Source organism: Pseudophryne corroboree, chromosome 8 (genome assembly GCF_028390025.1).
Source record: "Pseudophryne corroboree isolate aPseCor3 chromosome 8, aPseCor3.hap2, whole genome shotgun sequence".
In the NCBI taxonomy this organism is placed as follows: domain Eukaryota; kingdom Metazoa; phylum Chordata; class Amphibia; order Anura; family Myobatrachidae; genus Pseudophryne; species Pseudophryne corroboree.
This window is the reverse complement of record NC_086451.1, coordinates 490548059-490620147: the sequence shown is the minus strand read 5'-3', so window position 1 is coordinate 490620147 and position 72089 is coordinate 490548059.

Below are 72089 nucleotides of genomic sequence, written 5' to 3'. Positions count from 1 at the left end.
ACTGCGGAGCACATCTGGCGTGTACCTATGCCTGGGTTACAGAGGAATATACTATGTAGTATACACACTGAGGAGCACATCTGGTGTATACCTGTGCCTGGGTTACAGAGGAATATACTATGTAGTATACACACTGCAGAGCACATCTGGTTTATACCTGTGCCTAGGTTACAGAGGAATATTCTATGTAGTATACACACTGCAGAGCACATCTGGTGTATACCTGTGCCTAGGTTACAGAGGAATATTCTAGTAGTATACACACTGCAGAGCACATCTGGTGTATACCTGTGCCTGGGTTACAGAGGAATATACTATGTAATATACACCCTGCGGAGCACATCTGGTGTGTACCTGTGCCTGGGTTACAGAGGAATATACTATGTAGTATACACACTGCGGAGCACATCGGGTGTGTACCTGTGCCTGGGTTACAGAGGAATATACTATGTAGTATACACACTGCAGAGCACATCTGGTGTATACCTGTGCTGGGTTACAGAGGAATATACTATGTAGTATACACACTGCGGAGCACATCTGGCGTATACCTGTGCCTGGGTTACAGAGGAATATACTATGTAGTATATACACTGCGGAGCACATCTGGTGTATACCTGTGCCTGGGTTACAGAGGAATATACTATGTAGTATACACACTGCGGAGCACATCTGGCGTATACCTGTGCCTGGGTTACAGAGGAATATACTATGTAGTATACACACTGCGGAGCACATCTGGTGTGTAACTGTGCCTGGGTTACAGAGGAATATACTATGTAGTATACACACTTTGGAGCACATCTGGTGTATACCTGTGCCTGGGTTACAGAGGAATATACTATGTAGTATACACACTGTGGAACACATCTGGTGTGTACCTGTGCCTGGGTTACAGAGGAATATACTAGAGATGAGCGCCTGAAATTTTTCGGGTTTTGTGTTTTGGTTTTGGGTTCGGTTCCGCGGCCGTGTTTTGGGTTCGAACGCGTTTTGGCAAAACCTCACCGAATTATTTTTGTCGGATTCGGGTGTGTTTTGGATTCGGGTGTTTTTTTCAAAAAACCCTAAAAAACAGCTTAAATCATAGAATTTGGGGGTAATTTTGATCCCAAAGTATTATTAACCTCAAAAAACATAATTTACACTCATTTTCAGCCTATTCTGAACACATCACACCTCACAATATTATTTTTAGTCCTAAAATTTGCACCGAGGTCGCTGTGTGAGTAAGATAAGCGACCCTAGTGGCCGACACAAACACCGGGCCCATCTAGGAGTGGCACTGCAGTGTCACGCAGGATGTCCCTTCCAAAAAACCCTCCCCAAACAGCACATGACGCAAAGAAAAAAAGAGGCGCAATGAGGTAGCTGTGTGAGTAAGATTAGCGACCCTAGTGGCCGACACAAACACCGGGCCCATCTAGGAGTGGCACTGCAGTGTCACGCAGGATGGCCCTTCCAAAAAACCCTCCCCAAACAGCACATGACGCAAAGAAAAAAAGAGGCGCAATGAGGTAGCTGTGTGAGTAAGATTAGCGACCCTAGTGGCCGACACAAACACCGGGCCCATCTAGGAGTGGCACTGCAGTGTCACGCAGGATGGCCCTTCCAAAAAACCCTCCCCAAACAGCACATGACGCAAAGAAAAAAAGAGGCGCAATGAGGTAGCTGACTGTGTGAGTAAGATTAGCGACCCTAGTGGCCGACACAAACACCGGGCACATCTAGGAGTGGCACTGCAGTGTCACGCAGGATGTCCCTTCCAAAAAACCCTCCCCAAACAGCACATGACGCAAAGAAAAAAAGAGGCGCAATGAGGTAGCTGTGTGAGTAAGATTAGCGACCCTAGTGGCCGACACAAACACCGGGCCCATCTAGGAGTGGCACTGCAGTGTCACGCAGGATGTCCCTTCCAAAAAACCCTCCCCAATCAGCACATGATGCAAAGAAAAAGAAAAGAAAAAAGAGGTGCAAGATGGAATTATCCTTGGGCCCTCCCACCCACCCTTATGTTGTATAAACAAAACAGGACATGCACACTTTAACCAACCCATCATTTCAGTGACAGGGTCTGCCACACGACTGTGACTGATATGACGGGTTGGTTTGGACCCCCCCCAAAAAAGAAGCAATTAATCTCTCCTTGCACAAACTGGCTCTACAGAGGCAAGATGTCCACCTCATCTTCACCCTCCGATATATCACCGTGTACATCCCCCTCCTCACAGATTATCAATTCGTCCCCACTGGAATCCACCATCTCAGCTCCCTGTGTACTTTGTGGAGGCAATTGCTGCTGGTCAATGTCTCCGCGGAGGAATTGATTATAATTCATTTTAATGAACATCATCTTCTCCACATTTTCTGGATGTAACCTCGTACGCCGATTGCTGACAAGGTGAGCGGCGGCACTAAACACTCTTTCGGAGTACACACTTGTGGGAGGGCAACTTAGGTAGAATAAAGCCAGTTTGTGCAAGGGCCTCCAAATTGCCTCTTTTTCCTGCCAGTATAAGTACGGACTGTGTGACGTGCCTACTTGGATGCGGTCACTCATATAATCCTCCACCATTCTATCAATGTTGAGAGAATCATATGCAGTGACAGTAGACGACATGTCCGTAATCGTTGTCAGGTCCTTCAGTCCGGACCAGATGTCAGCATCAGCAGTCGCTCCAGACTGCCCTGCATCACCGCCAGCGGGTGGGCTCGGAATTCTGAGCCTTTTCCTCGCACCCCCAGTTGCGGGAGAATGTGAAGGAGGAGATGTTGACAGGTCGCGTTCCGCTTGACTTGACAATTTTGTCACCAGCAGGTCTTTCAACCCCAGCAGACCTGTGTCTGCCGGAAAGAGAGATCCAAGGTAGGCTTTAAATCTAGGATCGAGCACGGTGGCCAAAATGTAGTGCTCTGATTTCAACAGATTGACCACCCGTGAATCCTTGTTAAGCGAATTAAGGGCTGCATCCACAAGTCCCACATGCCTAGCGGAATCGCTCCGTGTTAGCTCCTTCTTCAATGCCTCCAGCTTCTTCTGCAAAAGCCTGATGAGGGGAATGACCTGACTCAGGCTGGCAGTGTCTGAACTGACTTCACGTGTGGCAAGTTCAAAGGGCATCAGAACCTTGCACAACGTTGAAATCATTCTCCACTGCACTTGAGACAGGTGCATTCCATCTCCTATATCGTGCTCAATTGTATAGGCTTGAATGGCCTTTTGCTGCTCCTCCAACCTCTGAAGCATATAGAGGGTTGAATTCCACCTCGTTACCACTTCTTGCTTCAGATGATGGCAGGGCAGGTTCAGTAGTTTTTGGTGGTGCTCCAGTCTTCTGTACGTGGTGCCTGTACGCCGAAAGTGTCCCGCAATTTTTCTGGCCACCGACAGCATCTCTTGCACGCCCCTGTCGTTTTTTAAAAAATTCTGCACCACCAAATTCAAGGTATGTGCAAAACATGGGACGTGCTGGAATTTGCCCATATTTAATGCACACACAATATTGCTGGCGTTGTCCGATGCCACAAATCCACAGGAGAGTCCAATTGGGGTAAGCCATTCCGCGATGATCTTCCTCAGTTGCCGTAAGAGGTTTTCAGCTGTGTGCGTATTCTGGAAAGCGGTGATACAAAGCGTAGCCTGCCTAGGAAAGAGTTGGCGTTTGCGAGATGCTGCTACTGGTGCCGCCGCTGCTGTTCTTGCGGCGGGAGTCCATACATCTACCCAGTGGGCTGTCACAGTCATATAGTCCTGACCCTGCCCTGCTCCACTTGTCCACATGTCCGTGGTTAAGTGGACATTGGGTACAACTGCATTTTTTAGGACACTGGTGAGTCTTTTTCTGACGTCCGTGTACATTCTCGGTATCGCCTGCCTAGAGAAGTGGAACCTAGATGGTATTTGGTAACGGGGGCACACTGCCTCAATAAATTGTCTAGTTCCCTGTGAACTAACGGCGGATACCGGACGCACGTCTAACACCAACATAGTTGTCAAGGACTCAGTTATCCGCTTTGCAGTAGGATGACTGCTGTGATATTTCATCTTCCTCGCAAAGGACTGTTGAACAGTCAATTGCTTACTGGAAGTAGTACAAGTGGGCTTACGACTTCCCCTCTGGGATGACCATCGACTCCCAGCGGCAACAACAGCAGCGCCAGCAGCAGTAGGCGTTACACGCAAGGATGCATCGGAGGAATCCCAGGCAGGAGAGGACTCGTCAGACTTGCCAGTGACATGGCCTGCAGGACTATTGGCATTCCTGGGGAAGGAGGAAATTGACACTGAGGGAGTTGGTGGGGTGGTTTGCGTGAGCTTGGTTACAAGAGGAAGGGATTTACTGGTCAGTGGACTGCTTCCGCTGTCACCCAAAGTTTTTGAACTTGTCACTGACTTATTATGAATGCGCTGCAGGTGACGTATAAGGGAGGATGTTCCGAGGTGGTTAACGTCCTTACCCCTACTTATTACAGCTTGACAAAGGGAACACACGGCTTGACACCTGTTGTCCGCATTTCTGGTGAAATACCTCCACACCGAAGAGCTGATTTTTTTGGTATTTTCACCTGGCATGTCAACGGCCATATTCCTCCCACGGACAACAGGTGTCTCCCCGGGTGCCTGACTTAAACAAACCACCTCACCATCAGAATCCTCCTGGTCAATTTCCTCCCCAGCGCCAGCAACACCCATATCCTCCTCATCCTGGTGTACTTCAACACTGACATCTTCAATCTGACTATCAGGAACTGGACTGCGGGTGCTCCTTCCAGCACTTGCAGGGGGCATGCAAATAGTGGAAGGCGCATGCTCTTCACGTCCAGTGTTGGGAAGGTCAGGCATCGCAAACGACACAATTGGACTCTCCTTGTGGATTTGGGATTTCAAAGAACGCACAGTTCTTTGCGGTGCTTTTGCCAGCTTGAGTCTTTTCAGTTTTCTAGCGAGAGGCTGAGTGCTTCCATCCTCATGTGAAGCTGAACCACTAGCCATGAACATAGGCCAGGGCCTCAGCCGTTCCTTGCCACTCCGTGTGGTAAATGGCATATTGGCAAGTTTACGCTTCTCCTCCGACAATTTTATTTTAGGTTTTGGAGTCCTTTTTTTTCTGATATTTGGTGTTTTGGATTTGACATGCTCTGTACTATGACATTGGGCATCGGCCTTGGCAGACGACGTTGCTGGCATTTCATCGTCTCGGCCATGACTAGTGGCAGCAGCTTCAGCACGAGGTGGAAGTGGATCTTGATCTTTCCCTAATTTTGGAACCTCAACTTTTTTGTTCTCCATATTTTATAGGCAGAACTAAAAGGCACCTCAGGTAAACAATGGAGATGGATGGATTGGATAGTTTACTAGTATACAATTATGGACGGACTGCCACGGTTAGGTGGTATAAAAAAACCACGGTTAGGTGGTATATATTATAATAATAATACAATTATGGATGGACGGACTGCCTGCCGACTGCCGACACAGAGGTAGCCACAGCCGTGAACTACCGCACTGTACACTGGTTGATAAAGAGATAGTAGTATACTCGTAACAACTAGTATGACACTATGACGACGGTATAAAGAATGGAAAAAAAACCACGGTTAGGTGGTATATATTATAATAATAATACAATTATGGATGGACGGACTGCCTGCCGACTGCCGACACAGAGGTAGCCACAGCCGTGAACTACCGCACTGTACACTGGTTGATAAAGAGATAGTAGTATACTCGTAACAACTAGTATGACACTATGACGACGGTATAAAGAATGGAAAAAAAACCACGGTTAGGTGGTATATATTATAATAATAATACAATTATGGATGGACGGACTGCCTGCCGACTGCCGACACAGAGGTAGCCACAGCCGTGAACTACCGCACTGTACACTGGTTGATAAAGAGATAGTAGTATACTCGTAACAACTAGTATGACACTATGACGACGGTATAAAGAATGGAAAAAAAACCACGGTTAGGTGGTATATATTATAATAATAATACAATTATGGATGGACGGACTGCCTGCCGACTGCCGACACAGAGGTAGCCACAGCCGTGAACTACCGCACTGTACACTGGTTGATAAAGAGATAGTAGTATACTCGTAACAACTAGTATGACACTATGACGACGGTATAAAGAATGGAAAAAAAACCACGGTTAGGTGGTATATATTATAATAATAATACAATTATGGATGGACGGACTGCCTGCCGACTGCCGACACAGAGGTAGCCACAGCCGTGAACTACCGCACTGTACACTGGTTGATAAAGAGATAGTAGTATACTCGTAACAACTAGTATGACACTATGACGACGGTATAAAGAATGGAAAAAAAACCACGGTTAGGTGGTATATATTATAATAATAATACAATTATGGATGGACGGACTGCCTGCCGACTGCCGACACAGAGGTAGCCACAGCCGTGAACTACCGCACTGTACACTGGTTGATAAAGAGATAGTAGTATACTCGTAACAACTAGTATGACACTATGACGACGGTATAAAGAATGGAAAAAAAACCACGGTTAGGTGGTATATATTATAATAATAATACAATTATGGATGGACGGACTGCCTGCCGACTGCCGACACAGAGGTAGCCACAGCCGTGAACTACCGCACTGTACACTGGTTGATAAAGAGATAGTAGTATACTCGTAACAACTAGTATGACACTATGACGACGGTATAAAGAATGGAAAAAAAACCACGGTTAGGTGGTATATATTATAATAATAATACAATTATGGATGGACGGACTGCCTGCCGACTGCCGACACAGAGGTAGCCACAGCCGTGAACTACCGCACTGTACACTGGTTGATAAAGAGATAGTAGTATACTCGTAACAACTAGTATGACACTATGACGGTATAAAGAAAGAAAAAAAAATACCACGGTTAGGTGGTATATATTGTAATACAATTATGGATGGACGGACTGCCTGCCGAGTTCCGACTGCCGACACAGAGGTAGCCACAGCCGTGAACTACCGCACTGTACTGTGTCTGCTGCTAATATAGACTGGTTGATAAAGAGATAGTATACAATACATACAACAATGAATATACTACTATACTGGTGGTCAGGCACTGGTCACCACTAGTCACACTGGCAGTGGCACTCCTGCAGCAAAAGTGTGCACTGTTTAATTTTAAATTAATATAATATTATGTACTCCTGGGGGCTCCTGCTATAACAACCTGCAGTGCTCCCCAGTCTCCCCCACAATTATTATAAGCTTTGCCTTTTATACATTGATGTGCAGCACACTGGGCTGAGCTGAGTGCACACAGACTGAGTCACACTGTGTGACTGGCTGCTGCTGTGTATCGTTTTTTTTCAGGCAGAGAACGGATATAGCAGAGAACGGATATATATTAAAATAAATAAAAGTTAACTAACAACAACTGCACTGGTCACTGTGGTAAACTCTGTCTGACTCTGCACAATCTCTCTCTCTCTTCTAATCTAATTTCTAATGGAGAGGACGCCAGCCACGTCCTCTCCCTATCAATCTCAATGCACGTGTGAAAATGGCGGCGACGCGCGGCTCCTTATATAGAATCCGAGTCTCGCGAGAATCCGACAGCGTCATGATGACGTTCGGGCGCGCTCGGGTTAACCGAGCAAGGCGGGAGGATCCGAGTCTGCTCGGACCCGTGAAAAAAACATGAAGTTCGTGCGGGTTCGGTTTCAGAGAAACCGAACCCGCTCATCTCTAGAATATACTATGTAGTATACACACTGAGGAGCACATCTGGCGTGTACCTGTGCCTGGGTTACAGAGGAATATACTATGTAGTATACACACTGCGGAGCACATCTGGTGTGTACCTGTGCCTGGGTTACAGAGGAATATACTATGTATTATACACACTGAGGAGCACATCTGGTGTATACCTGTGCCTGGGTTACAGAGGAATATACTATGTAGTATACACACTGCGGAGCACATCTGGTGTGTACCTGTGCCTGGGTTACAGAGGAATATACTATGTAGTATACACACTGCAGAGAACATCTGGTGTGTACCTGTGCCTGGGTTACAGAGGAATATACTATGTAGTATACACACTGCAGAGAACATCTGGTGTGTACCTGTGCCTGGCTTACAGAGGAATATACTATGTAGTATACACACTGCGGAGCACATCTGGTGTATACCTGTGCCTGGGTTACAGAGGAATATACTATGTAGAATACACACTGCAGAGAACATCTGGTGTATACCTGTGCCTGGGTTACAGAGGAATATACTATGTAGTATACACACTGCGGAGCACATCTGGTGTATACCTGTGCCTGGGTTACAGAGGAATATACTATGTAGTATACACACTGCGGAGCACATCTGGTGTATACCTGTGCCTGGGTTACAGAGGAATATACTATGTAGTATACACACTGCGGAGCACATCTGGTGTGTACCTGTGCCTGGGTTACAGAGGAATATACTATGTAGTATACACACTGTGGAACACATCTGGTGTTTACCTGTGCCTGGGTTACAGAGGAATATACTATGTAGTATACACACTGCGGAGCACATCTGGTGTGTACCTGTGCCTGGGTTACAGAGGAATATACTATGTAGTATACACACTGCGGAGCACATCTGGTGTATACCTGTGCCTGGGTTACAGAGGAATATACTATGTAGTATACACACTGCGGAGCACATCTGGCGTGTACCTGTGCCTGGGTTACAGAGGAATATACTATGTAGTATACACACTGCGGAGCACATCTGGTGTATACCTGTGCCTGGGTTACAGAGGAATATACTATGTAGTATACACACTGCGGAGCACATCTGGTGTGTACCTGTGCCTGGGTTACAGAGGAATATACTATGTAGTATACACACTGCAGAGCACATCTGGCGTGTACCTGTGCCTGGGTTACAGAGGAATATACTATGTAGTATACACACTGAGGAGCACATCTGGCGTGGACCTGTGCCTGGGTTACAGAGGAATATACTATGTAGTATACACACTGCGGAGCACATCTGGTGTGTACCTGTGCCTGGGTTACAGAGGAATATACTATGTAGCATACACACTGCGGAGCACATCTGGTGTATACCTGTGCCTGGGTTACAGAGGAATATACTATGTAGTATACACACTGCGGAGCACATCTGGCGTATACCTGTGCCTGGGTTACAGAGGAATATACTATGTAATATACACACTGCGGAGCACATCTGGTGTGTACCTGTGCCTGGGTTACAGAGGAATATACTATGTAGTATACACACTGCGTAGCACATCTGGTGTATACCTGTGCCTGGGTTACAGAGGAATATACTATGTAGTATACACACTGCGGAGCACATCTGGCGTATACCTGTGCCTGGGTTACAGAGGAATATACTGTGTAGTATATACACTGCGGAACACATCTGGTGTGTACCTGTGCCTGGGTTACAGTGGTATATACTATGTGGTATACACACTGCGGAGCACATCTGGTGTATACCTGTGCCTGGGTTACAGAGGAATATACTATGTAGTATACACACTGCGGAGCACATCTGGTGTGTACCTGTGCCTGGGTTACAGAGGAATATACTATGTAGTATATACACTGCGGAGCACATCTGGTGTGTACCTGTGCCTGGGTTACAGAGGAATATACTATGTAGTATACACACTGCGGAGCACATCTGGTGTATACCTGTGCCTGGGTTACAGAGGAATATACTATGTAGTATACACACTGCGGAGCACATCTGGTGTGTACCTGTGCCTGGGTTACAGAGGAATATACTATGTAGTATACACACTGCGGAGCACATCTGGAGTGTACCTGTGCCTGGGTTACAGAGGTATATACTATGTAGTATACACACTGCGGAGCACATCTGGTGTATACCTGTGCCTGGGTTACAGAGGAATATACTATGTAATATACACACTGCGGAGCACATCTGGTGTATACCTGTGCCTGGGTTACAGAGGAATATACTATGTAGTATACACACTGCGGAGCACATCTGGCGTGTACCTGTGCCTGGGTTACAGAGGTATATACTATGTAGTATACACACTGCGGAGCACATCTGGTGTGTACCTGTGCCTGGGTCACAGAGGAATATACTATGTAGTATACACACTGCGGAGCACATCTTCCGTGTACCTGTGCCTGGGTTACAGAGGAATATACTATGTAGTATACACACTGCGGAGCACATCTTCCGTGTACCTGTGCCTGGGTTACAGAGGAATATACTATGTAGTATAGACACTGCGGAGCACATCTGGTGTGTACCTGTGCCTGGGTTACAGAGGAATATACTATGTAGTATACACACTGCGGAACACATCTGGCGTGTACCTGTGCCTGGGTTACAGAGGAATATACTATGTAGTATATACACTGCGGAACACATCTGGCGTGTACCTGTGCCTGGGTTACAGAGGAATATACTATGTAATATACACACTGCGGAGCACATCTGGTGTATACCTGTGCCTGGGTTACAGAGGAATATACTATGTAATATACACACTGCAGAGCACATCTGGTGTGTACCTGTGCCTGGGTTACAGAGGAATATACTATGTAGTATACACACTGTGGAGCACATCTGGCGTGTACCTGTGCCTGGGTTACAGAGGAATATACTATGTAGTATACACACAGCGTAGCACATCTTCCGTGTACCTATGCCTGGGTTACAGAGGAATATACTATGTAGTATACACACTGCGGAGCACATCTGGCGTGTACCTCTGCCTGGGTTACAGAGGAATATTCTATGTAGTATACACACTGCGGAGCACATCTGGCGTATACCTGTGCCTGGGTTACAGAGGAATATACTATGTAGTATACACACTGTGGAGCACATCTGGCGTGTACCTGTGCCTGGGTTACAGAGGAATATACTATGTAGTATACACACAGCTTAGCACATCTTCCGTGTACCTGTGCCTGGGTTACAGAGGAATATACTATGTAGTATACACACTGCGGAGCACATCTGGTGTGGATCTGTGCCTGGGTTACAGAGGAATATACTATGTAGTATACACACTGCGGAGCACATCTGGTGTGTACCTGTGCCTGGGTTACAGAGGAATATACTATGTAGTATACACACTGTAGAGCACATCTGGTGTCTACCTGTGCCTAGGTTACAGAGGAATATACTATGTAGTATACACACTGCAGAGCACATCTGGTGTATACCTGTGCCTGGGTTACAGAGGAATATACTATGTAATATACACACTGCGGAGCACATCTGGTGTGTACCTGTGCCTGGGTTACAGAGGAATATACTATGTAGTATACACACTGCGGAGCACATCTGGTGTGTACCTGTGCCTGGGTTACAGAGGAATATACTATGTAGTATACACACTGCAGAGCACATCTGGTGTATACCTGTGCCTGGGTTACAGAGGAATATACTATGTAGTATACACACTGCAGAGCACATCTGGTGTATACCTGTGCCTGGGTTACAGAGGAATAGACTATGTAGTATATACACTGCGGAGCACATCTGGTGTATACCTGTGCCTGGGTTACAGAGGAATATACTATGTAGTATACACACTGCAGAGCACATCTGGTGTATACCTGTGCCTGGGTTACAGAGGAATATACTATGTAGTATACACACTGAGGAGCACATCTTCCGTGTACCTGTGCCTGGGTTACAGAGGAATATACCATGTCGTATACACACTGCGGAGCACATCTGGCATGTACCTGTGCCTGGGTTACAGAGGAATATACTATGTAGTATACACACTGCGGAGCACATCTGGCGTGTACCTGTGGCTGGGTTACAGAGGAATATACTATGTAGTATACACACTGCGGAGCACATCTGGTGTGTACCTGTGCCTGGGTTACAGAGGAATATACTATGTAGTATACACACTGCGGAGCACATCTGGCATGTACCTGTGCCTGGGTTACAGAGGAATATACTATGTAGTATACACACTGCGGAGCACATCTGGTGTGGATCTGTGCCTGGGTTACAGAGGAATATACTATGTAGTATACACACTGCGGAGCACATCTGGTGTGTACCTGTGCCTGGGTTACAGAGGAATATACTATGTAGTATACACACTGCGGAGCACATCTGGCGTGTACCTGTGCCTGGGTTACAGAGGAATATACTATGTAGTATACACACTGTAGAGCACATCTGGTGTCTACCTGTGCCTAGGTTACAGAGGAATATACTATGTAGTATACACACTGCGGAGCACATCTGGTGTGTACCTGTGCCTGGGTTACAGAGGAATATACTATGTAGTATACACACTGCGGAGCACATCTGGTGTGTACCTGTGCCTGGGTTACAGAGGAATATACTATGTAGTATACACACTGAAGAGCACATCTGGCGTGTACCTGTGCCTGGGTTACAGAGGAATATACTATGTAGTATACACACCGTAGAGCACATCTGGTGTCTACCTGTGCCTAGGTTACAGAGGAATATACTATGTAGTATACACACTGCAGAGCACATCTGGTGTATACCTGTGCCTGGGTTACAGAGGAATATACTATGTAGTATATACACTGCGGAACACATCTGGCGTGTATCTGTGCCTGGGTTACAGAGGAATATATGTATCTGTGCCTGGGTTACAGAGGAATATACTATGTAGTATACACACAGCGTAGCACATCTTCCGTGTACCTGTGCCTGGGTTACAGAGGAATATACTATGTAGCATACACACTGCGGAGCACATCTGGCGTATACCTGTGCCTGGGTTACAGAGGAATATACTATGTAGTATACACACAGCGTAGCACATCTTCCGTGTACCTGTGCCTGGGTTACAGAGGAATATACTATGTAGTATACACACTGCGGAGCACATCTGGCGTGTACCTGTGCCTGGGTTACAGAGGAATATACTATGTAGTATACACACTGCGGAGCACATCTGGCGTGTACCTATGCCTGGGTTACAGAGGAATATACTATGTAGTATACACACTGAGGAGCACATCTGGTGTATACCTGTGCCTGGGTTACAGAGGAATATACTATGTAGTATACACACTGCAGAGCACATCTGGTTTATACCTGTGCCTAGGTTACAGAGGAATATTCTATGTAGTATACACACTGCAGAGCACATCTGGTGTATACCTGTGCTTAGGTTACAGAGGAATATTCTAGTAGTATACACACTGCAGAGCACATCTGGTGTATACCTGTGCCTGGGTTACAGAGGAATATACTATGTAATATACACCCTGCGGAGCACATCTGGCGTATACCTGTGCCTGGGTTACAGAGGAATATACTGTGTAGTATATACACTGCGGAACACATCTGGTGTGTACCTGTGCCTGGGTTACAGTGGTATATACTATGTGGTATACACACTGCGGAGCACATCTGGTGTATACCTGTGCCTGGGTTACAGAGGAATATACTATGTAGTATACACACTGCGGAGCACATCTGGTGTGTACCTGTGCCTGGGTTACAGAGGAATATACTATGTAGTATATACACTGCGGAGCACATCTGGTGTGTACCTGTGCCTGGGTTACAGAGGAATATACTATGTAGTATACACACTGCGGAGCACATCTGGTGTAAACCTGTGCCTGGGTTACAGAGGAATATACTATGTAGTATACACACTGCGGAGCACATCTGGTGTGTACCTGTGCCTGGGTTACAGAGGAATATACTATGTAGTATACACACTGCGGAGCACATCTGGAGTGTACCTGTGCCTGGGTTACAGAGGTATATACTATGTAGTATACACACTGCGGAGCACATCTGGTGTATACCTGTGCCTGGGTTACAGAGGAATATACTATGTAATATACACACTGCGGAGCACATCTGGTGTACACCTGTGCCTGGGTTACAGAGGAATATACTATGTAGTATACACACTGCGGAGCACATCTGGCGTGTACCTGTGCCTGGGTTACAGAGGTATATACTATGTAGTATACACACTGCGGAGCACATCTGGTGTGTACCTGTGCCTGGGTCACAGAGGAATATACTATGTAGTATACACACTGCGGAGCACATCTTCCGTGTACCTGTGCCTGGGTTACAGAGGAATATACTATGTAGTATACACACTGCGGAGCACATCTTCCGTGTACCTGTGCCTGGGTTACAGAGGAATATACTATGTAGTATAGACACTGCGGAGCACATCTGGTGTGTACCTGTGCCTGGGTTACAGAGGAATATACTATGTAGTATACACACTGCGGAACACATCTGGCGTGTACCTGTGCCTGGGTTACAGAGGAATATACTATGTAGTATATACACTGCGGAACACATCTGGCGTGTACCTGTGCCTGGGTTACAGAGGAATATACTATGTAATATACACACTGCGGAGCACATCTGGTGTATACCTGTGCCTGGGTTACAGAGGAATATACTATGTAATATACACACTGCAGAGCACATCTGGTGTGTACCTGTGCCTGGGTTACAGAGAAATATACTATGTAGTATACACACTGTGGAGCACATCTGGCGTGTACCTGTGCCTGGGTTACAGAGGAATATACTATGTAGTATACACACAGCGTAGCACATCTTCCGTGTACCTATGCCTGGGTTACAGAGGAATATACTATGTAGTATACACACTGCGGAGCACATCTGGCGTGTACCTCTGCCTGGGTTACAGAGGAATATTCTATGTAGTATACACACTGCGGAGCACATCTGGCGTATACCTGTGCCTGGGTTACAGAGGAATATACTATGTAGTATACACACTGTGGAGCACATCTGGCGTGTACCTGTGCCTGGGTTACAGAGGAATATACTATGTAGTATACACACAGCTTAGCACATCTTCCGTGTACCTGTGCCTGGGTTACAGAGGAATATACTATGTAGTATACACACTGCGGAGCACATCTGGTGTGGATCTGTGCCTGGGTTACAGAGGAATATACTATGTAGTATACACACTGCGGAGCACATCTGGTGTGTACCTGTGCCTGGGTTACAGAGGAATATACTATAGTATACACACTGTAGAGCACATCTGGTGTCTACCTGTGCCTAGGTTACAGAGGAATATACTATGTAGTATACACACTGCAGAGCACATCTGGTGTATACCTGTGCCTGGGTTACAGAAGAATATACTATGTAATATACACACTGCGGAGCACATCTGGTGTGTACCTGTGCCTGGGTTACAGAGGAATATACTATGTAGTATACACACTGCGGAGCACATCTGGTGTGTACCTGTGCCTGGGTTACAGAGGAATATACTATGTAGTATACACACTGCAGAGCACATCTGGTGTATACCTGTGCCTGGGTTACAGAGGAATATACTATGTAGTATACACACTGCAGAGCACATCTGGTGTATACCTGTGCCTGGGTTACAGAGGAATAGACTATGTAGTATATACACTGCGGAGCACATCTGGTGTATACCTGTGCCTGGGTTACAGAGGAATATACTATGTAGTATACACACTGCAGAGCACATCTGGTGTATACCTGTGCCTGGGTTACAGAGGAATATACTATGTAGTATACACACTGAGGAGCACATCTTCCGTGTACCTGTGCCTGGGTTACAGAGGAATATACTATGTCGTATACACACTGCGGAGCACATCTGGCATGTACCTGTGCCTGGGTTACAGAGGAATATACTATGTAGTATACACACTGCGGAGCACATCTGGCGTGTACCTGTGGCTGGGTTACAGAGGAATATACTATGTAGTATACACACTGCGGAGCACATCTGGTGTGTACCTGTGCCTGGGTTACAGAGGAATATACTATGTAGTATACACACTGCGGAGCACATCTGGCGTGTACCTGTGCCTGGGTTACAGAGGAATATACTATGTAGTATACACACTGCGGAGCACATCTGGTGTGGATCTGTGCCTGGGTTACAGAGGAATATACTATGTAGTATACACACTGCGGAGCACATCTGGTGTGTACCTGTGCCTGGGTTACAGAGGAATATACTATGTAGTATACACACTGCGGAGCACATCTGGCGTGTACCTGTGCCTGGGTTACAGAGGAATATACTATGTAGTATACACACTGTAGAGCACATCTGGTGTCTACCTGTGCCTAGGTTACAGAGGAATATACTATGTAGTATACACACTGCGGAGCACATCTGGTGTGTACCTGTGCCTGGGTTACAGAGGAATATACTATGTAGTATACACACTGCGGAGCACATCTGGTGTGTACCTGTGCCTGGGTTACAGAGGAATATACTATGTAGTATACACACTGAAGAGCACATCTGGCGTGTACCTGTGCCTGGGTTACAGAGGAATATACTATGTAGTATACACACCGTAGAGCACATCTGGTGTCTACCTGTGCCTAGGTTACAGAGGAATATACTATGTAGTATACACACTGCAGAGCACATCTGGTGTATACCTGTGCCTGGGTTACAGAGGAATATACTATGTAGTATATACACTGCGGAACACATCTGGCGTGTATCTGTGCCTGGGTTACAGAGGAATATATGTATCTGTGCCTGGGTTACAGAGGAATATACTATGTAGTATACACACAGCGTAGCACATCTTCCGTGTACCTGTGCCTGGGTTACAGAGGAATATACTATGTAGCATACACACTGCGGAGCACATCTGGCGTATACCTGTGCCTGGGTTACAGAGGAATATACTATGTAGTATACACACAGCGTAGCACATCTTCCGTGTACCTGTGCCTGGGTTACAGAGGAATATACTATGTAGTATACACACTGCGGAGCACATCTGGCGTGTACCTGTGCCTGGGTTACAGAGGAATATACTATGTAGTATACACACTGCGGAGCACATCTGGCGTGTACCTATGCCTGGGTTACAGAGGAATATACTATGTAGTATACACACTGAGGAGCACATCTGGTGTATACCTGTGCCTGGGTTACAGAGGAATATACTATGTAGTATACACACTGCAGAGCACATCTGGTTTATACCTGTGCCTAGGTTACAGAGGAATATTCTATGTAGTATACACACTGCAGAGCACATCTGGTGTATACCTGTGCTTAGGTTACAGAGGAATATTCTAGTAGTATACACACTGCAGAGCACATCTGGTGTATACCTGTGCCTGGGTTACAGAGGAATATACTATGTAATATACACCCTGCTGAGCACATCTGGTGTGTACCTGTGCCTGGGTTACAGAGGAATATACTATGTAGTATACACACTGCGGAGCACATCGGGTGTGTACCTGTGCCTGGGTTACAGAGGAATATACTATGTAGTATACACACTGCAGAGCACATCTGGTGTATACCTGTGCTGGGTTACAGAGGAATATACTATGTAGTATACACACTGCAGAGCACATCTGGTGTATACCTGTGCCTGGGTTACAGAGGAATATACTATGTAGTATACACACTGAGGAGCACATCTGGTGTGTACCTGTGCCTGGGTTACAGAGGAATAGACTATGTAGTATATACACTGCGGAGCACATCTGGTGTATACCTGTGCCTGGGTTACAGAGGAATATACTATGTAGTATACACACTGAGGAGCACATCTTCCGTGTACCTGTGCCTGGGTTACAGAGGAATATACTATGTAGTATACACACTGCGGAGCACATCTGGCATGTACCTGTGCCTGGGTTACAGAGGAATATACTATGTAGTATACACACTGCGGAGCACATCTGGCATGTACCTGTGCCTGGGTTACAGAGGAATATATGTATCTGTGCCTGGGTTACAGAGGAACATACTATGTAGTATACACACAGCGTAGCACATCTGGCGTATACCTGTGCCTGGGTTACAGAGGAATATACTATGTAATATACACACTGCGGAGCACATCTGGTGTGTACCTGTGCCTGGGTTACAGAGGAATATACTATGTAGTATACACACTGCATAGCACATCTGGTGTATACCTGTGCCTGGGTTACAGAGGAATATACTATGTAGTATACACACTGCGGAGCACATCTGGCGTATACCTGTGCCTGGGTTACAGAGGAATATACTATGTAGTATATACACTGCGGAACACATCTGGTGTGTACCTGTGCCTAGGTTACAGAGGTATATAATATGTAGTATACACACACTGCGGAGCACATCTGGTGTATACCTGTGCCTGGGTTACAGAGGAATATACTATGTAGTATACACACTGCGGAGCACATCTGGTGTGTACCTGTGCCTGGGTTACAGAGGAATATACTATGTAGTATATACACTGCGGAGCACATCTGGTGTGTACCTGTGCCTGGGTTACGGAGGAATATACTATGTAGTATACACACTGCGGAGCACATCTGGTGTATACCTGTGCCTGGGTTACAGAGGAATATACTATGTAGTATACACACTGCGGAGCACATCTGGAGTGTACCTGTGCCTGGGTTACAGAGGTATATACTATGTAATATACACACTGCGGAGCACATCTGGTGTATACCTGTGCCTGGGTTACAGAGGAATATACTATGTAATATACACACTGCGGAGCACATCTGGTGTATACCTGTGCCTGGGTTACAGAGGAATATACTATGTAGTATACACACTGCGGAGCACATCTGGTTTGTACCTGTGCCTGGGTTACAGAGGTATATACTATGTAGTATACACACTGCGGAGCACATCTGGTGTGTACCTGTGCCTGGGTCACAGAGGAATATACTATGTAGTATACACACTGCGGAGCACATCTTCCGTGTACCTGTGCCTGGGTTACAGAGGAATATACTATGTAGTATACACACTGCGGAGCACATCTGGCGTGTACCTGTGCCTGGGTTACAGAGGAATATACTATGTAGTATAGACACTGCGGAGCACATCTGGTGTGTACCTGTGCCTGGGTTACAGAGGAATATACTATGTAGTATACACACTGCGGAACACATCTGGCGTGTACCTGTGCCTGGGTTACAGAGGAATATACTATGTAGTATATACACTGCGGAACACATCTGGCGTGTACCTGTGCCTGGGTTACAGAGGAATATACTATGTAGTATACACACTGCGGCGCACATCTTCCGTGTACCTGTGCCTGGGTTACAGAGGAATATACTATGTAGTATACACACTGCAGAGCACATCTGGTGTATACCTGTGCCTAGGTTACAGAGGAATATTCTATGTAGTATACACACTGCAGAGCACATCTGGTGTATACCTGTGCCTGGGTTACAGAGGAATATACTATGTAGTATACACACTGCGGAGCACATCTGGTGTGTACCTGTGCCTGGGTTACAGAGGAATATACTATGTAGTATACACACTGCGGAGCACATCTGGCGTATACATGTGCCTGGGTTACAGAGGAATATACTATGTAGTATACACACTGAGGAGCACATCTGGTGTATACCTGTGCCTGGGTTACAGAGGAATATACTATGCAATATACACACTGCGGAGCACATCTGGTGTGTACCTGTGCCTGGGTTACAGAGGTATATACTATGTAGTATACACACTGCGGAGCACATCTGGTGTATACCTGTGCCTAGGTTACAGAGGAATATTCTATGTAGTATACACACTGCAGAGCACATCTGGTGTATACCTGTGCCTAGGTTACAGAGGAATATTCTATGTAGTATACACACTGCAGAGCACATCTGGTGTATACCTGTGCCTGGGTTACAGAGGAATATACTATGTAATATACACACTGCGGAGCACATCTGGTGTGTACCTGTGCCTGGGTTACAGAGGAATATACTATGTAGTATACACACTGAGGAGCACATCTGGTGTGTACCTGTGCCTGGGTTACAGAGGAATAGACTATGTAGTATATACACTGCGGAGCACATCTGGTGTATAACTGTGCCTGGGTTACAGAGGAAAATACTATGTAGTATACACACTGAGGAGCACATCTTCCGTGTACCTGTGCCTGGGTTACAGAGGAATATACTATGTAGTATACACACTGCGGAGCACATCTGGCGTATACCTGTGCCTGGGTTACAGAGGAATATACTATGTAGTATACACACTGCGGCGCACATCTTCCGTGTACCTGTGCCTGGGTTACAGAGGAATATACTATGTAGTATACACACTGCAGAGCACATCTGGTGTATACCTGTGCCTAGGTTACAGAGGAATATTCTATGTAGTATACACACTGCAGAGCACATCTGGTGTATACCTGTGCCTGGGTTACAGAGGAATATACTATGTAGTATACACACTGCGGAGCACATCTGGTGTGTACCTGTGCCTGGGTTACAGAGGAATATACTATGTAGTATACACACTGCGGAGCACATCTGGCGTATACCTGTGCCTGGGTTACAGAGGAATATACTATGTAGTATACACACTGAGGAGCACATCTGGTGTATACCTGTGCCTGGGTTACAGAGGAATATACTATGCAATATACACACTGCGGAGCACATCTGGTGTGTACCTGTGCCTGGGTTACAGAGGTATATACTATGTAGTATACACACTGCGGAGCACATCTGGTGTATACCTGTGCCTAGGTTACAGAGGAATATTCTATGTAGTATACACACTGCAGAGCACATCTGGTGTATACCTGTGCCTAGGTTACAGAGGAATATTCTATGTAGTATACACACTGCAGAGCACATCTGGTGTATACCTGTGCCTGGGTTACAGAGGAATATACTATGTAATATACACACTGCGGAGCACATCTGGTGTGTACCTGTGCCTGGGTTACAGAGGAATATACTATGTAGTATACACACTGAGGAGCACATCTGGTGTGTACCTGTGCCTGGGTTACAGAGGAATAGACTATGTAGTATATACACTGCGGAGCACATCTGGTGTATAACTGTGCCTGGGTTACAGAGGAAAATACTATGTAGTATACACACTGAGGAGCACATCTTCCGTGTACCTGTGCCTGGGTTACAGAGGAATATACTATGTAGTATACACACTGCGGAGCACATCTGGCGTATACCTGTGCCTGGGTTACAGAGGAATATACTATGTAGTATACACACAGCGTAGCACATCTTCCGTGTACCTGTGCCTGGGTTACAGAGGAATATACTATGTAGTATACACACTGCGGAGCACATCTGGCGTGTACCTGTGCCTGGGTTACAGAGGAATATACTATGTAGTATACACACTGCGGAGCACATCTGGCGTGTACCTATGCCTGGGTTACAGAGGAATATACTATGTAGTATACACACTGAGGAGCACATCTGGTGTATACCTGTGCCTGGGTTACAGAGGAATATACTATGTAGTATACACACTGCAGAGCACATCTGGTTTATACCTGTGCCTAGGTTACAGAGGAATATTCTATGTAGTATACACACTGCAGAGCACATCTGGTGTATACCTGTGCCTAGGTTACAGAGGAATATTCTATGTAGTATACACACTGCAGAGCACATCTGGTGTATACCTGTGCCTGGGTTACAGAGGAATATACTATGTAATATACACACTGCGAAGCACATCTGGTGTGTACCTGTGCCTGGGTTACAGAGGAATATACTATGTAGTATACACACTGCGGAGCACATCTGGTGTGTACCTGTGCCTGGGTTACAGAGGAATATACTATGTAGTATACACACTGCAGAGCACATCTGGTGTATACCTGTGCTGGGTTACAGAGGAATATACTATGTAGTATACACACTGCAGAGCACATCTGGTGTATACCTGTGCCTGGGTTACAGAGGAATATACTATGTAGTATACACACTGAGGAGCACATCTGGTGTGTACCTGTGCCTGGGTTACAGAGGAATCGACTATGTAGTATATACACTGCGGAGCACATCTGGTGTATACCTGTCCCTGGGTTACAGAGGAATATACTATGTAGTATACACACTGAGGAGCACATCTTCCGTGTACCTGTGCCTGGGTTACAGAGGAATATACTATGTAGTATACACACTGCGGAGCACATCTGGCATGTACCTGTGCCTGGGTTACAGAGGAATATACTATGTAGTATACACACTGCGGAGCACATCTGGCATGTACCTGTGCCTGGGTTACAGAGGAATATACTATGTAGTATACACACTGCGGAGCACATCTTCCGTGTACCTGTGCCTGGGTTACAGAGGAATATACTATGTAATATACACACTGCGGAGCACATCTGGCGTGTACCTGTGCAGGGGTTACAGAGGAATATACTATGTAGTATACACACTGCGGAGCACATCTGGCGTATACCTGTGCCTGGGTTACAGAGGAATATACTATGTAGTATACACACTGCGGAGCACATCTGGCGTGTACCTGTGCCTGGGTTACAGAGGAATATACTATGTAGTATACACACTGCGGAGCACATCTGGCGTATACCTGTGCCTGGGTTACAGAGGAATATACTATGTAGTATACACACTGCGGAGTACATCTGGCGTATACCTGTGCCTGGGTTACAGAGGAATATACTATGTAGTATACACACTGCGAAGCACATCTGGTGTTTACCTGTGCCTGGGTTACAGAGGAATATACTATGTAGTATACACACTGCGGAGCACATCTGGCGTGTACCTGTGGCTGGGTTACAGAGGAATATTCTATGTAGTATACACACTGCGGAGCACATCTGGTGTATACCTGTGCCTAGGTTACAGAGGAATATTCTATGTAGTATACACACTGCGGAGCACATCTGGCGTGTACCTGTGCCTGGGTTACAGAGGAATATACTATGTAGTATACACACTGCGGAGCACATCTGGCGTGTACCTGTGCCTGGGTTACAGAGGAATATACTATGTAGTATACACACTGCGGAGCACATCTGCCGTATACCTGTGCCTGGCTTACAGAGGAATATACTATGTAATATACACACTGCGGAGCACATCTGGTGTATACCTGTGCCTGGGTTACAGAGGAATATACTATGTAGTATACACACTGCGGAGCACATCTGGCGTGTACCTGTGCCTGGGTTACAGAGGAATATACTATGTGGTATACACACTGCGGAGCACATCTGCTGTATACCTGTGCCTGGGTTACAGAGGAATATACTATGTAATATACACACTGCGGAGCACATCTGGTGTGTACATGTGCCTGGGTTACAGAGGAATAGACTATGTAATATACACACTGCAGAGCACATCTGGTGTATACCTGTGCCTGGGTTACAGAGGAATATACTATGTAGTATACACACTGCGGAACACATCAGGTGTGTACCTGTGCCTGGGTTACAGAGGAATATACTATGTAGTATATACACTGCGGAGCACATCTGGTGTGTACCTGTGCCTGGGTTACAGAGGAATATACTATGTAGTATATACACTGCGGAGCACATCTGGTGTGTACCTGTGCCTGGGTTACAGAGGAATATACTATGTAGTATACACACTGCAGAGCACATCTGCCGTATACCTGTGCCTGGGTTACAGAGGAATATACTATGTAATATACACACTGCGGAGCACATCTGGTGTGTACCTGTGCCTGGGTTACAGAGGAATATACTATGTAGTATATACACTGCGGAGCACATCTGGTGTGTACCTGTGCCTGGGTTACAGAGGAATATACTATGTAGTATACACACTGCGGAGCACATCTGCCGTATACCTGTGCCTGGGTTACAGAGGAATATACTATGTATTATACACACTGAGGAGCACATCTGGTGTATACCTGTGCCTGGGTTACAGAGGAATATACTATGTAGTATACACACTGCGGAGCACATCTGGCGTGTACCTGTGCCTGGGTTACAGAGGAATATACTATGTAGTATACACACTGCGGAGCACATCTGGTGTGTACCTGTGCCTGGGTTACAGAGGAATATACTATGTAGTATACACACTGCGGAGCACATCTGGTGTGTACCTGTGCCTGGGTTACAGAGGAATATACTATGTAGTATACACACTGCGGAGCACATCTGGTGTATACCTGTGCCTGGGTTACAGAGGAATATACTATGTAGTATACACACTGTGGAGCACATCTGGTGTGTACCTGTGCCTGGGTTACAGAGGAATATACTATGTAGTATACACACTGCGGAGCACATCTGCTGTATACCTGTGCCTGGGTTACAGAGGAATATACTATGTAGTATACACACTGCGGAGCACATCTGGCGTGTACCTGTGCCTGGGTTACAGAGGAATATACTATGTAGTATACACACTGCGGAGCACATCTGGCGTATACCTGTGCCTGGGTTACAGAGGAATATACTATGTAGTATATACACTGCGGAGCACATCTGGTGTATACCTGTGCCTGGGTTACAGAGGAATATACTATGTAGTATACACACTGCGGAGCACATCTGGCGTATACCTGTGCCTGGGTTACAGAGGAATATACTATGTAGTATACACACTGCGGAGCACATCTGGCGTATACCTGTGCCTGGGTTACAGAGGAATATACTATGTAGTATACACACTGCGGAGCACATCTGGTGTGTAACTGTGCTGGGTTACAGAGGAATATACTATGTAGTATACACACTGCGGAGCACATCTGGTGTATACCTGTGCCTGGGTTACAGAGGAATATACTATGTAGTATACACACTGTGGAACACATCTGGTGTGTACCTGTGCCTGGGTTACAGAGGAATATACTATGTAGTATACACACTGAGGAGCACATCTGGCGTGTACCTGTGCCTGGGTTACAGAGGAATGTACTATGTAGTATACACACTGCGGAGCACATCTGGTGTGTACCTGTGCCTGGGTTACAGAGGAATATACTATGTATTATACACACTGAGGAGCACATCTGGTGTATACCTGTGCCTGGGTTACAGAGGAATATACTATGTAGTATACACACTGCGGAGCACATCTGGTGTGTACCTGTGCCTGGGTTACAGAGGAATATACTATGTAGTATACACACTGCAGAGAACATCTGGTGTGTACCTGTGCCTGGGTTACAGAGGAATATACTATGTAGTATACACACTGCAGAGAACATCTGGTGTGTACCTGTGCCTGGCTTACAGAGGAATATACTATGTAGTATACACACTGCGGAGCACATCTGGTGTATACCTGTGCCTGGGTTACAGAGGAATATACTATGTAGTATACACACTGCAGAGAACATCTGGTGTATACCTGTGCCTGGGTTACAGAGGAATATACTATGTAGTATACACACTGCGGAGCACATCTGGTGTATACCTGTGCCTGGGTTACAGAGGAATATACTATGTAGTATACACACTGCGGAGCACATCTGGTGTATACCTGTGCCTGGGTTACAGAGGAATATACTATGTAGTATACACACTGCGGAGCACATCTGGTGTGTACCTGTGCCTTGGTTACAGAGGAATATACTATGTAGTATACACACTGCGGAGCACATCTGGCGTGTACCTGTGCCTGGGTTACAGAGGAATATACTATGTAGTATACACACTGCGGAGCACATCTGCCGTATACCTGTGCCTGGGTTACAGAGGAATATACTATGTAATATACACACTGCGGAGCACATCTGGTGTATACCTGTGCCTGGGTTACAGAGGAATATACTATGTAGTATACACACTGCGGAGCACATCTGGCATGTACCTGTGCCTGGGTTACAGAGGAATATACTATGTGGTATACACACTGCGGAGCACATCTGCTGTATACCTGTGCCTGGGTTACAGAGGAATATACTATGTAATATACACACTGCGGAGCACATCTGGTGTGTACATGTGCCTGGGTTACAGAGGAATATACTATGTAATATACACACTGCAGAGCACATCTGGTGTATACCTGTGCCTGGGTTACAGAGGAATATACTATGTAGTATACACACTGCGGAACACATCAGGTGTGTACCTGTGCCTGGGTTACAGAGGAATATACTATGTAGTATATACACTGTGGAGCACATCTGGTGTGTACCTGTGCCTGGGTTACAGAGGAATATGCTATGTAGTATATACACTGCGGAGCACATCTGGTGTGTACCTGTGCCTTGGTTACAGAGGAATATACTATGTAGTATACACACTGCGGAGCACATCTGCCGTATACCTGTGCCTGGGTTACAGAGGAATATACAATGTAATATACACACTGCGGAGCACATCTGGTGTGTACCTGTGCCTGAGTTACAGAGGAATATACTACGTAGTATATACACTGCGGAGCACATCTGGTGTGTACCTGTGCCTGGGTTACAGAGGAATATACTATGTAGTATACACACTGCGGAGCACATCTGCCGTATACCTGTGCCTGGGTTACAGAGGAATATACTATGTAATATACACACTGCGGAGCACATCTGGTGTATACCTGTGCCTGGGTTACAGAGGAATATACTATGTAGTATACACACTGCGGAGCACATCTGGTGTGTACCTGTGCCTGGGTTACAGAGGAATATACTATGTAGTATACACACTGCGGAGCACATCTGGTGTGTACCTGTGCCTGGGTTACAGAGGAATATACTATGTAGTATACACACTGCGGAGCACATCTGGTGTGTACTTGTGCCTGGGTTACAGAGGAATATACTATGTAGTATACACACTGCGGAGCACATCTGGTGTATACCTGTGCCTGGGTTACAGAGGAATATACTATGTAGTATACACACTGCGGAGCACATCTGGTGTGTACCTGTGCCTGGGTTACAGAGGAATATACTATGTAGTATACACACTGCGGAGCACATCTGCTGTATACCTGTGCCTGGGTTACAGAGGAATATACTATGTAGTATACACACTGCGGAGCACATCTGGCGTGTACCTGTGCCTGGGTTACAGAGGAATATACTATGTAGTATACACACTGCGGAGCACATCTGGCGTATACCTGTGCCTGGGTTACAGAGGAATATACTATGTAGTATATACACTGCGGAGCACATCTGGTGTATACCTGTGCCTGGGTTACAGAGGAATATACTATGTAGTATACACACTGCGGAGCACATCTGGCGTATACCTGTGCCTGGGTTACAGAGGAATATACTATGTAGTATACACACTGCGGAGCACATCTGGCGTATACCTGTGCCTGGGTTACAGAGGAATATATTATGTAGTATACACACTGCGGAGCACATCTGGTGTGTAACTGTGCCTGGGTTACAGAGGAATATACTATGTAGTATACACACTGCGGAGCACATCTGGTGTATACCTGTGCCTGGGTTACAGAGGAATATACTATGTAGTATACACACTGTGAAACACATCTGGTGTGTACCTGTGCCTGGGTTACAGAGGAATATACTATGTAGTATACACACTGAGGAGCACATCTGGCGTGTACCTGTGCCTGGGTTACAGAGGAATATACTATGTAGTATACACACTGCGGAGCACATCTGGTGTGTACCTGTGCCTGGGTTACAGAGGAATATACTATGTAGTATACACACTGCAGAGAACATCTGGTGTGTACCTGTGCCTGGGTTACAGAGGAATATACTATGTAGTATACACACTGCAGAGAACATCTGGTGTGTACCTGTGCCTGGCTTACAGAGGAATATACTATGTAGTATACACACTGCGGAGCACATCTGGTGTATACCTGTGCCTGGGTTACAGAGGAATATACTATGTAGTATACACACTGCAGAGAACATCTGGTGTATACCTGTGCCTGGGTTACAGAGGAATATACTATGTAGTATACACACTGCAGAGCACATCTGGTGTGTACCTGTGCCTGGGTTACAGAGGAATATACTATGTAGTATACACACTGCGGAGCACATCTGGTGTGTACCTGTGCCTGGGTTACAGAGGAATATACTATGTAGTATACAAACTGTGGAACACATCTGGTGTGTACCTGTGCCTGGGTTACAGAGGAATATACTATGTAGTATACACACTGCGGAGCACATCTGGCATGTACCTGTGCCTGGGTTACAGAGGAATATACTATGTAGTATACACACTGCGGAGCACATCTTCCGTGTACCTGTGCCTGGGTTACAGAGGAATATACTATGTAATATACACACTGCGGAGCACATCTGGCGTGTACCTGTGCCGGGGTTACAGAGGAATATACTATGTAGTATACACACTGCGGAGCACATCTGGTGTATAACTGTGCCTGGGTTACAGAGGAATATACTATGTAGTATACACAGCGCGCAGCACATCTTCCGTGTACCTGTGCCTGGGTTACAGAGGCATATACTATGTAGTATACACACTGCGGAGCACATCTGGCGTATACCTGTGCCTGGGTTACAGAGGAATATACTATGTAGTATACACACTGCGGAGCACATCTGGCGTGTACCTGTGCCTGGGTTACAGAGGAATATACTATGTAGTATACACACTGCGGAGCACATCTGGCGTGTACCTTTGCCTGGGTTACAGAGGAATATACTATGTAGTATACACACTGTGGATCAAATCTGGCGTATACCTGTGCCTGGAATACATAGGAATATACTAAGTAGTATACTCACTGAGGAGCACATCTGGTGTGTAACTGTGCCTGGGTTACAGAGGAATATACTATGTAGTATACACACTGCGGAGCACATCTGGTGTGTACCTGCGCCTGGGTCACAGAGGAATATACTATGTAGTATACATACTGCGGAGCACATCTGGCGTGTACCTGTGCCTGCGTTACAGAGGAATATACTATGTAATATACACACTGCGGAGCACATCTGGTGTGTACCTGTGCCTGGGTTACAGAGGAATATACTATGTAGTATACACACTGCGTAGCACATCTGGTGTATACCTGTGCCTGGGTTACAGAGGAATATACTATGTAGTATACACACTGCGGAGCACATCTGGCGTATACCTGTGCCTGGGTTACAGAGGAATATACTATGTAGTATATACACTGCGGAACACATCTGGTGTGTACCTGTGCCTGGGTTACAGAGGTATATACTATGTAGTATACACATTGCGGAGCACATCTGGTGTATACCTGTGCCTGGGTTACAGAGGAATATACTATGTAGTATACACACTGCGGAGCACATCTGGTGTGTACCTGTGCCTGGGTTACAGAGGAATATACTATGTAGTATATACACTGCGGAGCACATCTGGTGTGTACCTGTGCCTGGGTTACAGAGGAATATACTATGTAGTATACACACTGCGGAGCACATCTGGCGTATACCTGTGCCTGGGTTACAGAGGAATATACTATGTAGTATACACACTGAGGAGCACATCTGGTGTATACCTGTGCCTGGGTTACAGAGGAATATACTATGTAATATACACACTGCGGAGCACATCTGGTGTGTACCTGTGCCTGGGTTACAGAGGTATATACTATGTAGTATACACACTGCGGAGTACATCTGGTGTATACCTGTGCCTAGGTTACAGAGGAATATTCTATGTAGTATACACACTGCAGAGCACATCTGGTGTATACCTGTGCCTAGGTTACAGAGGAATATTCTATGTAGTATACACACTGCAGAGCACATCTGGTGTATACCTGTGCCTGGGTTACAGAGGAAAATACTATGTAGTATACACACTGAGGAGCACATCTTCCGTGTACCTGTGCCTGGGTTACAGAGGAATATACTATGTAGTATACACACTGCGGAGCACATCTGGCGTATACCTGTGCCTGGAATACATAGGAATATACTATGTAGTATACTCACTGAGGAGCACATCTGGTGTGTAACTGTGCCTGGGTTACAGAGGAATATACTATGTAGTATACACACTGCGGAGCACATCTGGCGTGTACCTGTGCCTGGGTTACAGAGGAATATACTATGTAGTATACACACTGCGGAGCACATCTGGCGTATACCTGTGCCTGGGTTACAGAGGAATATACTATGTAGTATATACACTGCGGAGCACATCTGGTGTATACCTGTGCCTGGGTTACAGAGGAATATACTATGTAGTATACACACTGCGGAGCACATCTGGCGTATACCTGTGCCTGGGTTACAGAGGAATATACTATGTAGTATACACACTGCGGAGCACATCTGGCGTATACCTGTGCCTGGGTTACAGAGGAATATACTATGTAGTATACACACTGCGGAGCACATCTGGTGTGTAACTGTGCCTGGGTTACAGAGGAATATACTATGTAGTATACACACTGCGGAGCACATCTGGTGTATACCTGTGCCTGGGTTACAGAGGAATATACTATGTAGTATACACACTGTGAAACACATCTGGTGTGTACCTGTGCCTGGGTTACAGAGGAATATACTATGTAGTATACACACTGAGGAGCACATCTGGCGTGTACCTGTGCCTGGGTTACAGAGGAATATACTATGTAGTATACACACTGCGGAGCACATCTGGTGTGTACCTGTGCCTGGGTTACAGAGGAATATACTATGTAGTATACACACTGCAGAGAACATCTGGTGTGTACCTGTGCCTGGGTTACAGAGGAATATACTATGTAGTATACACACTGCAGAGAACATCTGGTGTGTACCTGTGCCTGGCTTACAGAGGAATATACTATGTAGTATACACACTGCGGAGCACATCTGGTGTATACCTGTGCCTGGGTTACAGAGGAATATACTATGTAGTATACACACTGCAGAGAACATCTGGTGTATACCTGTGCCTGGGTTACAGAGGAATATACTATGTAGTATACACACTGCAGAGCACATCTGGTGTATACCTGTGCCTGGGTTACAGAGGAATATACTATGTAGTATACACACTGCGGAGCACATCTGGTGTATACCTGTGCCTGGGTTACAGAGGAATATACTATGTAGTATACACACTGCGGAGCACATCTGGTGTGTACCTGTGCCTGGGTTACAGAGGAATATACTATGTAGTATACACACTGCGGAACACATCTGGCGTGTACCTGTGCCTGGGTTACAGAGGAATATACTATGTAGTATATACACTGCGGAACACATCTGGCGTGTACCTGTGCCTGGGTTACAGAGGAATATACTATGTAGTATACACACTGCGGCGCGCATCTTCCGTGTACCTGTGCCTGGGTTACAGAGGAATATACTATGTAGTATACACACTGCAGAGCACATCTGGTGTATACCTGTGCCTAGGTTACAGAGGAATATTCTATGTAGTATACACACTGCAGAGCACATCTGGTGTATACCTGTGCCTGGGTTACAGAGGAATATACTATGTAGTATACACACTGCGGAGCACATCTGGTGTGTACCTGTGCCTGGGTTACAGAGGAATATACTATGTAGTATACACACTGCGGAGCACATCTGGCGTATACCTGTGCCTGGGTTACAGAGGAATATACTATGTAGTATACACACTGAGGAGCACATCTGGTGTATACCTGTGCCTGGGTTACAGAGGAATATACTATGTAATATACACACTGCGGAGCACATCTGGTGTGTACCTGTGCCTGGGTTACAGAGGAATATACTATGTAGTATACACACTGAGGAGCACATCTGGTGTGTACCTGTGCCTGGGTTACAGAGGAATAGACTATGTAGTATATACACTGCGAGCACATCTGGTGTATAACTGTGCCTGGGTTACAGAGGAAAATACTATGTAGTATACACACTGAGGAGCACATCTTCCGTGTACCTGTGCCTGGGTTACAGAGGAATATACTATGTAGTATACACACTGCGGAGCACATCTGGCGTATACCTGTGCCTGGGTTACAGAGGAATATACTATGTAGTATACACACAGCGTAGCACATCTTCCGTGTACCTGTGCCTGGGTTACAGAGGAATATACTATGTAGTATACACACTGCGGAGCACATCTGGCGTGTACCTGTGCCTGGGTTACAGAGGAATATACTATGTAGTATACACACTGCGGAGCACATCTGGCGTGTACCTATGCCTGGGTTACAGAGGAATATACTATGTAGTATACACACTGAGGAGCACATCTGTTGTATACCTGTGCCTGGGTTACAGAGGAATATACTATGTAGTATACACACTGCAGAGCACATCTGGTTTATACCTGTGCCTAGGTTACAGAGGAATATTCTATGTAGTATGCACACTGCAGAGCACATCTGGTGTATACCTGTGCCTGGGTTACAGAGGAATATACTATGTAATATACACACTGCGAAGCACATCTGGTGTGTACCTGTGCCTGGGTTACAGAGGAATATACTATGTAGTATACACACTGCGGAGCACATCTGGTGTGTACCTGTGCCTGGGTTACAGAGGAATATACTATGTAGTATACACACTGCAGAGCACATCTGGTGTATACCTGTGCTGGGTTACAGAGGAATATACTATGTAGTATACACACTGCAGAGCACATCTGGTGTATACCTGTGCCTGGGTTACAGAGGAATATACTATGTAGTATACACACTGAGGAGCACATCTGGTGTGTACCTGTGCCTGGGTTACAGAGGAATAGACTATGTAGTATATACACTGCGGAGCACATCTGGTGTATACCTGTGCCTGGGTTACAGAGGAATATACTATGTAGTATACACACTGAGGAGCACATCTTCCGTGTACCTGTGCCTGGGTTACAGAGGAATATACTATGTAGTATACACACTGCGGAGCACATCTGGCATGTACCTGTGCCTGGGTTACAGAGGAATATACTATGTAGTATACACACTGCGGAGCACATCTGGCATGTACCTGTGCCTGGGTTACAGAGGAATATACTATGTAGTATACACACTGCGGAGCACATCTTCCGTGTACCTGTGCCTGGGTTACAGAGGAATATACTATGTAATATACACACTGCGGAGCACATCTGGCGTGTACCTGTGCAGGGGTTACAGAGGAATATACTATGTAGTATACACACTGCGGAGCACATCTGGCGTATACCTGTGCCTGGGTTACAGAGGAATATACTATGTAGTATACACACTGCGGAGCACATCTGGCGTGTACCTGTGCCTGGGTTACAGAGGAATATACTATGTAGTATACACACTGCGGAGCACATCTGGCGTATACCTGTGCCTGGGTTACAGAGGAATATACTATGTAGTATACACACTGCGGAGTACATCTGGCGTATACCTGTGCCTGGGTTACAGAGGAATATACTATGTAGTATACACACTGCGAAGCACATCTGGTGTTTACCTGTGCCTGGGTTACAGAGGAATATACTATGTAGTATACACACTGCGGAGCACATCTGGCGTGTACCTGTGCCTAGGTTACAGAGGAATATTCTATGTAGTATACACACTGCGGAGCACATCTGGCGTGTACCTGTGCCTGGGTTACAGAGGAATATACTATGTAGTATACACACTGCGGAGCACATCTGGCGTGTACCTGTGCCTGGGTTACAGAGGAATATACTATGTAGTATACACACTGCGGAGCACATCTGCCGTATACCTGTGCCTGGCTTACAGAGGAATATACTATGTAATATACACACTGCGGAGCACATCTGGTGTATACCTGTGCCTGGGTTACAGAGGAATATACTATGTAGTATACACACTGCGGAGCACATCTGGCGTGTACCTGTGCCTGGGTTAGAGAGGAATATACTATGTGGTATACACACTGCGGAGCACATCTGCTGTATACCTGTGCCTGGGTTACAGAGGAATATACTATGTAATATACACACTGCGGAGCACATCTGGTGTGTACATGTGCCTGGGTTACAGAGGAATATACTATGTAATATACACACTGCAGAGCACATCTGGTGTATACCTGTGCCTGGGTTACAGAGGAATATACTATGTAGTATACACACTGCGGAACACATCAGGTGTGTACCTGTGCCTGGGTTACAGAGGAATATACTATGTAGTATATACACTGCGGAGCACATCTGGTGTGTACCTGTGCCTGGGTTACAGAGGAATATACTATGTAGTATATACACTGCGGAGCACATCTGGTGTGTACCTGTGCCTGGGTTACAGAGGAATATACTATGTAGTATACACACTGCAGAGCACATCTGCCGTATACCTGTGCCTGGGTTACAGAGGAATATACTATGTAATATACACACTGCGGAGCACATCTGGTGTGTACCTGTGCCTGGGTTACAGAGGAATATACTATGTAGTATATACACTGCGGAGCACATCTGGTGTGTACCTGTGCCTGGGTTACAGAGGAATATACTATGTAGTATACACACTGCGGAGCACATCTGCCGTATACCTGTGCCTGGGTTACAGAGGAATATACTATGTAATATACACACTGCGGAGCACATCTGGTGTATACCTGTGCCTGGGTTACAGAGGAATATACTATGTAGTATACACACTGCGGAGCACATCTGGCGTGTACCTGTGCCTGGGTTACAGAGGAATATACTATGTAGTATACACACTGCGGAGCACATCTGGTGTGTACCTGTGCCTGGGTTACAGAGGAATATACTATGTAGTATACACACTGCGGAGCACATCTGGTGTGTACCTGTGCCTGGGTTACAGAGGAATATACTATGTAGTATACACACTGCGGAGCACATCTGGTGTATACCTGTGCCTGGGTTACAGAGGAATATACTATGTAGTATACACACTGCGGAGCACATCTGGTGTGTACCTGTGCCTGGGTTACAGAGGAATATACTATGTAGTATACACACTGCGGAGCACATCTGCTGTATACCTGTGCCTGGGTTACAGAGAAATATACTATGTAGTATACACACTGCGGAGCACATCTGGCGTGTACCTGTGCCTGGGTTACAGAGGAATATACTATGTAGTATACACACTGCGGAGCACATCTGGCGTATACCTGTGCCTGGGTTACAGAGGAATATACTATGTAGTATATACACTGCGGAGCACATCTGGTGTATACCTGTGCCTGGGTTACAGAGGAATATACTATGTAGTATACACACTGCGGAGCACATCTGGCGTATACCTGTGCCTGGGTTACAGAGGAATATACTATGTAGTATACACACTGCGGAGCACATCTGGCGTGTACCTGTGCCTGGGTTACAGAGGAATATACTATGTAGTATACACACTGCGGAGCACATCTGGTGTGTAACTGTGCTGGGTTACAGAGGAATATACTATGTAGTATACACACTGCGGAGCACATCTGGTGTATACCTGTGCCTGGGTTACAGAGGAATATACTATGTAGTATACACACTGTGGAACACATCTGGTGTGTACCTGTGCCTGGGTTACAGAGGAATATACTATGTAGTATACACACTGAGGAGCACATCTGGCGTGTACCTGTGCCTGGGTTACAGAGGAATATACTATGTAGTATACACACTGCGGAGCACATCTGGTGTGTACCTGTGCCTGGGTTACAGAGGAATATACTATGTATTATACACACTGAGGAGCACATCTGGTGTATACCTGTGCCTGGGTTACAGAGGAATATACTATGTAGTATACACACTGCGGAGCACATCTGGTGTGTACCTGTGCCTGGGTTACAGAGGAATATACTATGTAGTATACACACTGCAGAGAACATCTGGTGTGTACCTGTGCCTGGGTTACAGAGGAATATACTATGTAGTATACACACTGCAGAGAACATCTGGTGTGTACCTGTGCCTGGCTTACAGAGGAATATACTATGTAGTATACACACTGCGGAGCACATCTGGTGTATACCTGTGCCTGGGTTACAGAGGAATATACTATGTAGTATACACACTGCAGAGAACATCTGGTGTATACCTGTGCCTGGGTTACAGAGGAATATACTATGTAGTATACACACTGCGGAGCACATCTGGTGTATACCTGTGCCTGGGTTACAGAGGAATATACTATGTAGTATACACACTGCGGAGCACATCTGGTGTATACCTGTGCCTGGGTTACAGAGGAATATACTATGTAGTATACACACTGCGGAGCACATTAGAGATGAGCGCCTGAAATTTTTCGGGTTTTGTGTTTTGGTTTTGGGTTCGGTTCCGCGGCCGTGTTTTGGGTTCGAACGCGTTTTGGCAAAACCTCACCGAATTTTTTTTGTCGGATTCGGGTGTGTTTTGGATTCGGGTGTTTTTTTCAAAAAACACTAAAAAACAGCTTAAATCATAGAATTTGGGGGTCATTTTGATCCCAAAGTATTATTAACCTCAAAAACCATAATTTACACTCATTTTCAATCTATTCTGAATACCTCACACCTCACAATATTATTTTTAGTCCTAAAATTTGCACCGAGGTTGCTGTGTGAGTAAGATAAGCGACCCTAGTGGCCGACACAAACACCGGGCCCATCTAGGAGTGGCACTGCAGTGTCACGCAGGATGTCCCTTCCAAAAAACCCTCCCCAAACAGCACATGACGCAAAGAAAAAAAGAGGCGCAATGAGGTAGCTGTGTGAGTAAGATTAGCGACCCTAGTGGCCGACACAAACACCGGGCCCATCTAGGAGTGGCACTGCAGTGTCACGCAGGATGGCCCTTCCAAAAAACCCTCCCCAAACAGCACATGACGCAAAGAAAAAAAGAGGCGCAATGAGGTAGCTGTGTGAGTAAGATTAGCGACCCTAGTGGCCGACACAAACACCGGGCCCATCTAGGAGTGGCACTGCAGTGTCACGCAGGATGTCCCTTCCAAAAAACCCTCCCCAAACAGCACATGACGCAAAGAAAAAAAGAGGCGCAATGAGGTAGCTGTGTGAGTAAGATTAGCGACCCTAGTGGCCGACACAAACACCGGGCCCATCTAGGAGTGGCACTGCAGTGTCACGCAGGATGTCCCTTCCAAAAAACCCTCCCCAAACAGCACATGACGCAAAGAAAAAAAGAGGCGCAATGAGGTAGCTGTGTGAGTAAGATTAGCGACCCTAGTGGCCGACACAAACACCGGGCCCATCTAGGAGTGGCACTGCAGTGTCACGCAGGATGTCCCTTCCAAAAAACCCTCCCCAAACAGCACATGACGCAAAGAAAAAAAGAGGCGCAATGAGGTAGCTGACTGTGTGAGTAAGATAAGCGACCCTAGTGGCCGACACAAACACCGGGCCCATCTAGGAGTGGCACTGCAGTGTCACGCAGGATGGCCCTTCCAAAAAACACTCCCCAAACAGCACATGACGCAAAGAAAAAAAGAGGCGCAATGAGGTAGCTGTGTGAGTAAGATAAGCGACCCTAGTGGCCGACACAAACACCTGGCCCATCTAGGAGTGTCACTGCAGTGTCACGCAGGATGGCCCTTCCAAAAAACACTGCCCAAACAGCACATGACGCAAAGAAAAAAAGAGGCGCAATGAGGTAGCTGTGTGAGTAAGATAAGCGACCCTAGTGGCCGACACAAACACCTGGCCCATCTAGGAGTGTCACTGCAGTGTCACGCAGGATGGCCCTTCCAAAAAACACTGCCCAAACAGCACATGACGCAAAGAAAAAAAGAGGCGCAATGAGGTAGCTGTGTGAGTAAGATAAGCGACCCTAGTGGCCGACACAAACACCTGGCCCATCTAGGAGTGGCACTGCAGCGTCACGCAGGATGGCCCTTCCAAAAAACACTCCCCGAACAGCACATGACGCAAATAAAAATGAAAGAAAAAAGAGGTGCAAGATGGAATTGTCCTTGGGCCCTCCCACCCACCCTTATGTTGTATAAACAGGACATGCACACTTTAACCAACCCATCATTTCAGTGACAGGGTCTGCCACACGACTGTGACTGATATGACGGGTTGGTTTGGACCCCCCCAAAAAAGAAGCAATTAATCTCTCCTTGCACAAACTGGCTCTACAGAGGCAAGATGTCCACCTCATCTTCACCCTCCGATATATCACCGTGTACATCCCCCTCCTCACAGATTATCAATTCGTCCCCACTGGAATCCACCATCTCAGCTCCCTGTGTACTTTGTGGAGGCAATTGCTGCTGGTCAATGTCTCCGCGGAGGAATTGATTATAATTCATTTTAATGAACATCATCTTCTCCACATTTTCTGGATGTAACCTCGTACGCCGATTGCTGACAAGGTGAGCGGCGGCACTAAACACTCTTTCGGAGTACACACTTGTGGGAGGGCAACTTAGGTAGAATAAAGCCAGTTTGTGCAAGGGCCTCCAAATTGCCTCTTTTTCCTGCCAGTATAAGTACGGACTGTGTGACGTGCCTACTTGGATGCGGTCACTCATATAATCCTCCACCATTCTATCAATGTTGAGAGAATCATATGCAGTGACAGTAGACGACATGTCCGTAATCGTTGTCAGGTCCTTCAGTCCGGACCAGATGTCAGCATCAGCAGTCGCTCCAGACTGCCCTGCATCACCGCCAGCGGGTGGGCTCGGAATTCTGAGCCTTTTCCTCGCACCCCCAGTTGCGGGAGAATGTGAAGGAGGAGATGTTGACAGGTCGCGTTCCGCTTGACTTGACAATTTTGTCACCAGCAGGTCTTTCAACCCCAGCAGACCTGTGTCTGCCGGAAAGAGAGATCCAAGGTAGGCTTTAAATCTAGGATCGAGCACGGTGGCCAAAATGTAGTGCTCTGATTTCAACAGATTGACCACCTGTGAATCCTTGTTAAGCGAATTAAGGGCTGCATCCACAAGTCCCACATGCCTAGCGGAATCGCTCCCTTTTAGCTCCTTCTTCAATGCCTCCAGCTTCTTCTGCAAAAGCCTGATGAGGGGAATGACCTGACTCAGGCTGGCAGTGTCTGAACTGACTTCACGTGTGGCAAGTTCAAAGGGCATCAGAACCTTGCACAACGTTGAAATCATTCTCCACTGCACTTGAGACAGGTGCATTCCACCTACTATATCGTGCTCAATTGTATAGGCTTGAATGGCCTTTTGCTGCTCCTCCAACCTCTGAAGCATATAGAGGGTTGAATTCCACCTCGTTACCACTTCTTGCTTCAGATGATGGCAGGGCAGGTTCAGTAGTTTTTGGTGGTGCTCCAGTTTTCTGTACGTGGTGCCTGTACGCCGAAAGTGTCCCGCAATTCTTCTGGCCACCGACAGCATCTCTTGCACGCCCCTGTCGTTTTTTAAAAAATTCTGCACCACCAAATTCAAGGTATGTGCAAAACATGGGACGTGCTGGAATTGGCCCAGATTTAATGCACACACAATATTGCTGGCGTTGTCCGATGCCACAAATCCACAGGAGAGTCCAATTGGGGTAAGCCATTCCGCGATGATCTTCCTCAGTTGCCGTAAGAGGTTTTCAGCTGTGTGCGTATTCTGGAAAGCGGTGATACAAAGCGTAGCCTGCCTAGGAAAGAGTTGGCGTTTGCGAGATGCTGCTACTGGTGCCGCCGCTGCTGTTCTTGCGGCGGGAGTCCATACATCTACCCAGTGGGCTGTCACAGTCATATAGTCCTGACCCTGCCCTGCTCCACTTGTCCACATGTCCGTGGTTAAGTGGACATTGGGTACAGCTGCATTTTTTAGGACACTGGTGACTCTTTTTCTGAGGTCTGTGTACATTTTCGGTATCGCCTGCCTAGAGAAATGGAACCTAGATGGTATTTGGTACCGAGGACACAGTACCTCCAACAAGTCTCTAGTTGGCTCTGCAGTAATGATGGATACCGGAACCACGTTTCTCACCACCCAGGATGCCAAGGCCTCAGTTATCCGCTTTGCAGTAGGATGACTGCTGTGATATTTCATCTTCCTCGCAAAGGACTGTTGAACAGTCAATTGCTTACTGGAAGTAGTACAAGTGGGCTTACGACTTCCCCTCTGGGATGACCATCGACTCCCAGCGGCAACAACAGCAGCGCCAGCAGCAGTAGGCGTTACACGCAAGGATGCATCAGAGGAATCCCAGGCAGGAGAGGACTCGTCAGAATTGCCAGTGACATGGCCTGCAGGACTATTGGCATTCCTGGGGAAGGAGGAAATTGACACTGAGGGAGTTGGTGGGGTGGTTTGCGTGAGCTTGGTTACAAGAGGAAGGGATTTACTGGTCAGTGGACTGCTTCCGCTGTCACCCAAAGTTTTTGAACTTGTCACTGACTTATTATGAATGCGCTGCAGGTGACGTATAAGGGAGGATGTTCCGAGGTGGTTAACGTCCTTACCCCTACTTATTACAGCTTGACAAAGGGAACACACGGCTTGACACCTGTTGTCCGCATTTCTGGTGAAATACCTCCACACCGAAGAGCTGATTTTTTTGGTATTTTCACCTGGCATGTCAACGGCCATATTCCTCCCACGGACAACAGGTGTCTCCCCGGGTGCCTGACTTAAACAAACCACCTCACCATCAGAATCCTCCTGGTCAATTTCCTCCCCAGCGCCAGCAACACCCATATCCTCCTCATCCTGGTGTACTTCAACACTGACATCTTCAATCTGACTATCAGGAACTGGACTGCGGGTGCTCCTTCCAGCACTTGCAGGGGGCGTGCAAATGGTGGAAGGCGCATGCTCTTCACGTCCAGTGTTGGGAAGGTCAGGCATCGCAACCGACACAATTGGAGTCGGACTCTCCTTGTGGATTTGGGATTTCGAAGAACGCACAGTTCTTTGCGGTGCTTTTGCCAGCTTGAGTCTTTTCATTTTTCTAGCGAGAGGCTGAGTGCTTCCATCCTCATGTGAAGCTGAACCACTAGCCATGAACATAGGCCAGGGCCTCAGCCGTTCCTTGCCACTCCGTGTGGTAAATGGCATATTGGCAAGTTTACGCTTCTCCTCCGACAATTTTATTTTAGGTTTTGGAGTCCTTTTTTTACTGATATTTGGTGTTTTGGATTTGACATGCTCTGTACTATGACATTGGGCATCGGCCTTGGCAGACGACGTTGCTGGCATTTCATCGTCTCGGCCATGACTAGTGGCAGCAGCTTCAGCACGAGGTGGAAGTGGATCTTGATCTTTCCCTAATTTTGGAACCTCAACATTTTTGTTCTCCATATTTTAATAGGCACAACTAAAAGGCACCTCAGGTAAACAATGGAGATGGATGGATTGGATACTAGTATACAATTATGGACGGGCTGCCGAGTGCCGACACAGAGGTAGCCACAGCCGTGAACTACCGCACTGTACTGTGTCTGCTGCTAATATATAGACTGGTTGATAAAGAGATAGTATACTCGTAACTAGTATGTATGTATAAAGAAAGAAAAAAAAACCACGGTTAGGTGGTATATACAATTATGGACGGGCTGCCGAGTGCCGACACAGAGGTAGCCACAGCCGTGAACTACCGCACTGTACTGTGTCTGCTGCTAATATAGACTGGTTGATAAAGAGATAGTATACTCGTAACTAGTATGTATGTATAAAGAAAGAAAAAAAAACCACGGTTAGGTGGTATATACAATTATGGACGGGCTGCCGAGTGCCGACACAGAGGTAGCCACAGCCGTGAACTACCGCACTGTACTGTGTCTGCTGCTAATATAGACTGGTTGATAAAGAGATAGTATACTCGTAACTAGTATGTATGTATAAAGAAAGAAAAAAAAACCACGGTTAGGTGGTATATACAATTATGGACGGGCTGCCGAGTGCCGACACAGAGGTAGCCACAGCCGTGAACTACCGCACTGTACTGTGTCTGCTGCTAATATATAGACTGGTTGATAAAGAGATAGTATACTCGTAACTAGTATGTATGTATAAAGAAAGAAAAAAAAACCACGGTTAGGTGGTATATACAATTATGGACGGGCTGCCGAGTGCCGACACAGAGGTAGCCACAGCCGTGAACTACCGCACTGTACTGTGTCTGCTGCTAATATAGACTGGTTGATAAAGAGATAGTATACTCGTAACTAGTATGTTTGTATAAAGAAAGAAAAAAAAACCACGGTTAGGTGGTATATACAATTATGGACGGGCTGCCGAGTGCCGACACAGAGGTAGCCACAGCCGTGAACTACCGCACTGTACTGTGTCTGCTGCTAATATAGACTGGTTGATAAAGAGATAGTATACTCGTAACTAGTATGTATGTATAAAGAAAGAAAAAAAAACCACGGTTAGGTGGTATATACAATTATGGACGGGCTGCCGAGTGCCGACACAGAGGTAGCCACAGCCGTGAACTACCGCACTGTACTGTGTCTGCTGCTAATATATAGACTGGTTGATAAAGAGATAGTATACTCGTAACTAGTATGTATGTATAAAGAAAGAAAAAAAAACCACGGTTAGGTGGTATATACAATTATGGACGGGCTGCCGAGTGCCGACACAGAGGTAGCCACAGCCGTGAACTACCGCACTGTACTGTGTCTGCTGCTAATATAGACTGGTTGATAAAGAGATAGTATACTCGTAACTAGTATGTATGTATAAAGAAAGAAAAAAAAACCACGGTTAGGTGGTATATACAATTATGGACGGGCTGCCGAGTGCCGACACAGAGGTAGCCACAGCCGTGAACTACCGCACTGTACTGTGTCTGCTGCTAATATATAGACTGGTTGATAAAGAGATAGTATACTTGTAACTAGTATGTATGTATAAAGAAAGAAAAAAAAACCACGGTTAGGTGGTATATACAATTATGGACGGGCTGCCGAGTGCCGACACAGAGGTAGCCACAGCCGTGAACTACCGCACTGTACTGTGTCTGCTGCTAATATATAGACTGGTTGATAAAGAGATAGTATACTCGTAACTAGTATGTATGTATAAAGAAAGAAAAAAAAACCACGGTTAGGTGGTATATACAATTATGGACGGGCTGCCGAGTGCCGACACAGAGGTAGCCACAGCCGTGAACTACCGCACTGTACTGTGTCTGCTGCTAATATATAGACTGGTTGATAAAGAGATAGTATACTCGTAACTAGTATGTATGTATAAAGAAAGAAAAAAAAACCACGGTTAGGTGGTATATACAATTATGGACGGGCTGCCGAGTGCCGACACAGAGGTAGCCACAGCCGTGAACTACCGCACTGTACTGTGTCTGCTGCTAATATAGACTGGTTGATAAAGAGATAGTATACTACTAATATTATATATACTGGTGGTCAGGTCACTGGTCACTAGTCACACTGGCAGTGGCACTCCTGCAGCAAAAGTGTGCACTGTTTAATTTTAATATAATATTATGTACTCCTGGCTCCTGCTATAACCTATAACTGGCACTGCAGTAGTGCTCCCCAGTCTCCCCCACAATTATAAGCTGTGTGAGCTGAGCAGTCAGACAGATATATAATATATATAGATGATGCAGCACACTGGCCTGAGCCTGAGCAGTGCACACAGATATGGTATGTGACTGACTGAGTCACTGTGTGTATCGCTTTTTTCAGGCAGAGAACGGATATATTAAATAAACTGCACTGTGTGTCTGGTGGTCACTCACTATATAATATATTATGTACTCCTGGCTCCTGCTATAACCTATAACTGGCACTGCAGTAGTGCTCCCCAGTCTCCCCCACAATTATAAGCTGTGTGAGCTGAGCAGTCAGACAGATATATATAATATTATATATAGATAATAGATGATGCAGCACACTGGCCTGAGCCTGAGCAGTGCACACAGATATGGTATGTGACTGACTGAGTCACTGTGTGTATCGCTTTTTTCAGGCAGAGAACGGATATATTAAATAAACTGCACTGTGTGTCTGGTGGTCACTCACTATATAATATATTATGTACTCCTGGCTCCTGCTATAACCTATAACTGGCACTGCAGTAGTGCTCCCCAGTCTCCCCCACAATTATAAGCTGTGTGAGCTGAGCAGTCAGACAGATATATATAATATTATATATAGATAATAGATGATGCAGCACACTGGCCTGAGCCTGAGCAGTGCACACAGATATGGTATGTGACTGAGTCACTGTGTGCTGTGTATCGCTTTTTTCAGGCAGAGAACGGATTATAAATAAAACTGGTGGTCACTGGTCACTATCAGCAAAACTCTGCACTGTACACTACTGAGTACTCCTAATGCTCCCCAAAATTAGTAAATCAAGTGTCTCTCTAATCTATTCTAAACGGAGAGGACGCCAGCCACGTCCTCTCCCTATCAATCTCAATGCACGTGTGAAAATGGCGGCGACGCGCGGCTCCTTATATAGAATCCGAGTCTCGCGATAGAATCCGAGCCTCGCGAGAATCCGACAGCGTCATGATGACGTTCGGGCGCGCTCGGGTTAACCGAGCAAGGCGGGAAGATCCGAGTCGCTCGGACCCGTGAAAAAAAACATGAAGTTCGTGCGGGTTCGGATTCAGAGAAACCGAACCCGCTCATCTCTAGAGCACATCTGGTGTGTACCTGTGCCTTGGTTACAGAGGAATATACTATGTAGTATACACACTGCGGAGCACATCTGGCGTGTACCTGTGCCTGGGTTACAGAGGAATATACTATGTAGTATACACACTGCGGAGCACATCTGCCGTATACCTGTGCCTGGGTTACAGAGGAATATACTATGTAATATACACACTGCGGAGCACATCTGGTGTATACCTGTGCCTGGGTTACAGAGGAATATACTATGTAGTATACACACTGCGGAGCACATCTGGCGTGTACCTGTGCCTGGGTTACAGAGGAATATACTATGTGGTATACACACTGCGGAGCACATCTGCTGTATACCTGTGCCTGGGTTACAGAGGAATATACTATGTAATATACACACTGCGGAGCACATCTGGTGTGTACATGTGCCTGGGTTACAGAGGAATATACTATGTAATATACACACTGCAGAGCACATCTGGTGTATACCTGTGCCTGGGTTACAGGGGAATATACTATGTAGTATACACACTGCGGAACACATCAGGTGTGTACCTGTGCCTGGGTTACAGAGGAATATACTATGTAGTATATACACTGTGGAGCACATCTGGTGTGTACCTGTGCCTGGGTTACAGAGGAATATACTATGTAGTATATACACTGCGGAGCACATCTGGTGTGTACCTGTGCCTTGGTTACAGAGGAATATACTATGTAGTATACACACTGCGAAGCACATCTGCTGTATACCTGTGCCTGGGTTACAGAGGAATATACTATGTAATATACACACTGCGGAGCACATCTGGTGTGTACCTGTGCCTGAGTTACAGAGGAATATACTACGTAGTATATACACTGCGGAGCACATCTGGTGTGTACCTTTGCCTGGGTTACAGAGGAATATACTATGTAGTATACACACTGCGGAGCACATCTGCCGTATACCTGTGCCTGGGTTACAGAGGAATATACTATGTAATATACACACTGCGGAGCACATCTGGTGTATACCTGTGCCTGGGTTACAGAGGAATATACTATGTAGTATACACACTGCGGAGCACATCTGGTGTGTACCTGTGCCTGGGTTACAGAGGAATATACTATGTAGTATACACACTGCGGAGCACATCTGGTGTGTACCTGTGCCTGGGTTACAGAGGAATATACTATGTAGTATACACACTGCGGAGCACATCTGGTGTGTACCTGTGCCTGGGTTACAGAGGAATATACTATGTAGTATACACACTGCGGAGCACATCTGGTGTATACCTGTGCCTGGGTTACAGAGGAATATACTATGTAGTATACACACTGCGGAGCACATCTGGTGTGTACCTGTGCCTGGGTTACAGAGGAATATACTATGTAGTATACACACTGCGGAGCACATCTGCTGTATACCTGTGCCTGGGTTACAGAGGAATATACTATGTAGTATACACACTGCGGAGCACATCTGGCGTGTACCTGTGCCTGGGTTACAGAGGAATATACTATGTAGTATACACACTGCGGAGCACATCTGGCGTATACCTGTGCCTGGGTTACAGAGGAATATACTATGTAGTATATACACTGCGGAGCACATCTGGTGTATACCTGTGCCTGGGTTACAGAGGAATATACTATGTAGTATACACACTGCGGAGCACATCTGGCGTATACCTGTGCCTGGGTTACAGAGGAATATATTATGTAGTATACACACTGCGGAGCACATCTGGTGTGTAACTGTGCCTGGGTTACAGAGGAATATACTATGTAGTATACACACTGCGGAGCACATCTGGTGTATACCTGTGCCTGGGTTACAGAGGAATATACTATGTAGTATACACACTGTGAAACACATCTGGTGTGTACCTGTGCGTGGGTTACAGAGGAATATACTATGTAGTATACACACTGAGGAGCACATCTGGCGTGTACCTGTGCCTGGGTTACAGAGGAATATACTATGTAGTATACACACTGCGGAGCACATCTGGTGTGTACCTGTGCCTGGGTTACAGAGGAATATACTATGTAGTATACACACTGCAGAGAACATCTGGTGTGTACCTGTGCCTGGGTTACAGAGGAATATACTATGTAGTATACACACTGCAGAGAACATCTGGTGTGTACCTGTGCCTGGCTTACAGAGGAATATACTATGTAGTATACACACTGCGGAGCACATCTGGTGTATACCTGTGCCTGGGTTACAGAGGAATATACTATGTAGTATACACACTGCAGAGAACATCTGGTGTATACCTGTGCCTGGGTTACAGAGGAATATACTATGTAGTATACACACTGCAGAGCACATCTGGTGTATACCTGTGCCTGGGTTACAGAGGAATATACTATGTAGTATACACACTGCGGAGCACATCTGGTGTATACCTGTGCCTGGGTTACAGAGGAATATACTATGTAGTATACACACTGCGGAGCACATCTGGTGTGTACCTGTGCCTGGGTTACAGAGGAATATACTATGTAGTATACACACTGTGGAACACATCTGGTGTGTACCTGTGCCTGGGTTACAGAGGAATATACTATGTAGTATACACACTGCGGAGCACATCTGGCATGTACCTGTGCCTGGGTTACAGAGGAATATACTATGTAGTATACACACTGCGGAGCACATCTTCCGTGTACCTGTGCCTGGGTTACAGAGGAATATACTATGTAATATACACACTGCGGAGCACATCTGTCGTGTACCTGTGCCGGGGTTACAGAGGAATGTACTATGTAGTATACACACTGCGGAGCACATCTGGTGTATAACTGTGCCTGGGTTACAGAGGAATATACTATGTAGTATACACAGCGCGCAGCACATCTTCCGTGTACCTGTGCCTGGGTTACAGAGGAATATACTATGTAGTATACACACTGCGGAGCACATCTGGCGTATACCTGTGCCTGGGTTACAGAGGAATATACTATGTAGTATACACACTGCGGAGCACATCTGGCGTGTACCTGTGCCTGGGTTACAGAGGAATATACTATGTAGTATACACACTGCGGAGCACATCTAGCGTGTACCTTTGCCTGGGTTACAGAGGAATATACTATGTAGTATACACACTGCGGATCAAATCTGGCGTATACCTGTGCCTGGAATACATAGGAATATACTAAGTAGTATACTCACTGAGGAGCACATCTGGTGTGTAACTGTGCCTGGGTTACATAGGAATATACTATGTAGTATACACACTGCGGAGCACATCTGGTGTGTACCTGCGCCTGGGTCACAGAGGAATATACTATGTAGTATACATACTGCGGAGCACATCTGGCGTGTACCTGTGCCTGCGTTACAGAGGAATATACTATGTAATATACACACTGTGGAGCACATCTGGTGTGTACCTGTGCCTGGGTTACAGAGGAATATACTATGTAGTATACACACTGCGTAGCACATCTGGTGTATACCTGTGCCTGGGTTACAGAGGAATATACTATGTAGTATACACACTGCGGAGCACATCTGGCGTATACCTGTGCCTGGGTTACAGAGGAATGTACTATGTAGTATATACACTGCGGAACACATCTGGTGTGTACCTGTGCCTGGGTTACAGAGGTATATACTATGTAGTATACACATTGCGGAGCACATCTGGTGTATACCTGTGCCTGGGTTACAGAGGAATATACTATGTAGTATACACACTGCGGAGCACATCTGGTGTGTACCTGTGCCTGGGTTACAGAGGAATATACTATGTAGTATATACACTGCGGAGCACATCTGGTGTGTACCTGTGCCTGGGTTACAGAGGAATATACTATGTAGTATACACACTGCGGAGCACATCTGGCGTATACCTGTGCCTGGGTTACAGAGGAATATACTATGTAGTATACACACTGAGGAGCACATCTGGTGTATACCTGTGCCTGGGTTACAGAGGAATATACTATGTAATATACACACTGCGGAGCACATCTGGTGTGTACCTGTGCCTGGGTTACAGAGGTATATACTATGTAGTATACACACTGCGGAGCACATCTGGTGTATACCTGTGCCTAGGTTACAGAGGAATATTCTATGTAGTATACACACTGCAGAGCACATCTGGTGTATACCTGTGCCTAGGTTACAGAGGAATATTCTATGTAGTATACACACTGCAGAGCACATCTGGTGTATACCTGTGCCTGGGTTACAGAGGAAAATACTATGTAGTATACACACTGAGGAGCACATCTTCCGTGTACCTGTGCCTGGGTTACAGAGGAATATACTATGTAGTATACACACTGCGGAGCACATCTGGCGTATACCTGTGCCTGGGTTACAGAGGAATATACTATGTAGTATACACACAGCGTAGCACATCTTCCGTGTACCTGTGCCTGGGTTACAGAGGAATATACTATGTAGTATACACACTGCGGAGCACATCTGGCGTGTACCTGTGCCTGGGTTACAGAGGAATATACTATGTAGTATACACACTGCGGAGCACATCTGGCGTGTACCTATGCCTGGGTTACAGAGGAATATACTATGTAGTATACACACTGAGGAGCACATCTGGTGTATACCTGTGCCTGGGTTACAGAGGAATATACTATGTAGTATACACACTGCAGAGCACATCTGGTTTATACCTGTGCCTAGGTTACAGAGGAATATTCTATGTAGTATACACACTGCAGAGCACATCTGGTGTATACCTGTGCCTAGGTTACAGAGGAATATTCTATGTAGTATACACACTGCAGAGCACATCTGGTGTATACCTGTGCCTGGGTTACAGAGGAATATACTATGTAATATACACACTGCGAAGCACATCTGGTGTGTACCTGTGCCTGGGTTACAGAGGAATATACTATGTAGTATACACACTGCGGAGCACATCTGGTGTGTACCTGTGCCTGGGTTACAGAGGAATATACTATGTAGTATACACACTGCAGAGCACATCTGGTGTATACCTGTGCTGGGTTACAGAGGAATATACTATGTAGTATACACACTGCAGAGCACATCTGGTGTATACCTGTGCCTGGGTTACAGAGGAATATACTATGTAGTATACACACTGAGGAGCACATCTGGTGTGTACCTGTGCCTGGGTTACAGAGGAATAGACTATGTAGTATATACACTGCGGAGCACATCTGGTGTATACCTGTGCCTGGGTTACAGAGGAATATACTATGTAGTATACACACTGAGGAGCACATCTTCCGTGTACCTGTGCCTGGGTTACAGAGGAATATACTATGTAGTATACACACTGCGGAGCACATCTGGTGTGTACCTGTGCCTGGGTTACAGAGGAATATACTATGTAGTATACACACTGCGGAGCACATCTGGCATGTACCTGTGCCTGGGTTACAGAGGAATATACTACGTAGTATACACACTGCGGAGCACATCTTCCGTGTACCTGTGCCTGGGTTACAGAGGACTATACTATGTAATATACACACTGCGGAGCACATCTGGCGTGTACCTGTGCCGGGGTTACAGAGGAATATACTATGTAGTATACACACTGCGGAGCACATCTGGTGTATAACTGTGCCTGGGTTACAGAGGAATATACTATGTAGTATACACAGCGCGTAGCACATCTTCCGTGTACCTGTGCCTGGGTTACAGAGGAATATACTATGTAGTATACACACTGCGGAGCACATCTGGCGTATACCTGTGCCTGGGTTACAGAGGAATATACTATGTAGTATACACACTGCGGAGCACATCTGGCGTGTACCTGTGCCTGGGTTACAGAGGAATATACTATGTAGTATACACACTGCGGAGCACATCTGGCGTGTACCTTTGCCTGGGTTACAGAGGAATATACTATGTAGTATACACACTGCGGATCAAATCTGGCGTATACCTGTGCCTGGAATACATAGGAATATACTATGTAGTATACTCACTGAGGAGCACATCTGGTGTGTAACTGTGCCTGGGTTACAGAGGAATATACTATGTAGTATACACACTGCGGAGCACATCTGGCGTGTACCTGTGCCTGGGTTACAGAGGAATATACTATGTAGTATACACACTGCGGAGCACATCTGGCGTATACCTGTGCCTGGGTTACAGAGGAATATACTATGTAGTATATACACTGCGGAGCACATCTGGTGTATACCTGTGCCTGGGTTACAGAGGAATATACTATGTAGTATACACACTGCGGAGCACATCTGGCGTATACCTGTGCCTGGGTTACAGAGGAATATACTATGTAGTATACACACTGCGGAGCACATCTGGCGGATACCTGTGCCTGGGTTACAGAGGAATATACTATGTAGTATACACACTGCGGAGCACATCTGGTGTGTAACTGTGCCTGGGTTACAGAGGAATATACTATGTAGTATACACACTGCGGAGCACATCTGGTGTATACCTGTGCCTGGGTTACAGAGGAATATACTATGTAGTATACACACTGTGAAACACATCTGGTGTGTACCTGTGCCTGGGTTACAGAGGAATATACTATGTAGTATACACACTGAGGAGCACATCTGGCGTGTACCTGTGCCTGGGTTACAGAGGAATATACTATGTAGTATACACACTGCGGAGCACATCTGGTGTGTACCTGTGCCTGGGTTACAGAGGAATATACTATGTAGTATACACACTGCAGAGAACATCTGGTGTGTACCTGTGCCTGGGTTACAGAGGAATATACTATGTAGTATACACACTGCAGAGAACATCTGGTGTGTACCTGTGCCTGGCTTACAGAGGAATATACTATGTAGTATACACACTGCGGAGCACATCTGGTGTATACCTGTGCCTGGGTTACAGAGGAATATACTATGTAGTATACACACTGCAGAGAACATCTGGTGTATACCTGTGCCTGGGTTACAGAGGAATATACTATGTAGTATACACACTGCGGATCAAATCTGGCGTATACCTGTGCCTGGAATACATAGGAATATACTATGTAGTATACTCACTGAGGAGCACATCTGGTGTGTACATGTGCCTGCGTTACAGAGGAATATACTATGTAATATACACACTGCGGAGCACATCTGGTGTGTACCTGTGCCTGGGTAACAGAGGAATATACTATGTAGTATACACACTGCGTAGCACATCTGGTGTATACCTGTGCCTGGGTTACAGAGGAATATACTATGTAGTATACACACTGCGGAGCACATCTGGCGTATACCTGTGCCTGGGTTACAGAGGAATATACTATGTAGTATATACACTGCGGAACACATCTGGTGTGTACCTGTGCCTGGGTTACAGAGGTATATACTATGTAGTATACACACTGCGGAGCACATCTGGTGTATACCTGTGCCTGGGTTACAGAGGAATATACTATGTAGTATACACACTGCGGAGCACATCTGGTGTGTACCTGTGCCTGGGTTACAGAGGAATATACTATGTAGTATATACACTGCGGAGCACATCTGGTGTGTACCTGTGCCTGGGTTACAGAGGAATATACTATGTAGTATACACACTGCGGAGCACATCTGGCGTATACCTGTGCCTGGGTTACAGAGGAATATACTATGTAGTATACACACTGAGGAGCACATCTGGTGTATACCTGTGCCTGGGTTACAGAGGAATATACTATGTAATATACACACTGCGGAGCACATCTGGTGTGTACCTGTGCCTGGGTTACAGAGGTACATACTATGTAGTATACACACTGCGGAGCACATCTGGTGTATACCTGTGCCTAGGTTACAGAGGAATATTCTATGTAGTATACACACTGCAGAGCACATCTGGTGTATACCTGTGCCTAGGTTACAGAGGAATATTCTATGTAGTATACACACTGCAGAGCACATCTGGTGTATACCTGTGCCTGGGTTACAGAGGAAAATACTATGTAGTATACACACTGAGGAGCACATCTTCCGTGTACCTGTGCCTGGGTTACAGAGGAATATACTATGTAGTATACACACTGCGGAGCACATCTGGCGTATACCTGTGCCTGGGTTACAGAGGAATATACTATGTAGTATACACACAGCGTAGCACATCTTCCGTGTACCTGTGCCTGGGTTACAGAGGAATATACTATGTTATATACACACTGCGGAGCACATCTGGCGTGTACCTGTGCCTGGGTTACAGAGGAATATACTATGTAGTATACACACTGCGGAGCACATCTGGCGTGTACCTATGCCTGGGTTGCAGAGGAATATACTATGTAGTATACACACTGAGGAGCACATCTGGTGTATACCTGTGCCTGGGTTACAGAGGAATATACTATGTAGTATACACACTGCAGAGCACATCTGGTTTATACCTGTGCCTAGGTTACAGAGGAATATTCTATGTAGTATACACACTGCAGAGCACATCTGGTGTATACCTGTGCCTAGGTTACAGAGGAATATTCTATGTAGTATACACACTGCAGAGCACATCTGGTGTATACCTGTGCCTGGGTTACAGAGGAATATACTATGTAATATACACACTGCGAAGCACATCTGGTGTGTACCTGTGCCTGGGTTACAGAGGAATATACTATGTAGTATACACACTGCGGAGCACATCTGGTGTGTACCTGTGCCTGGGTTACAGAGGAATATACTATGTAGTATACACACTGCAGAGCACATCTGGTGTATACCTGTGCTGGGTTACAGAGGAATATACTATGTAGTATACACACTGCAGAGCACATCTGGTGTGTACCTGTGCCTGGGTTACAGAGGAATATACTATGTAGTATACACACTGAGGAGCACATCTGGTGTGTACCTGTGCCTGGGTTACAGAGGAATAGACTATGTAGTATATACACTGCGGAGCACATCTGGTGTATACCTGTGCCTGGGTTACAGAGGAATATACTATGTAGTATACACACTGAGGAGCACATCTTCCGTGTACCTGTGCCTGGGTTACAGAGGAATATACTATGTAGTATACACACTGCGGAGCACATCTGGCATGTACCTGTGCCTGGGTTACAGAGGAATATACTATGTAGTATACACACTGCGGAGCACATCTGGCATGTACCTGTGCCTGGGTTACAGAGGAATATACTATGTAGTATACACACTGCGGAGCACATCTTCCGTGTACCTGTGCCTGGGTTACAGAGGAATATACTATGTAATATACACACTGCGGAGCACATCTGGCGTGTACCTGTGCCGGGGTTACAGAGGAATATACTATGTAGTATACACACTGCGGAGCACATCTGGTGTATAACTGTGCCTGGGTTACAGAGGAATATACTATGTAGTATACACAGCGCGTAGCACATCTTCCGTGTACCTGTGCCTGGGTTACAGAGGAATATACTATGTAGTATACACACTGCGGAGCACATCTGGCGTATACCTGTGCCTGGGTTACAGAGGAATATACTATGTAGTATACACACTGCGGAGCACATCTGGCGTGTACCTGTGCCTGGGTTACAGAGGAATATACTATGTAGTATACACACTGCGGAGCACATCTGGCGTGTACCTTTGCCTGGGTTACAGAGGAATATACTATGTAGTATACACACTGCGGATCAAATCTGGCGTATACCTGTGCCTGGAATACATAGGAATATACTATGTAGTATACTCACTGAGGAGCACATCTGGTGTGTAACTGTGCCTGGGTTACAGAGGAATATACTATGTAGTATACACACTGCGGAGCACATCTGGCGTATACCTGTGCCTGGGTCACAGAGGAATATACTATGTAGTATACATACTGCGGAGCACATCTGGCGTGTACCTGTGCCTGCGTTACAGAGGAATATACTATGTAGTATACACACTGCAGAGCACATCTGGTGTGTAACTGTGCATGGGTTACAGAGGAATATACTATGTAGTATACACACTGCGGAGCAGTTCTGGCGTGTACCTGTGCCTGGGTTACAGAGGAATATACTATGTAGTATACACACTGCGGAGCACATCTGGTGTGTAACTGTGCATGGGTTACAGAGGAATATACTATGTAGTATACACACTGCGGAGCACATCTGGTGTGTACCTGTGCCTGGGTTACAGAGGAATATACTATGTAGTATACACACTGCGGAGCACATCTGGCGTGTACATGTGCCTGGGTTATAGAGGAATATACTATGTAGTATACACACTGAGGAGCACATCTGGCGTGTACCTGTGCCTGGGTTACAGAGGAATATACTATGTAGTATACACACTGCGGAGCACATCTGCCGTATACCTGTGCCTGGGTTACAGAGGAATATACTATGTAGTATACACACTGCGGAGCACATCTGGCGTGTACCTGTGCCTGGGTTACAGAGGAATATACTATGTAGTATACACACTGCGGAGCACATCTGGTGTGTACCTGTGCCTAGGTTACAGAGGAATATACTATGTAGTATACACACTGAGGAGCCCATCTGGTGTGTACCTGTGCCTGGTTTACAGAGGAATATACTATGTAGTATACACACTGCGGAGCACATCTGGTGTGTACCTGTGCCTGGGTTACATAGGAATATACTATGTAGTATACACACTGCGGAGCACATCTGGCGTGTACCTATGCCTGGGTTACAGAGGAATATACTATGTAGTATACACACTGAGGAGCACATCTGGTGTATACCTGTGCCTGGGTTACAGAGGAATATACTCTGTAGTATACACACTGCAGAGCACATCTGGTTTATACCTGTGCCTAGGTTACAGAGGAATATTCTATGTAGTATACACACTGCAGAGCACATCTGGTGTATACCTGTGCCTAGGTTACAGAGGAATATTCTATGTAGTATACACACTGCAGAGCACATCTGGTGTATACCTGTGCCTGGGTTACAGAGGAATATACTATGTAATATACACACTGCGAAGCACATCTGGTGTGTACCTGTGCCTGGGTTACAGAGGAATATACTATGTAGTATACACACTGCGGAGCACATCTGGTGTGTACCTGTGCCTGGGTTACAGAGGAATATACTATGTAGTATACACACTGCAGAGCACATCTGGTGTATACCTGTGCTGGGTTACAGAGGAATATACTATGTAGTATACACACTGCAGAGCACATCTGGTGTATACCTGTGCCTGGGTTACAGAGGAATATACTATGTAGTATACACACTGAGGAGCACATCTGGTGTGTACCTGTGCCTGGGTTACAGAGGAATAGACTTTGTAGTATATACACTGCGGAGCACATCTGGTGTATACCTGTGCCTGGGTTACAGAGGAATATACTATGTAGTATACACACTGAGGAGCACATCTTCCGTGTACCTGTGCCTGGGTTACAGAGGAATATACTATGTAGTATACACACTGCGGAGCACATCTGGTGTGTACCTGTGCCTGGGTTACAGAGGAATATACTATGTAGTATACACACTGCGGAGCACATCTGGCATGTACCTGTGCCTGGGTTACAGAGGAATATACTATGTAGTATACACACTGCGGAGCACATCTTCCGTGTACCTGTGCCTGGGTTACAGAGGAATATACTATGTAATATACACACTGCGGAGCACATCTGGCGTGTACCTGTGCCGGGGTTACAGAGGAATATACTATGTAGTATACACACTGCGGAGCACATCTGGTGTATAACTGTGCCTGGGTTACAGAGGAATATACTATGTAGTATACACAGCGCGTAGCACATCTTCCGTGTACCTGTGCCTGGGTTACAGAGGAATATACTATGTAGTATACACACTGCGGAGCACATCTGGCGTATACCTGTGCCTGGGTTACAGAGGAATATACTATGTAGTATACACACTGCGGAGCACATCTGGCGTGTACCTGTGCCTGGGTTACAGAGGAATATACTATGTAGTATACACACTGCGGAGCACATCTGGCGTGTACCTTTGCCTGGGTTACAGAGGAATATACTATGTAGTATACACACTGCGGATCAAATCTGGCGTATACCTGTGCCTGGAATACATAGGAATATACTATGTAGTATACTCACTGAGGAGCACATCTGGTGTGTAACTGTGCCTGGGTTACAGAGGAATATACTATGTAGTATACACACTGCGGAGCACATCTGGTGTGTACCTGCGCCTGGGTCACAGAGGAATATACTATGTAGTATACATACTGCGGAGCACATCTGGCGTGTACCTGTGCCTGCGTTACAGAGGAATATACTATGTAATATACACACTGCGGAGCACATCTGGTGTGTACCTGTGCCTGGGTTACAGAGGAATATACTATGTAGTATACACACTGCGTAGCACATCTGGTGTATACCTGTGCCTGGGTTACAGAGGAATATACTATGTAGTATACACACTGCGGAGCACATCTGGCGTATACCTGTGCCTGGGTTACAGAGGAATATACTATGTAGTATATACACTGCGGAACACATCTGGTGTGTACCTGTGCCTGGGTTACAGAGGTATATACTATGTAGTATACACACTGCGGAGCACATCTGGTGTATACCTGTGCCTGGGTTACAGAGGAATATACTATGTAGTATACACACTGCGGAGCACATCTGGTGTGTACCTGTGCCTGGGTTACAGAGGAATATACTATGTAGTATATACACTGCGGAGCACATCTGGTGTGTACCTGTGCCTGGGTTACAGAGGAATATACTATGTAGTATACACACTGCGGAGCACATCTGGCGTATACCTGTGCCTGGGTTACAGAGGAATATACTATGTAGTATACACACTGAGGAGCACATCTGGTGTATACCTGTGCCTGGGTTACAGAGGAATATACTATGTAATATACACACTGCGGAGCACATCTGGTGTGTACCTGTGCCTGGGTTACAGAGGTATATACTATGTAGTATACACACTGCGGAGCACATCTGGTGTATACCTGTGCCTAGGTTACAGAGGAATATTCTATGTAGTATACACACTGCAGAGCACATCTGGTGTATACCTGTGCCTAGGTTACAGAGGAATATTCTATGTAGTATACACACTGCAGAGCACATCTGGTGTATACCTGTGCCTGGGTTACAGAGGAAAATACTATGTAGTATACACACTGAGGAGCACATCTTCCGTGTACCTGTGCCTGGGTTACAGAGGAATATACTATGTAGTATACACACTGCGGAGCACATCTGGCGTATACCTGTGCCTGGGTTACAGAGGAATATACTATGTAGTATACACACAGCGTAGCACATCTTCCGTGTACCTGTGCCTGGGTTACAGAGGAATATACTATGTAGTATACACACTGCGGAGCACATCTGGCGTGTACCTGTGCCTGGGTTACAGAGGAATATACTATGTAGTATACACACTGCGGAGCACATCTGGCGTGTACCTATGACTGGGTTACAGAGGAATATACTATGTAGTATACACACTGAGGAGCACATCTGGTGTATACCTGTGCCTGGGTTACAGAGGAATATACTATGTAGTATACACACTGCAGAGCACATCTGGTTTATACCTGTGCCTAGGTTACAGAGGAATATTCTATGTAGTATACACACTGCAGAGCACATCTGGTGTATACCTGTGCCTAGGTTACAGAGGAATATTCTATGTAGTATACACACTGCAGAGCACATCTGGTGTATACCTGTGCCTGGGTTACAGAGGAATATACTATGTAATATACACACTGCGAAGCACATCTGGTGTGTACCTGTGCCTGGGTTACAGAGGAATATACTATGTAGTATACACACTGCGGAGCACATCTGGTGTGTACCTGTGCCTGGGTTACAGAGGAATATACTATGTAGTATACACACTGCAGAGCACATCTGGTGTATACCTGTGCTGGGTTACAGAGGAATATACTATGTAGTATACACACTGCAGAGCACATCTGGTGTATACCTGTGCCTGGGTTACAGAGGAATATACTATGTAGTATACACACTGAGGAGCACATCTGGTGTGTACCTGTGCCTGGGTTACAGAGGAATAGACTATGTAGTATATACACTGCGGAGCACATCTGGTGTATACCTGTGCCTGGGTTACAGAGGAATATACTATGTAGTATACACACTGAGGAGCACATCTTCCGTGTACCTGTGCCTGGGTTACAGAGGAATATACTATGTAGTATACACACTGCGGAGCACATCTGGCATGTACCTGTGCCTGGATTACAGAGGAATATACTATGTAGTATACACACTGCGGAGCACATCTGGCATGTACCTGTGCCTGGGTTACAGAGGAATATACTATGTAGTATACACACTGCGGAGCACATCTTCCGTGTACCTGTGCCTGGGTTACAGAGGAATATACTATGTAATATACACACTGCGGAGCACATCTGGCGTGTACCTGTGCCGGGGTTACAGAGGAATATACTATGTAGTATACACACTGCGGAGCACATCTGGTGTATAACTGTGCCTGGGTTACAGAGGAATATACTATGTAGTATACACAGCGCGTAGCACATCTTCCGTGTACCTGTGCCTGGGTTACAGAGGAATATACTATGTAGTATACACACTGCGGAGCACATCTGGCGTGTACCTGTGCCTGGGTTACAGAGGAATATACTATGTAGTATACACACTGCGGAGCACATCTGGCGTGTACCTGTGCCTGGGTTACAGAGGAATATACTATGTAGTATACACACTGCGGTGCACATCTGGCGTGTACCTTTGCCTGGGTTACAGAGGAATATACTATGTAGTATACACACTGCGGATCAAATCTGGCGTATACCTGTGCCTGGAATACATAGGAATATACTATGTAGTATACTCACTGAGGAGCACATCTGGTGTGTAACTGTGCCTGGGTTACAGAGGAATATACTATGTAGTATAAACACTGCGGAGCACATCTGGCGTATACCTGTGCCTGGGTCACAGAGGAATATACTATGTAGTATACATACTGCGGAGCACATCTGGCGTGTACCTGTGCCTGCGTTACAGAGGAATATACTATGTAGTATACACACTGCAGAGCACATCTGGTGTGTAACTGTGCATGGGTTACAGAGGAATATACTATGTAGTATACACACTGCGGAGCAGTTCTGGCGTGTACCTGTGCCTGGGTTACAGAGGAATATACTATGTAGTATACACACTGCGGAGCACATCTGGTGTGTAACTGTGCATGGGTTACAGAGGAATATACTATGTAGTATACACACTGCGGAGCACATCTGGTGTGTACCTGTGCCTGGGTTACAGAGGAATATACTATGTAGTATACACACTGCGGAGCACATCTGGCGTGTACATGTGCCTGGGTTATAGAGGAATATACTATGTAGTATACACACTGAGGAGCACATCTGGCGTGTACCTGTGCCTGGGTTACAGAGGAATATACTATGTAGTATACACACTGCGGAGCACATCTGCCGTATACCTGTGCCTGGGTTACAGAGGAATATACTATGTAGTATACACACTGCGGAGCACATCTGGCGTGTACCTGTGCCTGGGTTACAGAGGAATATACTATGTAGTATACACACTGCGGAGCACATCTGGTGTGTACCTGTGCCTAGGTTACAGAGGAATATACTATGTAGTATACACACTGAGGAGCCCATCTGGTGTGTACCTGTGCCTGGTTTACAGAGGAATATACTATGTAGTATACACACTGCGGAGCACATCTGGTGTGTACCTATGCCTGGGTTACATAGGAATATACTATGTAGTATACACACTGCGGAGCACATCTGGCGTATACCTGTGCCTGGGTTACAGAGGAATATACTATGTAGTATACACACTGCGGAGCACATCTGCCGTATACCTGTGCCTGGGTTACAGAGGAATATACTATGTAGTATACACACTGCAGAGCACATCTGGTGTGTACCTGTGCCTGGGTTACAGAGGAATATACTATGTAGTATACACACTGCAGAGCACATCTGGTGTATACCTGTGCCTGGGTTACAGAAGAATATACTATGTAGTATACACACTGCGGAGCACATCTGGCGTGTAACTGTGCCTGGGTTACAGAGGAATATACTAAGTAGTATATACACTGCGGAGCACATCTGGCGTGTACCTGTGCCTGGGTTACAGAGGAATATACTATGTATTATACACACTGCGGAGCACATCTGGCGTGTACCTTTGCCTGGGTTACAGAGGAATATACTATGTAGTATACACACTGCGGAGCACATCTGGCGTGTACCTGTGCCTGGGTTACAGAGGAATATACTATGTAATATACACACTGCGGAGCACATCTGGCGTGTACCTGTGCCTGGGTTACAGAGGAATATACTATGTAGTATACACAGTGCGGAGCACATCTGGTGTATACCTGTGCCTGGGTTACAGAGAAATATACTATGTAGTATACACACTGCGGAGCACATCTGGCGTGTACCTGTGCCTGGGTTACAGAGGAATATACTATGTAGTATACAGACTGCGGAACACATCTGGTGTGTACCTGTGCCTGGGTTACAGAGGAATATACTATGTAGTATACAAACTGCGGAGCACATCTGGTGTAAACCTGTGCCTGGGTTACAGAGGAATATACTATGTAGTATACAGACTGCGGAGCTCATCTGGCGTGTACCTGTGCCTGGGTTACAGAGGAATATACTATGTAGTATACACACTGCGGAGCACATCTGGTGTGTACCTGTGCCTGGGTTACAGAGGAATATACTATGTAGTATACACACTGCGGAGCACATCTGGTGTGTACCTGTGCCTGGGTTACAGAGGAATATACTAAGTAGTATATACACTGCGGAGCACATCTGGCGTGTACCTGTGCCTGGGTTACAGAGGAATATACTATGTAGTATACACACTGCGGAGCACATCTGCCGTATACCTGTGCCTGGGTTACAGAGGAATATACTATGTATTATACACACTGCGGAGCACATCTGGCGTGTACCTTTGCCTGGGTTACAGAGGAATATACTATGTAGTATACACACTGCGGAGCACATCTGGCGTGTACCTGTGCCTGGGTTACAGAGGAATATACTATGTAATATACACACTGCGGAGCACATCTGGTGTGTACCTGTGCCTGGGTTACAGAGGAATATACTATGTAGTATACACAGTGCGGAGCACATCTGGTGTATACCTGTGCCTGGGTTACAGAGAAATATACTATGTAGTATAAACACTGCGGAGCACATCTGGCGTGTACCTGTGCCTGGGTTACAGAGGAATATACTATGTAGTATACAGACTGCGGAACACATCTGGTGTGTACCTGTGCCTGGGTTACAGAGGAATATACTATGTAGTATACACACTGCGGAGCACATCTGGTGTAAACCTGTGCCTGGGTTACAGAGGAATATACTATGTAGTATACAGACTGCGGAGCTCATCTGGCGTGTACCTGTGCCTGGGTTACAGAGGAATATACTATGTAGTATACACACTGCGGAGCACATCTGGTGTGTACCTGTGCCTGGGTTACAGAGGAATATACTATGTAATATACACACTGCGGAGCACATCTGGCGTGTACCTGTGCCTGGGTTACAGAGGAATATACTATGTAGTATACACAGTGCGGAGCACATCTGGTGTATACCTGTGCCTGGGTTACAGAGAAATATACTATGTAGTATACACACTGCGGAGCACATCTGGCGTGTACCTGTGCCTGGGTTACAGAGGAATATACTATGTAGTATACAGACTGCGGAACACATCTGGTGTGTACCTGTGCCTGGGTTACAGAGGAATATACTATGTAGTATACACACTGCGGAGCACATCTGGTGTAAACCTGTGCCTGGGTTACAGAGGAATATACTATGTAGTATACAGACTGCGGAGCACATCTGCCGTGTACCTGTGCCTGGGTTACAGAGGAATATACTATGTAGTATACACACTGCGGAGCACATCTGGTGTGTACCTGTGCCTGGGTTACAGAGGAATATACTATGTAGTATACACACTGCGGAGCACATCTGGTGTGTACCTGTGCCTGGGTTACAGAGGAATATACTAAGTAGTATATACACTGCGGAGCACATCTGGCGTGTACCTGTGCCTGGGTTACAGAGGAATATACTATGTAGTATACACACTGCGGAGCACATCTGCCGTATACCTGTGCCTGGGTTACAGAGGATTATACTATGTATTATACACACTGCGGAGCACATCTGGCGTGTACCTTTGCCTGGGTTACAGAGGAATATACTATGTAGTATACACACTGCGGAGCACATCTGGCGTGTACCTGTGCCTGGGTTACAGAGGAATATACTATGTAATATACACACTGCGGAGCACATCTGGTGTGTACCTGTGCCTGGGTTACAGAGGAATATACTATGTAGTATACACAGTGCGGAGCACATCTGGTGTATACCTGTGCCTGGGTTACAGAGAAATATACTATGTAGTATACACACACTGCGGAGCACATCTGGCGTGTACCTGTGCCTGGGTTACAGAGGAATATACTATGTAGTATACAGACTGCGGAACACATCTGGTGTGTACCTGTGCCTGGGTTACAGAGGAATATACTATGTAGTATACACACTGCGGAGCACATCTGGTGTAAACCTGTGCCTGGGTTACAGAGGAATATACTATGTAGTATACAGACTGCGGAGCTCATCTGGCGTGTACCTGTGCCTGGGTTACAGAGGAATATACTATGTAGTATACACACTGCGGAGCACATCTGGTGTGTACCTGTGCCTGGGTTACAGAGGAATATACTATGTAGTATACACACTGCGGAGCACATCTGGAGTGTACCTGTGCCTGGGTAATAGAGGAATATACTATGTAGTATACACACTGCAGAGCACATCTGGTGTATACCTGTGCCTGGGTTACATAGGAATATACTATGTAGTATACACCCTGCGGAGCACATCTGGCGTGTACCTGTGCCTGGGTTACAGAGGAATATACTATGTAGTATACACACTGCGGAGCACATCTGGCGTGTACCTGTGCCTGGGTCACAGAGGAATATACTATGTAGTATACACACTGCGGAGCACATCTGGTGTGTACCTGTGCCTGGGTTACAGAGGAATATACTATGTAGTATAGACACTGCGGAGCACATCTGGTGTGTACCTGTGCCTGGGTTACAGAGGAATATACTATGTAGTATACACACTGAGGAGCACATCTGGTGTATACCTGTGCCTGGGTTACAGAGGAATATACTATGTAGTATACACACTGCGGAGCACATCTGGCGTGTACCTGTGCCTGGGTACAGAGGAATATACTATGTAGTAGTACACACTGCGGAGCACGTCTGGCGTGTACCTGTGCCTGGGTTACAGAGGAATATACTATGTAGTATACACACTGCGGAGCACATCTGGCGTGTACCTGTGCCTGGGTTACAGAGGAATATACTATGTAGTATACACACTGCGGAGCACGTCTGGCGTGTACCTGTGCATGGGTTACAGAGGAATAAACTATGTAGTATACACACTGCGGAGCACATCTGGTGTGTACCTGTGCCAGGGATACAGAAGAATATACTATGTAGTATACACACTGCGGAGCACATCTGGTGTGTACCTGTGCCTGGGTCACAGAGGAATATACTATGTAGTATACACACTGCGGAGCACATCTGGCGTGTACCTGTGCCGGGGTTACAGAGGAATATACTATGTAGTATACACACTGCGGAGCACATCTGGTGTATAACTGTGCCTGGGTTACAGAGGAATATACTATGTAATATACACACTGCAGAGCACATCTGGTGTATACCTGTGCCTGGGTTACAGAGGAATATACTATGTAGTATACACACTGCGGAGCACATCTGGCGTGTACCTGTGCCGGGGTTACAGAGGAATATACTATGTAGTATACACACTGCGGAGCACATCTGGTGTATAACTGTGCCTGGGTTACAGAGGAATATACTATGTAATATACACACTGCGGAGCACATCTGGCGTGTACCTGTGCATGGGTTACAGAGGAATATACTATGTAGTATACACACTGCGGAGCACATCTGGCGTGTACCTGTGCATGGGTTACAGAGGAATATACTATGTAGTATACACACTGCAGAGCACATCTGGTGTGTACCTTTGCCTGGGTTACAGAGGAATATACTATGTAGTATACACACTGCGGATCAAATCTGGCGTGTACCTGTGCCTGGGTTACAGAGGAATATACTATGTAGTATACACACTGCGGAGCACATCTGGCGTGTACCTGTGCCTGGGTTACAGAGGAATATACTATGTAGTATACACACTGAGGAGCACATCTGGTGTGTAACTGTGCCTGGGTTACAGAGGAATATACTATGTAATATACACACTGCGGAGCACATCTGGTGTGTACCTGTGCCTGGAATACATAGGAATATACTATGTAGTATACACACTGAGGAGCACATCTGGTGTGTAACTGTGCCTGGGTTACAGAGGAATATACTATGTAGTATACACACTGCGGAGCACATCTGGTGTATACCTGTGCCTGGGTTACATAGGAATATACTATGTAGTATACACACTGCGGAGCACATCTGGTGTGTACCTGTGCCTGGGTTACAGAGGAATATACTATGTAGTATACACACTGCAGAGCACATCTGGTGTGTACCTGTGCCTGGGTTACAGAGGAATATACTATGTAGTATACACACTGCGGAGCACATCTGGTGTGTACCTGTGCCTGGGTTACAGAGGAATATACTATGTAGTATACATACTGCGGAGCACATCTGGCGTGTACCTGTGCCTGCGTTACAGAGGAATATACTATGTAGTATACACACTGCGGAGCACATCTGGTGTGTAACTGTGCATGGGTTACAGAGGAATATACTATGTAGTATACACACTGCGGAGCACTTCTGGCGTGTACCCGTGCCTGGGTTACAGAGGAATATACTATGTAGTATACACACTGCGGAGCACATCTGGCGTGTACCTGTGCCTGGGTTACAGAGGAATATACTATGTAGTATATACACTGCGGAGCACATCTGGTGTGTTCCTGTGCCTGGGTTACAGAGGAATATACTATGTAGTATACACACTGCGGAGCACATCTGGTGTGTACCTGTGCCTGGGTTACAGAGGAATATACTATGTAGTATATACACTGCGGAGCACATCTGGTGTGTAACTGTGCATGGGTTACAGAGGAATATACTATGTAGTATACACACTGCGGAGCACTTCTGGCGTGTACCTGTGCCTGGGTTACAGAGGAATATACTATGTAGTATACACAGTGCGGAGCACATCTGGCGTGTACCTGTGCCTGGGTTATAGAGGAATATACTATGTAGTATACACACTGAGGAGCACATCTGGCGTGTACCTGTGCCTGGGTTACAGAGGAATATACTATGTAGTATACACACTGCGGAGCACATCTGCCAAATACCTGTGCCTGGGTTACAGAGGAATATACTATGTAGTATACACACTGCGGAGCACATCTGGCGTGTACCTGTGCCTGGGTTACAGAGGAATATACTATGTAGTATACACACTGCGGAGCACATCTGGTGTGTACCTGTGCCTGGGTTACAGAGGAATATACTATGTAGTATACACACTGAGGAGCACATCTGGTGTGTACCTGTGCCTGGTTTACAGAGGAATATACTATGTAGTATACACACTGCGGAGCACATCTGGTGTGTACCTGTGCCTGGGTTACAGAGGAATATACTATGTAGTATACACACTGCGGAGCACATCTGGCGTATACCTGTGCCTGGGTTACAGAGGAATATACTATGTAGTATACACACTGCGGAGCACATCTGCCGTATACCTGTGCCTGGGTTACAGAGGAATATACTATGTAGTATACACACTGCAGAGCACATCTGGTGTGTACCTGTGCCTGGGTTACAGAGGAATATACTATGTAGTATACACACTGCGGAGCACATCTGGCGTGTAACTGTGCCTGGGTTACAGAGGAATATACTAAGTAGTATATACACTGCGGAGCACATCTGGCGTGTACCTGTGCCTGGGTTACAGAGGATTATACTATGTAGTATACACACTGCGGAGCACATCTGCCGTATACCTGTGCCTGGGTTACAGAGGAATATACTATGTATTATACACACTGCGGAGCACATCTGGCGTGTACCTTTGCCTGGGTTACAGAGGAATATACTATGTAGTATACACACTGCGGAGCACATCTGGCGTGTACCTGTGCCTGGGTTACAGAGGAATATACTATGTAATATACACACTGCGGAGCACATCTGGTGTGTACCTGTGCCTGGGTTACAGAGGAATATACTATGTAGTATACACAGTGCGGAGGACATCTGGTGTATACCTGTGCCTGGGTTACAGAGAAATATACTATGTAGTATACACACTGCGGAGCACATCTGGCGTGTACCTGTGCCTGGGTTACAGAGGAATATACTATGTAGTATACAGACTGCGGAACACATCTGGTGTGTACCTGTGCCTGGGTTACAGAGGAATATACTATGTAGTATAAACACTGCGGAGCACATCTGGTGTAAACCTGTGCCTGGGTTACAGAGGAATATACTATGTAGTATACAGACTGCGGAGCTCATCTGGCGTGTACCTGGGCCTGGGTTACAGAGGAATATACTATGTAGTATACACACTGCGGAGCACATCTGGTGTGTACCTGTGCCTGGGTTACAGAGGGATATACTATGTAGTATACACACTGCGGAGCACATCTGGAGTGTACCTGTGCCTGGGTTATAGAGGAATATACTATGTAGTATACACACTGCAGAGCACATCTGGTGTATACCTGTGCCTGGGTTACATAGGAATAAACTATGTAGTATACACACTGCGGAGCACATCTGGCGTGTACCTGTGCCTGGGTTACAGAGGAATATACTATGTAGTATACACACTGCGGAGCACATCTGGCGTGTACCTGTGCCTGGGTCACACAAGGAATATACTATGTAGTATACACACTGCGGAGCACATCTGGTGTGTACCTGTGCCTGGGTTACAGAGGAATATACTATGTAGTATACACACTGCGGAGCACATCTGGTGTGTACCTGTGCCTGGGTTACAGAGGAATATACTATGTAGTATACACACTGAGGAGCACATCTGGTGTATACCTGTGCCTGGGTTACAGAGGAATATACTATGTAGTATACACACTGCGGAGCACATCTGGCGTGTACCTGTGCCTGGGTTACAGAGGAATATACTATGTAGTATACACACTGCGGAGCACGTCTGGCGTGTACCTGTGCCTGGGTTACAGAGGAATATACTATGTAGTATACACACTGCGGAGCACATCTGGCGTGTACCTGTGCCTGGGTTACAGAGGAATATACTATGTAGTATACACACTGCGGAGCACGTCTGGCGTGTACCTGTGCCTGGGTTACAGAGGAATATACTATGTAGTATACACACTGCGGAGCACATCTGGTGTATACCTGTGCCTGGGTTACAGAGAAATATACTATGTAGTATACATACTGCGGAGCACATCTGGCGTTTACCTGTGCCTGGGTTACAGAGGAATATACTATGTAGTATACACACTGCGGAGCACATCTGGTGTGTAACTGTGCATGGGTTACAGAGGAATATACTATGTAGTATACACACTGCGGAGCACTTCTGGCGTGTACCTGTGCCTAGGTTACAGAGGAATATACTATGTAGTATACACACTGCGGAGCACATCTGGTGTGTAACTGTGCATGGGTTACAGAGGAATATACTATGTAGTATACACACTGCGGAGCACTTCTGGCGTGTACCTGTGCCTGGGTTACAGAGGAATATACTATGTAGTATACACACTGCGGAGCACATCTGGTGTGTAACTGTGCATGGGTTACAGAGGAATATACTATGTAGTATACACACTGCGGAGCACTTCTGGCGTGTACCTGTGCCTGGGTTACAGAGGAATATACTATGTAGTATACACACTGCGGAGCACATCTGGTGTATACCTGTGCCTGGGTTACAGAGGAATATACTATGTAGTATACACACTGCGGAGCACATCTGGTGTATACCTGTGCCTGGGTTACAGAGGAATATACTATGTAGTATACACACTGCGGAGCACATCTGGTGTGTACCTGTGCCTGGGTTACAGAGGAATATACTATGTAGTATACACAGTGCGGAGCACATCTGGCGTGTACCTGTGCCTGGGTTACAGAGGAATATACTATGTAGTATACACACTGCGGAGCACATCTGGCGTGTACCTGTGCCTGGGTTACAGAGGAATATACTATGTAGTATACACACTGAGGAGCACATCTGCCAAATACCTGTGCCTGGGTTACAGAGGAATATACTATGTAGTATATACACTGCGGAGCACTTCTGGCGTGTACCTGTGCCTGGGTTACAGAGGAATATACTATGTAGTATACACACTGCGGAGCACATCTGGCGTGTACCTGTGCCTGGGTTACAGAGGAATATACTATGTAGTATACACACTGCGGAGCACATCTGGTGTGTACCTGTGCCTGGGTTACAGAGGAATATACTATGTAGTATACACACTGCGGAGCACATCTGGTGTGTACCTGTGCCTGGGTTACAGAGGAATATACTATGTAGTATACACACTGCGGAGCACATCTGGCGTGTACCTGTGCCTGGGTTACAGAGGAATATACTATGTAGTATACACACTGCGGAGCACATCTGGCGTGTAACTGTGCATGGGTTACAGAGGAATATACTATGTAGTATACACACTGCGGAGCACTTCTGGCGTGTACCTGTGCCTAGGTTACAGAGGAATATACTATGTAGTATACACACTGCGGAGCACATCTGGTGTGTAACTGTGCATGGGTTACAGAGGAATATACTATGTAGTATACACACTGCGGAGCACTTCTGGCGTGTACCTGTGCCTGGGTTACAGAGGAATATACTATGTAGTATACACACTGCGGAGCACATCTGGTGTGTAACTGTGCATGGGTTACAGAGGAATATACTATGTAGTATACACACTGCGGAGCACTTCTGGCGTGTACCTGTGCCTGGGTTACAGAGGAATATACTATGTAGTATACACACTGCGGAGCACATCTGGTGTGTACCTGTGCCTGGGTTACAGAGGAATATACTATGTAGTATACACAGTGCGGAGCACATCTGGCGTGTACCTGTGCCTGGGTTATAGAGGAATATACTATGTAGTATACACACTGAGGAGCACATCTGGCGTGTACCTGTGCCTGGGTTACAGAGGAATATACTATGTAGTATACACACTGCGGAGCACATCTGCCAAATACCTGTGCCTGGGTTACAGAGGAATATACTATGTAGTATACACACTGCGGAGCACATCTGGCGTGTACCTGTGCCTGGGTTACAGAGGAATATACTATGTAGTATACACACTGCGGAGCACAACTGGTGTGTACCTGTGCCTGGTTTACAGAGGAATATACTATGTAGTATACACACTGAGGAGCACATCTGGTGTGTACTTGTGCCTGGTTTACAGAGGAATATACTATGCAGTATACACACTGCGGAGCACATCTGGTGTGTACCTGTGCCTGGGTTACAGAGGAATATACTATGTAGTATACACACTGCGGAGCACATCTGGCGTATACCTGTGCCTGGGTTACAGAGGAATATACTATGTAGTATACACACTGCGGAGCACATCTGCCGTATACCTGTGCCTGGGTTACAGAGAAATATACTATGTAGTATACACACTGCAGAGCACATCTGGTGTGTACCTGTGCCTGGGTTACAGAGGAATATACTATGTAGTATACACACTGCGGAGCACATCTGGCATGTAACTGTGCCTTGGTTACAGAGGAATATACTAAGTAGAATATACACTGCGGAGCACATCTGGCGTGTACCTGTGCCTGGGTTACAGAGGAATATACTATGTAGTATACACACTGCGGAGCACATCTGGTGTGTACCTGTGCCTGGTTTACAGAGGAATATACTATGTAGTATACACACTGAGGAGCACATCTGGTGTGTACCTGTGCCTGGTTTACAGAGGAATATACTATGCAGTATACACACTGCGGAGCACATCTGGTGTGTACCTGTGCCTGGGTTACAGAGGAATATACTATGTAGTATACACACTGCGGAGCACATCTGGCGTATACCTGTGCCTGGGTTACAGAGGAATATACTATGTAGTATACACACTGCGGAGCACATCTGCCGTATACCTGTGCCTGGGTTACAGAGAAATATACTATGTAGTATACACACTGCAGAGCACATCTGGTGTGTACCTGTGCCTGGGTTACAGAGGAATATACTATGTAGTATACACACTGCGGAGCACATCTGGCATGTAACTGTGCCTGGGTTACAGAGGAATATACTAAGTAGAATATACACTGCGGAGCACATCTGGCGTGTACCTGTGCCTGGGTTACAGAGGAATATACTATGTAGTATACACACTGCGGAGCACATCTGCCGTATACCTGTGCCTGGGTTACAGAGGAATATACTATGTATTATACACACTGCGGAGCACATCTGGCGTGTACCTTTGCCTGGGTTACAGAGGAATATACTATGTAGTATACACACTGCGGAGCACATCTGGCGTGTACCTGTGCCTGGGTTACAGAGGAATATACTATGTAATATACACACTGCGGAGCACATCTGGTGTGTACCTGTGCCTGGGTTACACAGGAATATACTATGTAGTATACACAGTGCGGAGCACATCTGGTGTATACCTGTGCCTGGGTTACAGAGAAATATACTATGTAGTATACACACTGCGGAGCACATCTGGCGTGTACCTGTGCCTGGGTTACAGAGGAATATACTATGTAGTATACAGTCTGCGGAACACATCTGGTGTGTACCTGTGCCTGGGTTACAGAGGAATATACTATGTAGTATACACACTGCGGAGCACATCTGGTGTAAACCTGTGCCTGGGTTACAGAGGAATATACTATGTAGTATACAGACTGCGGAGCTCATCTGGTGTGTACCTGTGCCTGGGTTACAGAGGAATATACTATGTAGTATACACACTGCGGAGCACATCTGGTGTGTACCTGTGCCTGGGTTACAGAGGAATATACTATGTAGTATACACACTGCGGAGCACATCTGGAGTGTACCTGTGCCTGGGTTTTAGAGGAATATACTATGTAATATACACACTGCAGAGCACATCTGGTGTATACCTGTGCCTGGGTCACAGAGGAATATACTATGTAGTATACACACTGCGGAGCACATCTGGCGTGTACCTGTGCCTGGGTTACATAGGAATAAACTATGTAGTATACACACTGCGGAGCACATCTGGCGTGTACCTGTGCCTGGGTTACAGAGGAATATACTATGTAGTATACACACTGCGGAGCACATCTGGCGTGTACCTGTGCCTGGGTCACAGAGGAATATACTATGTAGTATACACACTGCGGAGCACATCTGGTGTGTACCTGTGCCTGGGTTACAGAGGAATATACTATGTAGTATACACACTGAGGAGCACATCTGGTGTATACCTGTGCCTGGGTCACAGAGGAATATACTATGTAGTATACACACTGCGGAGCACATCTGGCGTGTGCCTGTGCCTGGGTTACAGAGGAATATACTATGTAGTATACACACTGCGGAGCACATCTGGCGTGTACCTGTGCCTGGGTTACAGAGGAATATACTATGTAGTATACACACTGCGGAGCACGTCTGGCGTGTACCTGTGCCTGGGTTACAGAGGAATATACTATGTAGTATACACACTGCGGAGCACATCTGGCGTGAACCTGTGCCTGGGTTACAGAGGAATATACTATGTAGTATACACACTGCGGAGCACGTCTGGCGTGTACCCGTGCCTGG